General features: G+C 56.1%; 4 protein-coding genes across 4 annotated transcripts; 2 read left to right on the top strand and 2 right to left on the bottom strand.

Moving 5' to 3' along the window:
• Positions 1–15,513: 15,513 nt before the first annotated feature.
• LOC311216520 (olfactory receptor 14C36-like) lies at positions 15,514–25,382 on the bottom strand (the record flags this gene model as incomplete). Its single annotated transcript, XM_084298049.1, has 4 exons — positions 15,514–15,617; positions 20,078–20,243; positions 21,129–21,245; positions 24,480–25,382. 4 exons carry the CDS (start codon positions 25,380–25,382, stop codon positions 15,514–15,516), a joined length of 1,290 nt encoding a protein of 429 aa, XP_084154175.1.
• Positions 25,383–35,791: 10,409 nt separating this feature from the next.
• On the top strand, positions 35,792–37,618 carry LOC311216521 (olfactory receptor 14A16-like; the record flags this gene model as incomplete). The annotated part of the gene is made up of 2 exons (XM_084298050.1): positions 35,792–36,719; positions 37,497–37,618. 2 exons carry the CDS (start codon positions 35,792–35,794, stop codon positions 37,616–37,618), a joined length of 1,050 nt encoding a protein of 349 aa, XP_084154176.1.
• A 1,694-nt stretch (positions 37,619–39,312) lies between these two features.
• Positions 39,313–55,215, bottom strand: LOC311216522 (olfactory receptor 14J1-like; the record flags this gene model as incomplete). The annotated part of the gene is made up of 2 exons (XM_084298051.1): positions 39,313–39,386; positions 54,249–55,215. 2 exons carry the CDS (start codon positions 55,213–55,215, stop codon positions 39,313–39,315), a joined length of 1,041 nt encoding a protein of 346 aa, XP_084154177.1.
• A 4,896-nt stretch (positions 55,216–60,111) lies between these two features.
• Positions 60,112–69,363, top strand: LOC311216523 (olfactory receptor 14A16-like; the record flags this gene model as incomplete). Its single annotated transcript, XM_084298052.1, has 4 exons — positions 60,112–60,154; positions 65,807–65,860; positions 66,697–67,622; positions 69,196–69,363. 4 exons carry the CDS (start codon positions 60,112–60,114, stop codon positions 69,361–69,363), a joined length of 1,191 nt encoding a protein of 396 aa, XP_084154178.1.
• Positions 69,364–70,299: the final 936 nt, after the last annotated feature.

The raw sequence follows: 70,299 nt of genomic DNA on the forward strand, positions 1-70,299 counted from the left end.
GGACTGGACCCAACCATGGAACCCGGGCTGGGGACACGACATGACCCGGGGACCCGGGGCCGGGTTTCCGACGCAACCTGGGGACCCGGGCCGGGGACCTGACATGACCCGGGGACCTGGGGCCGGGGTCCCGACCCATCACGGGGACCAGGGCTGGGGACCCAACCCGATCCGGTGACCCATGACTGGGGTGGGGACCCAACCATGGTAACCGGGCCGGGGACCTGACATGACCCACTGACCCAGGGCCGAGGTAACGACGCAAAAAAGGGGACCCAGACGAGGACCTTATATGACCCGGTGACCCGGGGCCGGGGCCCAGACCCTACCAGGGGACCTGGGGCCGGGGTCCTGACCCGACCCGGGGACCTTGTCCGGGGACCAGACATGTCCCGGTGACCTGGGGTCAGGGTCAAGACCTTACCCGGGGACCTGGGTCAGGGACACAAACCGACCCAGGGACCTGGGCCGCAAACCGGACCCAACCCAGGGACCCGGGCCGGGGACACAACATGACCCACTGACCCGGGTCCGGGGTCCCGACCTGACCCGGTGACCCGGGACTGGGACCTGACCCAAAACGGGGACCCGGGCCAGGCACACGACCCAAACTGGGGACCTGGGGTCAGGGTCGGGACCCAACACTTGGCATGAGCCGGGGACCCGACATGAACCGGTGACCCGGAGCCGGGATCCCGAACTGACCCGGGGACACGGGCCAGGGACTGGACCCAACCCGGTGACCCAGGCCAGGGAAATGACATGACCGGGTGTCCTGGGGCCGGGGTCCCGATGCAACCCGGGGACCTGGTACAGAGACCCAACATGACCCGGTGCCCAGGGGAGGGGTCCCAACCCGACACTAGGACTTGGGCCGGGTCCTGACATGACCCATGAACCAGGCCGGGGACACGTCATGACCAGCTGACCTTGGGCCGTGGTCCCGACCCAACACTGGGACCCTGGCCTGGGACCCGACATGACCTGGGGACCCAGGACCGTGGTCCCGACCCAAGCCGGGGACCTGGTCCAGGGACACGACATGACCTGCTGACTGGGGGCCAGGGTCCCCACCCTACATGGGGACCCAGGCCGGGGATACGACCCGACCCGGTGACCTGGGACCGGGGTCCCGACCTGACCCAGAGATATTGGCCGGGGACCCGACATGACCCAATGATCTGGGGTCGGGGTCCCGACCCGACACAGTGACCCCGGCCGGTGACCCGACATGACCTGGGCACCCGGACCTGGGTCCCTACCCGACCCATGGTGCCGGGCCAGGGAACTGACATGACCCGGTTAGTAGGGGTGGAGGTCCCGACCCAACCCGGGGACACAGTCTCTGTCCTGACATGACCCTTTGACCCGGGGCCGGGTTCCCAACCCAACCCGGGGACTAGGGCCGAGGACCCGACCCGACAAGGGGACCCGGGCCGGGGACACGACCCAAACTGGGGACCTGGGGTCAGGGTCAGGACGCGACACCTGCGCACAAGCCGGGGACCCGACATGACCCGGTGACTTGGGGCCAGGGTCCCAACCCAACCCAGTGACCTGGGCTGGGGACCCGACCCAAAACGGTGTCCTGGGGCCAGGGACCTGATCTGACCCGGGGACCTGGGCCATGGACTGGACCCAACCCAGCGACCCTGGCCGGGGTCCCGACCTGACCCAGGGACATGGGCCAGGGTCCCGACCCGCCCCGGGGAAACGTTCTCTGTCCCAACATGACCTGGTGACCCAGGGCCGGGATCCCGACCCAACCAGGGGACCTGGGCCGTGGACACGACCTGAGCCGGTGACCCAGGGCTGGGGTCCCAACCCGACCCATGGACATGGGCTGGGGTCCCGACCCGACCTGGGGACCCGGGCCGTAGACCCGACATGACCCGGTGACCCGGCGTCGCGGTCGGGACCCGACCCGCAGACCCGACATGAACCAGTGACCTGGGGCCGGGGTCCTGACCTGACCTGGGGACCTGGGATGGGGACACAACAGGACCCGGTGACCTGGGGCCGGGGACCAAACTCGACCCGGTGACCTGGGGCCGGGGTCATGACCCGACCCGGGGACCCGAGCCAGGGTCCTGACTTGAACCGGGGACCCAGGGCTAGGGTCCTGACCCGACCCGGGGACCTGGGTTGGTGTCCTAACCCAACCCAGGGACCCGGGCCGGGGACATAATATGACCCGGTGACCAAAGGCTGGGGTCCCGCCCAGATCCAGGAACTCATCCAGGGACACGACATGACCAGGGGACCTGGGGTCAGGGTCCCAACCCGACCCGGGGACCTGGAACTGGGACCCGACCCAACCCGGGAACCAGGGACCGGGGTGGGGACCCAACCCTGGTGCCCAGGCTGGGGAGCGTACATGACCTGGTGACACAGGTCCGGGATCCCGACCTGACCCGGGGACCTGGACCGCGGACCGGACCCAACCCGGTGACCCAGGGTCGGGGTCCCAACCCGACCCGGTGACCCCGGCCGGAGACCCAACATGACTCACTGACCCAGGGAGGGGATAACGATGCGCGGGTCGGGGTCCCAACCCGACCCGGTGACCCCGGCCGGGGACCCAACATGACTCACTGACCCAGGGAGGGGGTAACGATGTGACAAAGGGGACCCGGACGGGGACCTTATATGACCCGGTGACCTGGGGCCGGGGTCCAGACCCTACCGGGAGACCCGGGCCGGGGACAAGATATGACCAGGGGACCCGGGCCAGGAACCCGACCCGACCCGGGGACCTGGACCGCGGACCGGACCTAACCCGGGGACCCGGGCAGGGGACCTGACATGACTGGGTGTTCTGGGGCTGGCGTCCCAACCCAACCCTGGGACGTGGTTGCGGACGCAACATGACCCGCTGACCCGGGGCCAGGGTCCCCACCCGACTCGGTAATGTTGGATCCCCAACCAATGCCTCCGGGTCTGGCTGGGTCGCCGGCCCCGGGTCACCGGGTCGGGTCGTATCCCCGGCCCCGGGTCCCCAACATTACCCAATGACCTGGGGTTGGGGTCACGACCCAACACAGTGACCCGGGCCAGGGACCCAACATGAACTGGTGACCTGGGATCGGGGTCCCAACCCGACCCGGTGACCCCGGCCGGTGACCCGACATGACCTGCTGACCCGGGGCTGGGATCCCGACCCGACCCGGGGACCCGGGACGGGGACCCGACCCGACACGGGGACCAGGGCTGGGGACCCGACCCAAACCGGGGAACTGGGGTCAGGGTCGGGACCCGTCATTTGCGCACTGGCCGTGGACCCGACATGACCCAGTGACCCGGCGTCGCGGTCGGGACCTGACCCGCAGACCCGACATGAACCAGTGACCTGGGGCCAGGGTCCTGACCTGACCTGGGGACCTGGGAAGGGGACACAACAGGACCCGGTGACCTGGGGCTGGGGACCAAACTTGACCCGGTGACCTGGGGCCGGGGTCATGACCCGACCCGGGGACCCGAGCCAGGGACCTGACTTGAACCAGGGACCCAGGGCTAGGGTCCTGACCCAACCCAGGGACCTGGGTTGGTGTCCTGACCCAACCCAGGGACCCGGGCCGGGGACATAATATGACCCGGTGACCAGGGGCTGGGGTCCCGCCCAGATCCAGGAACCCGTCCAGGGACACAACATGACCAGGGGACCTGGGGTCAGGGTCCCAACCCGACCCGGGGACCTGGAACTGGGACCCGACCCAACCCGGGAACCAGGGACCGGGGTGGGGACCCAACCCTGGTGCCCAGGCTGGGGAGCGTACATGACCTGGTGACACAGGTCCGGGATCCCGACCCGACCCGGGGACCTGGACCGCGGACCGGACCCAACCCGGTGACCCAGGGTCGGGGTCCCAACCTGACCCGGGTGCCCGACAAGACCAGGGGACCCAGGGCCAGAGTCCAGACCCGACCCAGGGACGCGACATGACCCACTGACCCGGGGTTGGGGTCCCCACCCGACCCGGGGACCCGGGCTGGGGATACGACCCGACCCGGTGACCCGGGGCCGGAGTTCCCGAACTGGGGCCGGACCAGTGGATCGGGGCCAATTTCCCGAAACTACCCAGGTCCCCAGGGACCAGACAAGACCCTATGACCTGGGGTCGGGTCTAGACCTGACACAGTGACCCGGGCCGGGGACCAGACATGAACCGGTGACCCGGGGTCGGGGTGCCAACCCAACCCAGAGACCCGGGCCAGGGAGCTGACATGACCCGGTGACTTGGAGCTGGGGTCCTGACCTGACCCAGGGACCCGGGACGGGGACACGACAGGACCCGGTGACCTGGGGCCGGGGTCTTGATCTGACCTGGGGACCCGAGCCAGGGACCCGACTTGAACTGGGGACCCGGGGCTAGGGTCCCGACATGACATAACCCATGTACCCAGACCGTGGACCCGACCCAGTCCGGGGACCCCAGGAACTGGTGTCGGGTCCGGACCCTGGCCCCTGGTCAACGGGTCATATAAGGTCCTAGTCTGGGTCCCCTTTGTTGCATCATTACCCCGGCCCCGGGTCACTGGGTCGTGTCAGGTCCCCAGCCAGGTTACCATGGTCGGGTCCGTGCCCCAGTCATGGTTCACCGGATTGGGTCGGGCCCTGGGTCAGTGAGTCATGTCGGGTCCCTGGCCCATGTCCCCGGGTCGGGTCGGGACCCCGGTCCCGGGTCATCTGGTCGGGTTGGGCCGGGGATTCGACATTACCGGGTGACCTGGGGTCAGGGTCCCGAGCCAACCCGGGGACCTGGTCCGGGGACCCGAGTCCCCGGGTTGGGTCGGGACCCTGGCCCCGGGTCCCCGGGTCATGTCAGGTCCCCGGCCCAGGTCTCTGGGTTGGCTTGGGACCCCGACCCCAGGTCACCCAGTAATGTCGAATCCCCAGCCCGAGTCCCCGGGTCGGGTCAGGACCCCAGCCCCAGGGTCACCACGTCGGGTCGGGTCCCTGGACCAGGTCACCGCGTCGGGTCGGGACCACGGTCCCGGGTCACCAGGTCGGGTCATGTCCCCAGCCCAGGTCCCCGGGTCGGGTCGGGACCCTGGCCCTGGGTCAGCGGATCATGTCAGGAGCCCTGGGTCAGCGGGTCATGTCGGGTGCCCAGACCATCCCCGGGTTGGGTTGGGACCCTGACCCGAGGTCACCCAGGTTGGGTTGGAACCCTGACCCCAGGTCACCCGGTAATGTCGGGTCCCCGGTCCCGGGTCCCCGGGTCATGTCGAGTCCTCGGCCTGGGTCCCAGTGTTGGGTCGGAACCATCGGGTCTGGACATCGACCCCGGTTTATTTGGTCATGTCGGGTTCCCAGCCCAAGTCCTAGGAGGTTCGGGTCGGGACCCCGTCCCCGGATGTTGTTGGGTCTCCGGACCAGGTCCCCGGGTTAGGTTGGGAACCCGGCCCTGAGTCCCCGGGTCATGTCGTGGACCTGGGCGTCGGGTCCCAACCCTGACCCCAAGTCCCTTGTTTTTGTCGGGTCCCCAGCCTGGGTCCCCGGGTCGGGTGGGGACCCCGGGCCCGGGTCAGTGCGTCATGTCGCGTCCCCAGACCATGTCCCTGGGTCACGTATGCTCCCCGGCCCGGGTACCAGGGTTGGGTCCCCACCCCGGTCCCAGGTCCCCGGGTTGGGTCAGGTCCCCAGCCCGGGTCCCTGGGTCAGGTCGGGCCCCGGCCCCGGGTCACTGGGTCATGTTGGGTCCACCATTGGAATCCGTGGGTCGGGTCGGGAGCCCGGCCCCTTGTCCCGTTGTCATGTCCAGTCCTCGGCCCAGGGTCATGTCCAGTCCTCGTCCCTGGTCCCTGGGTTGAGTTGGGACCCCGGCCCCATTCCCTGGGTCGGGTCGGCATCCCAGCCCCAGGTCATCGGGTCATGTTGGGTCCCCAGCCCGGGTCCACTGGTCATGTCAGGTCCCCGGGTCTGATCGGGAACCCAGCCCCGGGTGCCCGGGTCATGTTCGGTCCCCGGCCAGGGAACTCAGGTCAGGTCTGGACCCCGGCCCCTGGTCAATGGGTCATGTCGGTTCCCCGGCCAGGGACACTGTGTCGGTGCGGGACCCCGGCCCAGGATCCCCTGGTCATGTCCAGTCCCCAGTCCGGGTCCCTGGGTCGGGTCGGGTCCTAGCCCCAGGTCCCCAGGTCATATCTTGTCCCCGGCCTGGGTCCCCCAGTAGGGTCTGGGCCCCGGCCCCAGGTCACCGGGTCATATAAGGTCCCTGTCCGGGTCCCCTTTATTGCGTCGTTACCGTGGCCCTGGGTCACTGGGTCATGTCAGGTCCCCACCCCAGTCATAGGTCACCGGATAGGGTCGGGTCCCCAGCCCAGGTCCCCGGTTTGGGTCAGGACCCCCTGCCCAGGTCAGCGAGTCATGTCGGGTCCCCGGCCCAGGTCCCCGGGTTAGCTCGGGACCCCGACCCCAGGTCACCCGGTAATGTCGAATCCCCAGCCCGAGTCCCCTGGTCGGGTTGGGACCCTGGCCCCGGGTCCCCAGGTCATGTCTGGTTACCGGCCGGGGTCACTGGGTTGGGTTGGAAACCCGACTCCGGGTCACCGGGTCATGTCGGTCCCCGGCCAATGTCTCTGGGTGGGGTCAGGACCCCGGCCCTTGGTCACTGGGTCGGGTCATATCCCCAGCCCAGGTCCCCGGGTCGGGTCGGGACCCCGGCCCCAGGTCACCCGGTCATGTCAGGTCCCCAGCCCGGGTCCCCGGGTCATGTCGAGTCCTTGGCCTGGGTCCCAGTGTAGGGTCTGGACCATGGCCCAAGGTCACCCTGTCATGACGGGTGCCCAGCCTGGGTCACTGTGTCGGGTCTGGACCATGACCCCAGTTCACTTGGTTGTGTCCCCGGCCCAGGTCCCCGAGTTGGGTCGGGTCCGCGGTCCAGGTCCCCGGGTCAGGTCAGTACCCCGGCCCAGGGTCCCCAGGTCATGTCGCGTACCCGGGTCAGGTCGTGTCCCCGGCCCCAGGTCACCGGGTCATGTCAGGTCCCCGCCCCGGGTCACTGGGTCATGTCGGGTCCCCGGCCCGTGAGCAAATGTCGGGTCCCGACCCTGACCCCAGGTCCCCAGTTTGTGTCGTGTCCCCGGCCCAGGTCCTCGGGTCGGGTCGGGACCCCAGCCCCAGGTCAGCGGGTCATATCGGGTCCCCCACCAGGTCCCTGGGTTGGGTCAGGACCCCGGCCCTGGGTCACCCAGTCATGTCGGGTCCCAGGCCCGGCTCCAAGGGTCGGGTCGGGACACAGTTCCCGGGACCCCGGGTCATGTCGGGTAACCGGCCGGGGTCTGCAGGTTGGGTCGTGCCCCGGTCCCCAGTCCCCAGGTCATGTTGTGTCCCCGGCTTGGGTCCCTGGGTTGGGTCCGGTCCCCGGCCCAGGACCCCAGGACGGTTTGTGTCTCTGACCCAGGTCCCCGGGTCAGGTCTTGACCCTGGCCCCAGGTCACCCGGTTATGTCTGGTCCCCAGCCCGGGTCCCCGGGTTGGGTCAGGACCCCGACCCCAGGTCCCCGGATCATCCCCAGCCCCAGGTCCCTGGGTCATATATTGTCCATGGCCTGGGTCTGGGTCATGTCAGGTCCCTGTCCTGGATCCCCGGGTCGGGTCGGCACCCCGGCCCTGGGTCACTGGGTCATATCGGGTCCCTGGGTCGGGTCAGGACCCCAGCCATGGCTCCCCTGGTCATGTTGGGTACCCGGGTCAGTTCGGGATCCCGGCCCCGGGTCACCGGTTCATGTTGGGTCCCCGGTTCATGCGCAAGTGTCGAGTCCCGACCCTGACCCCAGGTCCCCAGTTTGGGTCGTGTCCCCGTTCTGGGTCCCCATTTCGGGTCAGGTCCCAGTCCCGGATCACCGGGTCAGGTCGGGGTCGCATCGGGACCCCAGCCCTGGGTCACCAGGTCATGTCATGTCCCCGGTCCGGGTCCCTGGGTTGGGTCCAGTCCGCGTCCCAGGTCCCCAGGTCGGTTTGTGTCCCTGACCCAGGTCCCCGGGTCAGGTCTTGACCCTGGCCCCAGGTCACCGGGACATGTCTGGTCCCCAGACAAGGTCCCCAGGTCGGGTCAGGACCCCGGCCCCTGGTCCCCCGGTAGGGTCTGGAACACGACCCTGGGTCACCGGATCATGTCTGGTCCCCGGTCCAGGTCCATGGGTTGGGTCTGGTCCTCGGCCCGGGTCCCTGGGTCGGGTTGGGTACCTGACCCAGGTCCCCAGGTCATATCTTGTCCCCGGCCTGGGTCCCCTGGTAGGTCACCCCCCAGGGTGACCTGGGGCCGGGGTCACCCGGTCGTGTCAGGTCCCGGGTTGGGTCTGGTCCGCAGTCCAGGTCCCCTGTTCAAGTCGGGTCCCGACCTGACCCAGGGACATTGGCCAGGGTCCCAACCCAACCCGGGGACCCAGGCCATGGACCAGACATGACCCGGTTACTCGGGGTCGAGGTCCCGACATGACCCGGGGACACGGTCTCCGTCCAGACATGACCCGGTGACCCAGGGCCGGGGTGCTGACCCGACCCGGGGACCAGGGCCAGTGACCCAGGGCCGGGGTGCTGACCCGACCCGGGGACCAGGGCCGGGGACCCGATCCGACCTGGTGACCTGGGGCCGGGGTCCTGATCCGACCAGGGGACACGAGCCAGGGACCCATGTCCCTGGGTCGGGTCAGCACCCCAGTCCCATGTCACCCAGTCATGTCGGGTCCCCAGCCCGGGTCCCAGGGTCAGGTCGGGCCCTGGCCCCGGGCACATGGTAATGTATGGTCCCCGGCCCCGGATCCCCGGATTGGGTCGGGTCCCCGGCCCCTGGTCCCCAGGTCATATCATGTCCCTGGCCCAGTTCCCCGGGTTGGGTCAGGACCCAGGCCCATTCCCTGAGTCATATCTGTTCCCCGGCCCGGGTCCCCGGGTCAGGTTGGGACCCTAGCCCCAGGTCTCCGGTTCAAGTCGGGTCCCTGGTTCAGGTCCCCGGGTCGAATCAGGACCCCGGCTCCGGGTCAACGACTCATGTCGTGTCCCCATCCTGGGTCCCCAGGTCGGGTTGGCACCCCGGCCCCTGGTCACTGGGTAATGTCAGGTCCCTGGGTCGGGTCCCAACCCCGACCCCAGGTCACCGGGTTATGTTGTGTCCCCGGCCCGGGTCCCCAGGTCTGGTCGGGTCCCTGGCCCCAGGACACCGGGTTGGGTTGGCTCCCCGTCCCGGGTCCCCGGGTTGGGTCGGCACCCCAGCCCCGGGTCACTGGGTCATGTCGGGTCCCTGGGTCGGGTCAGTACCCCGGCCCCGGGTCCCCTGGTCATGTCGGGTACCTGGGTCAGGTCATGTCCCCGGCCCCGGGTCCCCTGGTCATGTCCAGTCCCCAGTCCCGGTCCACCAGTTGGGTCGGGACCCCGGCCCTAGTCCCCTGGTCACGTCAGCTTCCCGGCCCGGGTCCCTGGGTTGGGTCGGGACCCCGGCCCCTCGTCCGGGGCCGGGGTCCCGATCCAACCTGGTTCCCGGGCCGTGGACTGGACATAATCAGGGGATCTGGGACCGGGATCTGGCTTTATCCAGGGACTGAGACCGGGGACCCGACATGACCAGGGGTCGCGGTACCAACCCAAACCGGGGAACAGGTCTTGGGACCCGACATTACCCAGTGAACCTGGGCCGGGGTCCCGACCCAACGCAGGGACCCAGTCCTTTCTTGGGACCCGACATGACCCAGTGAACCTGGGCCGGGGTCCCGACCCAACGCAGGGACCCGGGCCAAGGACCCAACATGACCAGGAGACCCGGGGCCGGGATCCCGACCAGACCTGGGGACCCAGGCCTGGTACCGGACATGAACAGGGGACCCAGCCCGAGGTCAAGACCCAACCTGGGGACCCGGGTCGGGGACCCGACCCGATCTGGGGACCCGTGGCCAGGGTGCGGATACGAGCCTAGGACCCAGGCTGGGGACCCGGCATTAACCAGGGACCCGGGGTCAGGGTCACGGCCCGACCTGGGGACCGGGCCGGGGACTCAACATGACCAGATAAACCTGTGCCGGGTTTCCGACCCGAACCGGGCACCTGGGCCATGGACCAGACATGGCCTGGTGACCCAGGACTGGTGTCCCGACCTGACCTGGGGACCTGGGCCGGGGACCCGACCCGATCTGGGGACCCGTGGCCAGGGTGCGGATACGAGCCTAGGACCCAGGCTGGGGACCCGGCATTAACCAGGGACCCGGGGTCAGGGTCACGGCCCGACCTGGGGACCGGGCCGGGGACTCAACATGACCAGATAAACCTGTGCCGGGTTTCCGACCCGAACCGGGCACCTGGGCCATGGACCAGACATGGCCTGGTGACCCAGGACTGGTGTCCCGACCTGACCTGGGGACCTGGGCCGGGGACCCGACCCGACCAGGTGACCTGGGGCTGAGGGCCCGCACCGACCTGGGGACCTGGGCCGTGGACACGACCGGACCCGGAGACCCGGACCACAGACCTGATCTGATCCGGGGACCTCGGACTGGGGTGGGGACGCAACTCTGGTACCCGGACTAGGGACACTTACTGGGGACCCGATATGACCCAGGGAACCAGGGCTAGGGTCCCGACCCAACCCGGGGACCCCGGCAGGGAACATGATATGACCTGCTGACCCGGGGCTGGGGACACGACACAGGTACTGGGCCGGGGACCTGACCAAATCCGGGGACCAGAGACCGGGGTGGGGACCCGACCCTGGTACCCGGGCCAGGGACCATACATGACCCGGGGACCAATATGACCCTGTGACCTGGGGTGGGGTCACTACCTGACCCGAGGACCCGGGCCGGGGACCCGACATGACCCAGTGACCCGGGGTTGGGGTCCCGACCCAACACAGTGACCCCGGCTGGGGACCCAACATGATCGGGTGACCTTGGGCCATGGTCCCGACCAGAACCGGGGACCTGGTATGGGGACCCAACATGACCCAGTGACCAGGAGCCGGGGTCCCGACCCGGGGACCCGGGCCGGGGAACTGACATGACCAGGGGACCTGGGGCCCGGCTGGGGACCCAACATGATCGGGTGACCTTGGGCCATGGTCCCGACCAGAACCGGGGACCTGGTATGGGGACCCGACATGACCCAGTGACCAGGAGCCAGGGTCCTGACCCGACCCAGGAACCCGGGCCGGGGAACTGACATGACCAGGGGACCTGGGGCCGGGGTCCTGACCCGACCGGTGGACCCAGGCCGGGGACCCGACATGACCCTGTGACTCGGAGCCAGGGTCCTGACCCGACGCGGGGACCTGGGCCGGGGACCAGACCCGACCCTGTGACCTGGGCTGTGGACCTGACATGACCCAGTGAACCAGGGCCGGGGTCCCGACCCAACGCAGGGACCTGGGCCAGGGACTCGACATGACCAGGAGACCTGGGATCAGGGTCCTGACCCGAACCGGGGACCCAACATGACTGACAAACCCAGGGACCGGGGTGGGGACACAACCCTATACCCAGACCGGGGAGAATACATGACCCGGCGACACAGGTCCGGGGTCCCAACCCGACATGGGGACCCGAGCAGGGGACCCGACCCAATTTGGGGACCCAATCCCGGGCCCTGGGTCAGCCGGTAGGGTCTGGGCCCTGGCCCTGGGTCACTGGGTCAGGTCGGGTCCCCAGTCCCAGGTACCCGGGTCATATCTTGTCCCCAGCCCGGGCTGGTCCCTGGCTGGATCAGGACCTTCCCCATCCCGGGTTTCCCATCCTGGGTTCCCGGGTCGGGTCAGGACCCCGGCTCCAAGTCACCGGGTCCTGTCAGCTCCTCAGCCCAGTTTCCCCAGGTCGGGTCGGTACCCCGGCCCCAGGTCACTGGGTCATGTCGGGTCCCTGGGTAGGGTCGGTACCACGGCCCCGCGTCCCCTGGTCATGTCGGGTCCCCGGGTCTGATCGGGACCCTGGACCCGAGTCACCGGGTCATGTCGGATCCCTGGCTCGTGCGCAAGTGTCGCGTCCCGACCCTGACCCCAAGTCCAGTTCAGGTCGTATCCCTGGCCTGGTCACCATGTCGGTTCGGGTCCCCGTCCCGGGTCCCCGGGTCGGGTGGGGACCCCGGCACCGAGTCACCTTCTCATGTTGGGTCCAAGGCCCGTGTCTCCGCGTCGGGTCGGGACCCCGGCCCCAGGGTCACCGCGTCGGGTCGGGGTCAGGACCACGGTCCCGGGTCACTGGGTCGGGTCATGCCCCAGCCCAGATCCCCGGGTCGGGTTGGGACCCTGGCCCTGGGTCAGCGGGTCATCAACATGACCCGGGGACCCGGGACCGGGGACACGACATTACCGGGTGACCTCGGGTCAGGGTCCCAACCCAACCCAGGGACCTGGTCCAGGCACCTGACGAGTCCTCGGCCTGGGTCCCAGTGTTGGGTCGGGACCACGGCCCAAGGTCAGCCGGTCATGACGGGTCCCCGGCCTGGGTCACTGTGTCGGGTCTGGACATCGACCCCGGTTCATTTGTTCATGTCGGGTCCCCAGCCCAAGTCCTAGGAGGTTCGGGTCGGGACCCCGGGTCTGGACCTTGGCCCCGAGACCCCGGGTCATGTCGTGTCCCCGGCCCGGGTCCCCGGGTTGGGTCCGGTCCCCCGGCCCAGGTCCCCCCAGGTTCCCGGGTCAGGTCTTGACCCAGGCCCCAGGTCACCGGGTCATGTCTGGTCCCCGGATAAGGTCTCCGGGTTGGGTCAGGAACCCAGCCCCGGGTCCCCGGGTCATGTCGGGTCCCCGGCCCGGGAACTTAGGTCGGGTCGGCACCCCGGCCCCTGGTCAACGGGTCATGTCGGTTCCCTGGCCAGGGATACCGTGTCGGGGCGGGACCCCAGCCCAGGATCCCCTGGTCATGTCCAGTCCCCAGTCCGGGTCTCCAGGTCGGGTCGGGTCCTAGGCCCGGGTCCCCTGGTAGGGTCTGGAACCCGACCCTGGGTCACCGGATCATGTCTGGTCCCTGGTCCGGGTCCACAGGTTGGGTCTGGTCCTCGGCCCGGGTCCCCCAGTCGGGTTGGGTCCCTGACCCAGGTCCCCAGGTCATATCTTGTCCCCAGCCCGGGTCCCCCGGTAGGGTCTGGGCCCCGGCCCTGGATCACCCAGTAGGGTCTCGGCCCCGGCCCTGGGTCACTGGGTCGGGTCAGGTCCCCAGCCCCAGGTCCCCAGGTCATATCTTGTCCCCGGTCCGGGATAACAGGTTGGGTCTGGTCCTTGGCCCGGGTCCCCGGGTCGGGTCGGGTCCCCAGCCCCAGGTGCCCGGGTCATATCTTGTCCCCGGCCCAGGTCCCCCGGTAGGGTCTGGGCCCCGGCCCTGGGTCACTGGGTCATAAAAGGTCTCCTTCCGGGTCTCCTTTGTTGCATCGTTACCCTGGCCCCGAGTCACTGGGTCATGTCAGGTCCCTGTCCTGGATCCCTGGGTTGGGTCGGCACCCCGGACCCAGGTCCCTGGGTCATGTCTTAACCCCGGCCCGGGTCCCCGGGTTGAGTCTGGTCCCTGGCCGGATCAGGACCCTGGCCCCACATCACCCAGGTCGAGTCGGGTCCCCGGCTCGGGTTCCCTGTTCGGGTCGGGTCCCTGGCCCCGGGTCACTGGGTCATGTCGTTTCCCCATCCCTGGTCTCCCATCCCGGGTTCCCGGGTTGGATCAGGACCCCGGCTCCAAGTCACCGGGTCCTGTCAGCTCCTCGGCCCGGGTCCCCGGTTCGGGTCAGCACCCATGCTCCTGGTCACTGGGTCATGTCAGGTCCCTGGGTCGGGTCCTGACCCCGACCCCCCGTCACGTCGGGTCCACAGCCCGCGTGCAAGTGTCGGGTCAGATACCTGGCCTGGGTCACTGGGTCATGTCGGGACAGAGAAAGTGTCCCCGGGTCGGATTGGGACCTTGACCCCAACTAACTGGGTCTTGTCGGGTCCATGGTCCGGATCCTCGGGTCGGGTGGGGACCCTGGCCCCGGATCAGCGGGTCATGTTGCGTCCACGACCAGATCCCCGGGTTGGGTCTGGTCCGCAGTCCAGGTCCCCGGGTCGGGACAGGACCCCGGCCCCAGGTCACCCGGTCATGTCGTTTCCCTGGGCTGGGTCCCCGGGTCAGGTCGGGACCCTGGCCCTGGGTCCTCGGGTCGGGTTGGAACCCCGGCCCATGTTCCTGGGTTGGGTTGGGACCCCGGCCCTGGGTCATAGGGTCATGTATGGTCCCCTACCAGGGTCCACTGGTCAGGTCGGGAACCTGGCCCCAGGTCCGTGGTCACGTCAGCTCCCCAGCTTGGGTCACCAGGTCAGGTCAGCACCCCGGCCCCGGGTCACCGGGTCATGTCATGTCCCTGTCCCGGGTCCCCGGGTCAGGTCAGGACTCCGGCCTCAGGTCACCAGGTCATGTCAGGACAGAGACCGTGTCCCCGGGTCGGGTCAGGAACTCGACCTCATCTAACCAGATCATGTCGGGTCCATGGCCTGGGTCCCCGGGTTGGGTCGGGACCCCGGCCCATGTCCCTGGGTCAGGTTGGGACCCCGGCCCCGGGTCACCGGTTCAGGTCGGGTCCCCGGCCCAGGTCCCCGGGTCGGGTTGGGACCCATGACCCAGGTCACCCGGACATGTCGGGTCCCCAGCCCGGGTCCCAGGGTCAGGTCGGGCCCCGGTTCCCGGTCACATAGTCATGTATGGTCCCCGGCCTGGCTACCTGGGTCGGGTCCCCACCCCGGTCCCAGGTCCCCAGATTGCTTCGGGTCCCTGGCCCAGGTACATGGGTTGGGTCCCCAGCCCCTGGTCCCCGGGTCATGTCGGGTCCCCGGCCTGGGTCCCAGTGGACCACGGGTCCCAGTGGACCCCAACACTGGTTCAATGGGTCATGTCGGGTCTACAGCCCTAGTCCTAGTGTCAGATCAGGAGCCCGGCCCCGGGTCACCGGGTCATGTCTCCCTGGGTTGGGTGGGGAACCCAGACCCAGGACACCCGGTCAGATCGGGAGCCCGGCCCCGGGTCACCGGGTCATGTCGGGTCTCCAGACCAGGTCCCTGGGTTGCGGGGGGAACCCAGCCCCAGGACACCCGGTCATGTTAGGTCCCCGGCCCGGGTCCCTGGGTTAGGTCCGGTCCCTGACCCGGGTCCCCGGGTCGGGACGGGACCCCGGCTCCAGGTCACCCGGTCACGTCGTGTCCCTGGCCCGGGTCACCGGGTAGGGTCCAGTCCCCGGGCCGGGTCCCCGGGTCAGGTCGGGACCTTGGCCCCGGGTCCTCGGGTCAGGTCGGGACCCTGGCCCATGTCCCTGGGTTGGGTTGGGACCCCGGCCCCGGGTCATAGGTTCATGTCGGGTCCCCTGCCCAGCTCCAAGGGTAGGGTCGGGACCCAGGTCCCTGGTCCCCGGGTCCTGTCGGATCACCGACCACGGTCCACCAGTCGGGTCGGGACCCAGGCCCGAGTCCCCTGGTCACGTCAGCTTCCCGGCCTGGGTCCCCGGGTATTGTCGGGACCCTGGCCCCAGGTCACTGGGTCCTGTCGTTTCCCCGTCCCGGGTCCCCAGGTCAGGTCAGGACCCTGGTTCCAAGTCACTGGGTCCTGTCAGCTCCTCAGCCCGGTTTCCCTGGGTCGGGTCAGAATCCCGGCCCTGGGTCAGCGGGTCATCAACATGACCTGGGGACCCGGGACCAGGGACACGACATTACCGGGTGACCTCGGGTCGGGGTCCCAACCCAACTCAGGGACCTGGTCCAGGCACCTGACGAGTCCTCGGCCTGGGTCCCAGTGTTGGGTCGGGACCACGGCCCAAGGTCAGCCGGTCATGACGGGTCCCCGGCCTGGGTCACTGTGTCGGGTCTGGACATCAACCCCGGTTCATTTGTTCATGTCGGGTCCCCAGCCCAAGTCCTAGGAGGTTCGGGTTGGGACCCCGTCCCCGGATCATGTTGGGTCTCCGGACCAGGTCCCTGGGTTGGGTTGGGAAGTCACTGTGTCAGGTACCCCGTCCCCAGATCATGTTGGGTCTCTGGACCTGGGCCCCGAGACCCCGGGTCATGTCGTGTCCCCGGCCCGGGTCGCCGGGTTGGGTCCAGTCCCTGGCCCAGGTCCCCCCAGGTTCCCGGGTCAGGTCTTGACCCAGGCCCCAGGTCACCGGGTCATGTCTGGTCCCCGGATAAGGTCTCTGGGTTGGGTCAGGACCCTGGCCCCGGGTCCCCGGGTCATGTAGGTTCCCTGGCTAGGAATACTGGGTCGGGTCGGGACCCCGGTCCCGGGTCACCGGGTCATGTCGGGTGCCCAGACAAGGTCCCCGGGTTGGCTCGGGACCCCGACCCCAGGTCACCTGGTCATGTTAGGTCCCCGGCCCGAGTCCCCGGTTTGGGTCGGGACCCTGGTCCCGGGTCACCGGGTCATGTTGGGTCCCCAGCCCGGGTCCCAATGTTGGTTCCCCACCCCGGCCCCAGATCCATGGGTTGGGTTGGGCCCCGGTCCCCGGTCCCCAGGTCATGTCGTGTCCCCGACTTGGGTCCCCGGGTTCAGTCCGGTCCCCGGCCCAGGTCCCGGGTCAGTTTGTGTCCCCGACCCAGGTCCCCGGGTCGGGTTGGGACCCTGGTCCCGGGTCACCAGCTCATGTCGGGTCCCCGGCCCGCGTCCCCGGGTTGGGTCCAGTCCGCGGTACAGGTCATCGGGTCTGGTCAGGTCCGCAGTCCAGGTCCCTGGGTTGATTTGGATCCATGGCCCAGGTCCCCGGGTCGGGTCGGGTCCCCGGCCCGGGTCCCTGTGTCGGATCGGGACCTCGGACCTGAGTCACCGGATCATGTCCGGTCCCTGGTCCGGGTCCTAGGGTTGGGTCGGGTCCCCAGCCTCAGGTCCCCAGGTCATATATTGTCCCTGGCCCTGGTCCCCTGGTTTGGACCACGGCCCAAGGTCACCTGGTCATGACGGGTCCCCGTCCTGGGTCAATGTGTCGGGTCTGGACCACGACCCAGGTTCACTTGGTCATGCCAAGTCCCTGGCCCAAGTCCTAGGAGGTTCCCGAGTTGGGTCGGGACCCCGTCCCTGGATTATGTCTGGTCTCCGGACCAGGTCCCCGGGTTGGGTCGGGAACCCGGCCCCGAGTCCCCGGGTCATGTCGTGTCCCCGGCCTGGGTCCCTGGGTTGGGTCGGGTCTGCAGTCCAGGTCCACTGTTCAGGTCGTGTCCCCGGCCCCGGGTCACCGGGTCATGTCGAGTCCCCGGCCCGTGAGCAAATGTCGGGTCCCGACCCTGACCCCAGGTCCCCAGTTTGTGTTGTGTCCCTGGCCCGGGTCCCCGTGTCTGGTCAGGTCCTCGGCCCGGGTCCCTGGGTCGGGTGGGGACCCCAGCCCCAGGTCAGTGCGTCATGTCTCGTCCCCAGACCACGTCCCCGGGTTGGGTCTGGTCTGCAGTCCAGGTCCCAGGGTTGAATCGGGACCCCGGCCCCAGGTCAGTGCGTCATGTCGGGACCCAGGTCCCGGGTCCCCGGGTCATGTCGGGTCACTGGCCGGGGTGACCTGCTCTCCAGAATTGGTCTGGTCCCCAGCCCTGGTCCCCAGCCCTGGTCCCGAGCCGTGGTCTGGTCCCCAGCCCTGTTCCCAGCCCTGGTCCTCAGCCCTGGTTGCTAGCCCTGGTCCGGTCCCCAGCCCTGGTCCCAAGCCATGGACTCCAGACCTGGTCCTATCCCCAGCCCTGGTCTGTTCCCCAGCCCTGGTCCCCTGCCCTGGTCCGGTCCCCAGCCCTGGTCCATAGCCCTGGTCCCCAGTCCTGGTCCCCAGCAATGTTTTGGTCCCCAGCCTTGTTTCCTAGACCTGGTCCCCAGGCCTGGTCCGGTCCCCAGCCCTGGTACCCAGCTCTGGTCCCCAGCCTTAATCCCAAGCCATTGTCTCCAGACCTGGTCCTGTCCCCAGCCCTGGTCCCCAGCCCTGGTACCCGAACCTGGTCCCAAGCCATGGTTCCCACCCCTGGTCCTGTCACAAACACTGGTCCGGTCCCCAGCCCTGGTCCCTAGCCCTGGTCCCCAGCCCTGGTCCAGTTCCCTGCCCTTGTCCTGGGTTTAAGGCTTGATTTCCAGCTCAGGTAGTTCTGGAACATTCATGAGAGGCCTGTGGGAGTTGCAGGCCACACCAGCGTCTGGAACATAGGATGACTTCCTCCCAGAGCCAGATCCCAAAGAGGCACCAGCTCCCAGGGAAACCTGGCCCTGGACTGTCCCCATCACGAGGAGGCTGAGCCATGCCCAGAGGAGCCCTAGGGCTGAGGACAGGACCCATCATCAGGACCCAGGAGTCCTGGCTGCCACATTGTCCCCTGAGCCCAGCGGGACATTCAGGCAGGGTTCTCGCAGCAGCCACCAGCTCTGTCCAGCACCACCACCACCCCCCAGGCCAGGACCCGCAGCTTTGGACAGCTGACAGCCCCTGGGCCACCCCGTGGGAAGGGACTCCTGACACCCTTATGTTTTGGGGAGAGGTGTAGGAGCACTGGGAACAGGGAAGTCATGTCAGAGGCGATGGTCACCCTCCAGCAGCCCTCCATCTCGCTTGCTGCTGGCCCTCAGCTCAGGACAAAGGATGCCTGCCCTGGCTCCTCAACCACAGCTCCTCTGCAAGGTGCCCCTGCTCCTCCGCCCATCAGCGAGGGTCGCCCAGTGCAAGCTTGCTGCCTGCTGACCCCACTCCTGGCCACAGAAGGACAGCGCTGGGGAGCACCCAAGCAGTGCCCAGCAGGGACCAGGCCTTGCAGGGAAGTGCCGGCACTGCTGCTGCTCCAGTGACGATATCCTGGTGATGCAGGGCATCCCCCTGTGACATCAACCTGTGTCATAAGAAGGCTTATGACGTCAGCAGCATGGAGACAGCACAGCTCATGAGACAGACGAGAGATTTCCCTTCTTGTCCTGAGAAACAGTCACCTCCCTTCTGCCCAGTTCATTCCTAGCGGTTCCTGGCCCATCCACCAGGAACATCTCCAAATGCTGACAAAGGCCACGGAATAGAGGAAGTGGAGTGCTGGAGAAGTCACTGCTGTGTTCCTGCCTCAACACGCCTGTGCTCTTGGGAACCCTTCCAGGAAGGTGGGGTTTGAGGTTTTTCCTAGGGCTGGGCCTTTTGCAAAAGACAGGGTAAAACCTGTCTTCAGATCACTGAAGTTTCTTGACACGCTTTGCCTGAGTCTTGAGAGTATGATTCATTCTGTCCACTCTGCCACTAGACTGGGGTCTGTCTGTAAGGGGTATGTGGATCCCAACCAATCCCTAATAGTCTGCTTCTTTCAGTAACCCCCTTGGCTATCAATTGTGGATCTCTGTCCGATGGCATTCCCAAAGATGCCCCAAATCTCGGAATTCTTTCTTTTACCAGAGCTTGTACTACTTCTCTCGCCTTCCTGGTACGACACGGAAAGGCCTCAGGCCAGCCTGCAGACGAGTCCACGAGGACTGAGAAATACTTCAGCCCCCCTTTTCTAGGCAGTTCGCTAAAGTCTATCTGCCAATACTCTCCAGGTGCCTGCCCCTCAGCAGTGGATTTTTGTGTGTTTAGTGGATTGTTTCTCCAACATATGTCATGCCTTTCTGTGACTGTCCTAGGAGCCTCCACCATGCTCCTGCGTATAAATGAGAGGGGTTTTGCCTCTCAGCTGAAGCCGTCCCCATGCTCTCAGCATATTTAAGCAAACTAAATGCAGCTACAGCCTCTTCTTTGTCTGAGACCCAATCTCAGCTAATGAGGAAGTAATGGGACCAGCAAATCCTTTCTGGCTGCAGCAGCTTGGGCCTGGCTGCCCTGGCCCTGCGGCAGGAGGAGCTGCCTGAAGACCCCCAGGAATGGCACAAAGGGGCTGCAGGCCTCCCAGGGTCTATGAGTGAGTGGATCTGTGCAGTGCTGGATGTAGGGCTGGGCCCCAAAACCTCATCTCTTTCCCTGTGCTGAAAAACAGCTGGACTATGACATGCATATTGCAGGAGGAGTGTCAAGACGTCATCTGCAAGGAGAAGCAACATCCTCACTGCCACAGCAAGCCCAAGTTGCTTGCACCATTCAGAACAAGGTCCTAGAGGAAGGGTTGCTAAGAGAAACAGCTCCGGGGCCACGGGGTCTTTTGGGGGAACTCAAGCTCTACCCTGACCGTTGGAGACAATCCTCTGCTTCTCCCAGGCCTTTCCAAAGAGCAGGGAGAACAAATCCTTCTGGACATGGGGCAGGAAGAGGGGGGCTGCTGCCTTCTCACCAGGGAGGATCTCAGGGGGACAGTACATGTCCTCCAGCCACGCCTCATCAATGTCCAGCTGGAAGAACGGTCTTCGAACCAAGAGCCGCTTTTGCTTCACACGGAATTGCTCTTGGACAATAGCAAAGGTCCCGAGCATCTCCTCAGGTCATCAAAACTCCACCTGGGGCACAGAAACTTGCTGTCACCCCTTGGATCCTGCGGCACAGGCCCTGAGCCTGGCATGAGGATGGAGATGGTCCAGCAGCCAAATGCACCCCTACACCTGGGGGGAGTGGGCAGTGCTGGACATGGCTGACAAGAGAGGCTCCAGGTACAAAGGCCCTGGGCCACCCAGGCACCCTGCTGGCTCTGTCCAGCCGCCTCCCTCCTGCACCAGCCTGTCTTTGATCTCTGCCACACGATCCAAAGCCAGCAGTGCATGTCCTCCCTCTGCACGGTCGCATATCCCAGCTCGACACAGATGTTTCTCTCTACTGGGAAGCTTCCAGCCCAGCTCAGCTGCCCCCCAGCTCTCCCACCTCCCTGCCCTCTCCCCAGCCCAGCCCAGACCAGCAGCCCAGACTGCGCTGGTCCCACAGCAGTGCCCACCACAGGCTGCTGCATGGCTCTGGGCTCTGCCACCACAGCCCCAGTTCCCATTCACTCCTGATCAACTCAGAATGGGTCTCAGACCAACATTTATTTGGTTAAAATACACAGAGATCCTGGCTCCTTGACTACAGAAATCCTGGGTCACACAGAAAGGGTGATACTCAGGCAGGAAGGAATGAAAAAGGGCATTTTTGTGTAGGCAACAATATCACAAGGGCAGAAAGGAAAATTGAAGAAACGCCATATGGAAAGGCAAGATGGCCTGTCATGAATAATACTTGGAGCCATCTGCAGAAGAAGGCAGACAGTCTGTGGCCACTGATAAACACCCAGTCAGCAGTTTCCATACTGAATCCTTGAGCTCCTGGTTCCTCATGCTGTAGATGAAGGGGATCACTACTGGAGGCAGCATGGAGTACAGAACTGCCACCACCAGGTTCAGGGATGGTGAGGAGATGGAGGGGAGCTTCAGGTAGGCAAAAATTCCAGTACATAGAAACAGGGAGACATGGGCCTGTCCACAGGCTGCAGGGGAACTTGTGCTCTGTACCTGGAGCACCTCCTGCCTTCTTTCTGCACTGACCTTGGTGTCTGCAGGGCTGATTCTCACTCCTCTCTCTCCCAGCTGCTGTTGCCCAGCAGGTTTGTCCCTTTTTAAATCTGTTCTCACAGCGGTGTGACCAGCATTGATTATTGGCTTGGCTCTGGCCAGCAGCTGCTCTGGCCTGGAACAGGCTGGGCATGGTCAGCAGGTGGTGAGCAATTAACATTGTGCATCACTTACTTTGTGCATTCGTCTATCATCATCATCATAATCATCGTCATCTTGCTTATTATTACTTTATTATTATTTCCCTTCCTTTTCTGTCCTATCGAATTCTCTCTGCTTAACTAATCTGCTGTCCTTCTATGATGAGATGACAAGCTGAACAGATGAGGGGAGAGCAGTGGATGTGGTCCACATGGACTTCAGCAAGGCTTTTAACACTGTCACCCATAACACCCTCATAGGAAAGCTCAGGAAATGCAGGCTAGATGAGTGGACAGTGGGGTGGATGGACAGTTGCCTGGATGGCAGAGCTTGGAGGGTTGTGCTCAGTGCTGTAGGGTCTAGCTGGAGGCCTGTAGCTAGTGGTGTCCCCTGGGGATTCATACTGGGTCCAGTCTTGTTCAACTTATTCGTCAATTATGGACCTGGATGATGGAACAGAGTACACCCTCAGCAAGTTTGCTGATGACACAAAGCTGGGAGGAGTGGCTGATACCCCAGAGGGCTGTGCTGCCATTCAGAGGGACCTCAACATGCTGGAGGGCTGGGCCAAGAGGAACCTCATGAAGTACAACATGGGCAAGTGCAGGGTCCTGCTCCTAGGGTGGAATAACCCCAAGCACCAGTGCAGGCTGTGGGGTGACCTTCTGGAGAGCAGCTCTGCAGAGAAGGACCTGGAAGTCCTGGGGGAAAGCAGGCTGAGCATGAGTCAGTGTGCCCTTGTGGCCAAGAAGGCCAACGGGATTCTGGGGTGCATTCCGAAGAGTGCTGCCAGGAGGCCAAGGGAAGTGATCCTCCCCCTCTACTCAGCCCTGGTGAGGCCACACCTGCAGTCCTGTGTCCAGTTCTGGACTCTCCAGTACAAGAGGGACATGGAACTACTGGAGCAAGTCCAGAGGAAGGCTGCAAAGATCATTATGGGATTGGAGCACCTGTCATACAAGGACAGGCTGAGCGAACTATTTAGCCTGGAAAAGAGAAGACTGCGAGGGGATCTTATCAATGGGCACAATTATTTGAGGGGAGGGAGTCAAAAGGATGGGACCGGACTCTTTTCAGTGGTGCCCAGTAACAGGACAATAGGTACACACTGACACACAGGAAGTTTCGGCTGAATATGAGAGGACACTTCTTTACTGTAAGGGTGACAGAGCGCTGGAACAGGTTGCCCAAAGAGGTTGTGGAGTCTTCTTCTCTGGAAATATTCAAAGCCCACCTGGATGTGATCCTGTGCAACATCTGCTAGGTGACCCTGCTTGACAGGGGTGGTTGCACTAGATGATCTCCAAAGGTCCCTTCCAACCTCAACCATTGTGTGACTCTGTGATATAATGCTTACAACAATTTTTTAACATGGTCAGATCTATCATTATCTCTACCATTCAGTCCCCATGCTGGGCACCAAAAGGAGTGTTGGATTTAACCCGACAGGCAGCTCAGCACCACTCCACAACTATTCCACTCCCGCCAGGGGGATGGGAAAGACAATCATGAAAAAAAAAAAAGAAAAGAATATCTTATAGGTTGTGATAAAGTTTAATGGGACAGAAAATTAAGCAAAATAATAGTATGAGGCCCACTGTTGAGCAAGCTGTCTCCCTGCAGCCCATGGGTCCCACAGCAGAGCAGATCTCTATGCTGCAGCCTATAGAGCAGCCCATGGTAGATGCCTGAAGGAGGCTGCGGCCCATGGAGAGCCCCCCCAGGAGCAGAGGATCAGGGGGAAGCTGCTGCCTGTGGGGGACCTGTGTTGGAGCAGTTTCCTCCCGATGGATGGACACAGTGGTATGGACCTATCTTGAAGAGCTGCTGCCTCTGGGAAGTCCAGGCAGGATCAATTCAGGAAGAACAGCATCCTTCGGGAGAGACCCCACACTGGAGTATGGGCAGACAGTGACAGCGAAGGAGTGGCAGAGACAAAGCATCACGGGCTGACCGCAGTCCCCATTCCTTGTTCCCCTGTGCTGCTCAGGTGGATGAGGAATAAGATGGTGGATGGGGAGGAAAGCGTTTTTAGTTTGCTTGTAGTTTCTTACTATTCTAGTCTGTTTAATCAATCATAGAATATCCCAAGTTGGAAGGGATGCACAAGGATCATCAAGTCCAACTCCTGGCTCCACACAGATCTACCCAAAATTCAGACCATATGACAGGGAACATACTCCAAACACTTCTTAAACTCTGACAGGATTGCTGCTGTGACTACATCCCTGTGGAGCCTGTTCCAGTGCGCGACCACCCTCTCAGTGAATAACCTCTTCCTGATATACAACCTGAATCTCACCTGTCACAGCTTGACTCCATTCTATCAGGTCCTATCACTGGTCACCAGAGAGAAGAGATTGGCGCCTGCCCCTCCACTCCCTCTCGTAAGGAAACACAGAAAGTGTTAATAACACTCAATAAATTATCTTAATCTCCCTACACTGAGTCTGCTTTACCCATGACTGCAATTGAGTGCTCCACCTGTCCCTTAAATCAACCCTAGAGCGTTTTCCCATTTTGTTTTATTCATTTGATTCATTTGTTCCTTTGAAGATAGGGAGTGAAAGAGCAGTGTTGCAGAGTTCAGCTGCCCACCAGTGTGAAACTACCATACTGTACAGCTCCGTTATTGGCACAAGCTATGCATGGAGATGAAAAATTTCAGTCAGTGCATTGGGGAGATTCTGTTTTATTACAAAAAAAAAAAAAAAGAAAAGAAAAGAGGGAGGCAGTGCTCACATATAGGTAGACAAAAAAAATCACGTAGAGCAGTTTCATTCCTGAATGGATACTGTATAAATCAAAAACAGTTTTCTAAGAAAGTAATGAATGAAAATGATACTGAAGATAAAAGTAACAATAATGATAATGAAACAGGTATCCAGGAAATCACTTTAGGGGAAAGAGGGGAAATTTCTCAATATATTCAAACATCCATGAAGATACTTTTCTAATAGCACCTCTGAGCTCCTGGTTCCTCATGCTGTAGATGAGGGGGTTCACTACTGGAGGCACCACTGAGTACAGAACTGCCACCACCAGGTTCAGGGATGGGGAAGAGATGGAGGGGGGCTTCAGGTAGGCAAATATGAGAGTGCTGAGGAACAGGGAGACCACGAACAGGTGAGGGACACATGTGGAAAGGGCTTTGTACTGTCCCTGCTCAGAGGGAATCCTCAGCACAGCCCTGAAGATCTGCACATAGGAGAAAAGAATGAAAACAAAACATCCAAACCCCAAAAAAGCACTGAACATAAGAAATCCAACTTCCCTGAGGTAGGCGTCTGTGCAGGAGAGCTTGAGGATCGAGGGGATTTCACAGAAGAACTGGTCCACGGCATTGCCTTGGCAGAGGGGCAGGGAAAATGTATTGGCAGTGTGCAGCAGAGCATAGAGAACCCCACTGCCCCAAGCATCTGCTGACATCTGGGCACAAGCTCTGCTGCCCAGGAGGGTCCTATAGTGCAGGGGCTTGCAGATGGCAATGTAGCGGTCATAGGCCATGATGGTAAGAAGAAAATACTCTGCTGATATCAAGAAGATAAATGAAAAGACCTGTGCAACACATCCTTCATAGGAAATGGCCCTGGTATCCCAGAGGGAATTGGCCATGGCTTTGGGGACAGTGGTGGAGATGCAGCCCAGGTCGAGGAGGGCGAGGTTGAGGAGGAAGAAGTACATGGGGCTGTGAAGGCGGTGGTCGCAGGCTACGGCTGTGAGGATGAGGCCGTTGCCCAGGAGGGCAGCCAGGTAGATGCCCAGGAAGAGCGCGAAGTGCAGGAGCTGCAGCTCCCGTGTGTCTGCGAATGGCAGGAGGAGGAAGTCGGTGATGGAGCTGCTGTTGGACATCTGAGACATCCTAGACAAAGGGATGATCCAAGGAAGGAAAGACAGTGTTAATTAGGAGAGGGATCTCTGAGAAAAACTTAATCCATCTCTCACTGAAACCCCCTACAGTGACTTTCCCATTTCTGGGACTTTTCTCCTGCTCTGTTGCTTGAGCTTTGGATGGTGCTACAGTCAAGTGCCACTGGGAGTAGGGACACTGGTGTGCACTTTGGAGGAGTCACGACGGTCCTACAGGTCTAAACATAAAGAAATCAGGAGTGATCTCTGATTAAATGTACCTCTGATGTATGTGGACTTCCCAGCATTACCACTCTCAACACTCTTGACTGCCAAACGGCATTTGTGGTTTAATTTGTTCCAACTGCATCTGTGACACTCTTCTGAGTCTTTTGAGGGTAGAAAACCCTGGCATTTTTCCTACATTCCAGGTGAGATTTTGTGAATGTCCTTAGTGTAGTGAGGATAGCCAGTCTGTCCATCTACCCTGGTCTCAGCCAGACTCCTCTAGGGCTCAGTCGAGTTGCCCACATTGAACTGCTCAATGATTGTGGTCTCCAGAATGTCTGGGAAAACGATTCAGCTTTTTCTTTCCCTCCAGACTGCATTGCCTCAAGCCCCAGAGTTTAGAAGGGGGTTTGGGAAGCTGTCTCCTAAGGACAGATCTGCGTGGTGGGACCAAATAGGTCAGAGCTTGAGCTACAGCTGAAAGCCAGATCTGCAGGGAGCCATAAAGCAACAACAGCAACACTAGGTGTAGGAGCAGAAACAGCACAGGGCTTCTGCCACGGGAGGCAAGGCCGGGGAGAGATTGACAAGAACTCAGGAGACTCTGCTCTGTTGGAGGTTCTGCTGCTGAGGTTATGAGTCACGTCCTGAATCCTGTGAGCCAGGGGACAGACAGAGAGGTGCCAGACTACTCTGTTAACACTGTCCTACAATTCCCTGCCCATGGCTGTGCTGCCTGCAGCTGTCCCTGCCTGCAGCTGGGGCTCTGTCCCCACGCCTCCTGCCTGCAGCTCACAGCCCCCATCCCACCCGCTGTGTGCTCAGCTCTGCCCTGCAGACACCTCCTGGCAGCAGGGCTCTGCCCAGGGGCAGCTCACTGGGGGCACGTCCTAGAGCCCAGCTCACAGTGACCCTGCTGACACTGCAGCTGTGGTGGTGGAGCTTTCTAGGGGCTGAGGGGCAGGACAGGGACTTGCTGAGGGTCCTTGTAAACTTCCTTCTTATGGTGTATAAGTCTCAGTCTCTTCTTGGAAATAACAGCTTCTATTTCTATTCCCAGTGAGCTAAAAGAAGAGAAAACTGAATGCAGAGGCTCAGGAAAGATGAAAGTGAAGTTCCCTTTGAAATACCCTTGGTGTGCTGTGTGTCTGTAAGCAGCATGCGGAAGGGAGCAGCCTCCCGCCAGCAGCAGGACCCTGCCCTGCCGGGGGGGCTCCTTCCACCCACCGCTTCTCCCCGCTGCACCCTGGTCAGCTCCTCGGGCAGGCTGAGTGCTGAGCCTGGTAGGCAGCAGAAGCCCTGCCCCGCCACACAGCCCCTGGGGCACAGCAGGGACCCTGCTCTGCACCACAGCTCTGGACACCCCTGCCTGCACCCCTGGCTTCTCCTGCCTTCAGCCAGAGACTTACCAGGTCAGGGCAGGGAAGTCTTCTCCGGCAGCGAGCTCTGGGCATGCTGCCACTTCTGCCTGCCTTCAAGCACTGTGTCTCTGCAGGCAGTGCCCCCAGGCCTGCTGCACTGTGCAGAGGAGCTGCTCCTGGGCAGAGCTGTCTCTCTGCAGCGCTGCCTGCTTGCCAGGAGCTCCCCTTGGGCCCAGGAGCCCGGCCCAGCTCAGCAGCAGAGGCCCAGCCCAAGGCCTCCCTTGCTCTGCCCCCCACCAGGCTCCCTGCACATGGCCCTGGGACTGCAGGGGAACCTGCTGGCAAACAGCCTGAAGGAATCCCTGGGCTGCCCTCCCTCCCCTAGGCACACACACTTCTCACCAGCAGTGTCGTTTCTCCTATTGGAAATAAGTGTGCAGAAGGAGAGAATCACCTCTCCATGTCCCATCATTAGGCAGGACACCAAGAGATGGAGGGGAGGGGGAGAGCTGAGGTCCTCTATCCCTTCAGAAGGAAGCCATTCAGATGAGCGTTTTCATACCCAGGCTCTTGGCACAGGATCTGGGACAAGTCTGAGTTTGGCCCTTGTGCCACAGCTGAGGTGCTGCAGCCCAGATGTGCCTCAATGCCCTCAGCCTGGGGCACAGGCAGGAGGAGCTGGATCCCCGCCTGCTGTCACAGGGCTGGGACATTGATGGAAGAGCTGCTGAGGTGTGGGGGGACAGGTCCCTCAGCTTGGGGTGCTGTGCTGGATGGGGGCAGATTCTTCAGAAGAGACAAGCAGGGATGATAAACAGCGAACACGTTTGCCTTTCCGTCGTGTACCACCTCTGCCTCCTGCATGGCAGTCCGGGGGATGGTGCTGAGGCCTTCTGAAATCTCAGAGCCCCGTGTGATATCTGGGAAGGAAGGCCCTGGCATGCACTGGAATTCCCTGCATATAACACATCCTACTTCTCCAAGCGAGCGACATGCAGTGAAGAGGAATTCAGGCACACTGAGGGACTGCTGCATCCCAGGTGCCTTCGCTCCACTTCCTATATTCCATGGCCTTTGTCAGCATTTGGAGATGTTCCTGGTGGATTTGTCAGGATCCTGTGGAAAAGAACTGGGCAGAAGGGAGGTGAGAATTTCTCAGGACAAGAAGAGAAATCTCTCATCATTCTTGCAAGCTGTCCTGTCTCCTTGCTGCTGAACTAATAGGACTTTAAATGACGCGGGCTGATGTCACAGGGGGTGCCCTGCATCACCAGGATATCGTCACTGGAGCAGCGGCAGTGCCGGCACTTCCCTGCAAGGCCTGGTCCCTGCTGGGCACTGCTTGAGTGCTCCCCAGCGCTGTCCTTCTGTGGCCAGGAGTGGGGTCAGCAGGCAGCAAGCTTGCACTGGGCGACCCTCGCTGACGGGCGGAGGAGCAGGGGCACCTTGCAGAGGAGCTGTGGTTGAGGAGCCAGGGCGGGCATCCCTTGTCCTGAGCTGAGGGCCAGCAGCAAGTGAGAATGGAGGGCTGCAGGAGGGTGACCATCACCTCTGACATGACTTCCCTGTTCCCAGTGCTCCTGCAGCTCTCCTCCAAAGGTGAGGGTGTCAGGACCCCTTTTCCAAGATGTGTCACAGGGGCTGTCAGCTGTCCAAAGCTGCAAGTCCTGGGCTTTGGGGGGAGGCTGGAGAAGGCTGTTGGCTGCTGCAAGAGCCCTTCCTGAGTGTCCCTCTGAGCTCAGGGGACAATGTGGCAGCCAGGACTCCTGCGTCCTGATGCTAGGGATGCCCTTATCCCTAGGGCTTCTCCAGGCATGCCTCCTTGCTATGGGGGACAATCCAGGACCAGGTTTCCCTGGGAGCTTGGTGCCTCTTTGGGATCTGGCTCTGGGAGGAAAGACAGAGAATCATAGAATCATGGAATGGCCTGGGTTGAAAAGGATCTTAAAGATCACCTAGTTTCAACCCCCCTGCTCTGGGCAGGGTTGCCAACCACTAGAGCAGGATGCCCAGAGCCACATCCAGGTGGCCTTGAATGCCTCCAGGGATGGGTCATCCACAACCTCTCTGGACAACATGATCCACTGCCTCACCATCGTCTGAGTGAAAAAAGGTCTCCTAATTTCTAGTCTAAACCTCCCCTGTCTTACTTTAAAACCTGGGGGCTTCAGTCCCGTACTCAGTATTCCAGGTGGGGTCTCACAAGAGCAGAATAGAATGGGACAGACACCTCCCTCTCCCTCCTAGCCACTCCTTTTTAATGCAGCCCAGGACATAGTTGACCTTCTGGGCTGCAAGCACGCACTGCTGGCTCATGTGCAGCTTCCCGTGCAGCAGGACCTCCAGGTCCTTCTCCACAGGGCTGCTCTCAAGTTCTTCTTTACCCAGTCTATATAAATACCCGGGATTGCCCAAGCCAAGAGCAACGTCTTGCACTTGGTCTTGTTAAACCTCATTAGGTTCTCATGGGCCCAGTACTCCAGCCTGTCCAGGTCCCTCTGGATGGCATCTCTTCCCTCTACTGTATTGAGTGCACTGCTGAGTTTGGTGACATCTGCAAACTTGCTGAGGATGCAGTCGGTTCCATCATCAATGTCATTGATAAAGATGTTGAAGAGCACCAGCTCCAAGACCAACCCCTGAGGGACACCACTTGTGACCAGCCTCCACCCAGACAAAAAAACATTGATCACAATACTTTGGCTGAGACCAGCCAACCAATTCTTGATCCACCTAACAGTCCATCCTTCAAATCCATACCTCTCCAATTTAGAGAGATGAACGTGGTGAGGGACCATATCTAAGGCTTTGCTCAAGTCCAGGTAGATTATATTCGTAGCCCTTCCTTTGTCCACCAATGCCATCACTCCATCATAGAAGGCCACCAGATTGGTTAGGCAAGATCTGCCTTTGGTGAAGCCATGCTGACTGTTTTGAATCACCTCTTTATCTCATGCATGCCTTCAGATGTGTTCCAGGAGGGACTGCTCCGTGATCTTCCCAGGCACAGAGGTGAGGCTCACCAGCCTATAGTTCCCCGGCTCTTCTGTTCTCCCTTTCTTAAAAATGGGAGTCATGTTTTCCTTTTTCCAGTCCCTGGAGGCTTCACCCAACAGCCATGATTTTTCGAATATGATGGAGAATGGCTCAGCAACCACATCAGCCATCTCTCTCAGCACCCTGGGATGTATACCCTATGGCCCCATGGACTTGCACACATCCAGTTTCATTAGGCAGTCCTGGACTTGTTCCACTGTCACAGTGGGACCGAATCCGCTCCTCTCACCCTCTCCTCAAGGTTCAGGGTCCTGACAGACACAGGAAACTTGACTATGAGTGAAGACTGAGGCAAAGCACTTATTGAGTACCTGAGCTTTTTCCATGTCTGAGGAAGCCAGTTCTCCCATCTCGTTTATCAGAGAGGGAACACTCTCCTTGGCCTGTCTCCTCCTGCCTATGTATCCGTAGAACCCCTTCTTGTTATTCTTCATGTCCCTTGCCAAGTTCAGCTCCATCTGTACCTTGGCTTTCCTGACACCATCTCTACACCCCCGGATGACACCCCTGTATTCCTCCCAGGCTATACAACCCTGCTTCCACTCCCTGTACATTTTCCTATTTTTCCCTCAGTTTAAGCAGCAGGTTCTTGCTCAGCCATGCCGGTCGCCCACCTCCTCTGCTTGAAGTGTCCTTCACTCTGCTCACAGTGTTTGTCTTAGCTTATGGATGAACTGCATTAGATGTCTTTGAGTCTTCTGAGCCCAAATCCAGGGTGTATCACCTGCTGCACCTACAGCACAATGCCTATTACTTCCCCTTACTATGCTGACCGACCTTATGGGTCTGTTCATATTAATTCCTTATAATTTCCCTAGTTGGAAGGGCACATATTCCCCAGACTGGGGTAGCTGCTGGGCTGTGCCACAGCCACTCAAATTTACCTACTCTTGAGTCTTTCCACCTGAGTTTATCACACATGACCCAACACAAATTTCTCGGGGGTCTCAATGGCCATTTCAAGCGTAGTTAACTCCAGGAATCCAGTATGTGGATGGGTGTGCTAGAATGCATGGTGCATTGCCACAGGAATCCCTTGCAGAACCTATGGTATTATCCAGGCCATAGTCTCGAGTTCCCAGACTGAAGTGGCTGCCTTCCAATGACTGTGACTTATATTAGACTCATAGAAACATAGAACCATAGAGCCATGTAGATTGGAAAAGACTTCTCAGATCATCAAGTCCAACTGTTAACCTAACACTGCCATGTCTGCCACTAAACCATGTCCCTAAGCACCACATTTACATGACTTGGGAATACCTCCAGGGATGACCACTCCACCATATCCCTGGGCAGCCTGTTCCAGTGCATCACAACCCTTTCAGGGATGACATTTTCCCCAATATTCAACCTAAACCTCCCCTGGTGCAACTTCAGGCCATTTCCTCTTGTCCTATTGCTGGCCCCAGTACTGTGCCCTGGGGGACTCCACTTGTGACCTGCTGCCAATTGGATTTAACTCTGGGAAACAGAGTTGAAAACTTTACTAAACCTTAGGCAGACAACATCCACTGCCTTTCTCTCATCCATTAAGTGCATCACCTTTTCATAGGAGAACAGGTTCATCAAGCAGGATCTGCCTTTCATTAATCCAGGCTGACTGATCACCTGGTTATCCTGTATGTGCTGCATGATGGCAGTCAGGATAATCTGCATCATATCCTTCCATGGCACCAAAGTCAGACTGACAGGCCTGTAGTTCCCTGGGTCCTCCTTCTGGCCTTTGCTGTAGATGGGCATCACATTTGCTAGGGGAGAGTTGACTGGGACCTCCCCTGACTGCCAGGACTGCTGATAAATGTTGCAAAGTTACTTGGTAAGTACTTCTGCCATCTCTTTCAATACGCTTGGGTGGATCCCATCTGGCCCCATTGTGTATGTGTAAGTGGAGTAGCAAGTCGCTAAACATCTCCTCTTGGATTAGGAGGGCTTCATTCTGCTCCTCACCCCTGTCTACTAGCTCTGGGGGCTGGACACCCAGAGAACAACTGGACTTCCTACTAAAGACAGAGGCAAAGAAGGCATTAAGCACCTCTGCCTTTTCATCATCTCTTCTCAACTGTGTTTCCCCCCATATATTATTAAGGATGGAGATTCTCCTTAGTCCTCCTTTTGTTGCTAAGGTATTTATAAAATCATTTTTCATTCTCCTTTATGGCAGTAGCCAGACTGAGTTCCAGTTGGGCTTTGGCACATCTAATTTTCTCCCTGCACAACCTCACAACATCTTTGTAGTTAATCCTCCTGAGTGTCCTTCTCCTCCTTACAAAGATTATAAACTCTCTTTTTCTTACTGAGCTTCAGCCAAAGCTCTCTGTTCAGCCAGGCCGATCTTCTCCGCTGGCTCATCTTTCATCACACGGGGATGACCTTTTCCTGTGCCTTTAGGATTTCGTTCTTGAAGTGTGTCCAGCCTTCCTGGACTCCTTTGCCCTTCTGGACTGCCTCCCAAGGGACTCTCCCAATCAGTCTCCTTAACAAGCCAAATTCAACCCTCCAGAAATACAGGGAGGCAATACTGCTAACCCTGCTCCTTACCTCTCCACGACTCAAAAGCTCTATTAATTTGTGATTGCTATGCCCAAGATTTGCCTTCCAACCTTCATATCCCCCCCAAGTCCTTCTCTGTTCACAAGCAAAAAGTCCAGCAGGGCACCTTCCCTGGTTGCCTCACTCACCAGCTGCATCAGGAAGTTATTTTCCACCCACTCCAGAGACCTCCTAGACTGTTTCCTCTCTGCTGTGTTGTCTTTAGAGCAGACATCTGGGAAGTTGAAGTCCCCCACCAGACTGTATTTTCAGTAACCCAGTCAGTGTCAGCCAGTGTGTGAGTGGCTCTAGGACAAGGATGCACTCCAGATATTCCAGGCTTTCATTCAATAACCTGCCATGCTCTAGGACAGAAGTGACTGAGCACAAGCTAAAATATCAAAGCTCTTTTGTGTTTGTATAGAGCATTCCCATACTCCAAATTCACCTCTAGAAGAGTCCAAAACACTCCAGGTACTCACAATTGACATAAGCTATAGCAGAATTATTGCAGCCTGTTGCAAGGAGTCCTGGAAGTGCTTTTCCCTGATGACCAGCTCTGGTGAAGGCCTTGGGTTGCTTGGCTTGGAATGAATGCCAGTGGATATTGGAAAGCAAGAGAACCAAGTCTTTGCACAAGTTTGAGCCCCAAGGCTGCATGCCACTCACAGAGGTTGCCCAGGTGACATGTGGCAGCAATAGCTTCTGCCGAGAGGCAAAACCCCTCTCTCAATGGAAGGGACGAGCAAGAAAGCCTTCGTCCCATTTGGCTGATCTCACAGTAATAAGCAGGCACAAAGCTGCCAGGCTGTCACCATGACTATAGCAGTGTGCCACTCTGTCAAGCAACAAGCAGCGTTTTGGGAGAATTCAGCCCTATTACTTGCTCTACAAGTAAATGGCCACTTTTCTGACCCTGTCAGGATTCTCATGCATTTGACATCACAAACAAAAGCTGGTGTCTCCTTCCTAGCAAGAAATAACACCAAGCACTAGTAAAGGCTGAGTAGAGGGGGAGGATCACCTCCCTTGGCCTGCTGGAAACACTTTTCTGAATGCACCCCAGGATCCCATGCACCCCAACGGCACACTGCTGACTCGTGCACAGCCTGATGTCCCCCAGGACTCCCAGGTCTTTCTCTGCAGAGCTGCTCTCCAGCAGGTCATTCCCAGCCTGTACTGGTGCTGGGGGTTTTTCCTCCCTAGGAAGGAGACAGGACCCTGCACTTGCCCTTGTTGAACTTCATGGGGTTTCTCTCAACGTATCTCTCCAGCCTGTCAGGGTCCCTCTGAATGGCAGCACAGCCCTCTGGGGTATCAGCCACTCCTCCCAGCTTTGTGTCATCAGCAAAGTTGCTGAAGGTGCACTCTGTTACATCATCCACTTCACTGATAAATAAGTTGTACAACAGAGAGGAACTTTGGCACGTCCCATAGCCCTGCACACAGGTAGGGCATTTCCTGCTGCAGGAATCAGTCAGCACAGTGTTTAGAGAGGGCCAGTCAGTGTTTGCTTTGTCTGCTTACAAGTGTGTTCCCCAGGAGAGACCCTGCTGCCTTCCAGGAGCCGTGAGCCCTAGAGCCCCAGAGCCATGTGCAGGGAGCCTGGTGGGGGGCAGAGCAAGGGAGGCCTTGGGCTGGGCCTCTGCTGCTGAGCTGGGCCAGGCTCCTGGGCCCAAGGGGAGCTCCTGGCAAGCGGACAGCGCTGCAGAGAGACAGCTCTGCCCAGGAACAGCTCCTCTGCACAGCGCAGCAGGCCTGGGGGCACTGCCTGCAGAGACACAATGCTTAAAGGCAGGCAGAAGTGGCAGGATGCCCAGAGCTCACTGCCAGAGAAGACTTCCCAGCCCTGCACCCGGTAAGTCTCTGGCTGGAGGCAGGAGAAGCCAGGGGTGCAGGCAGGGGTGTCCAGGGCTGTGGTGCAGAGCAGGGTCCCTGCTGTGCCCCAGGGACTGTGTGGCGGGGCAGGGCCTCTGCTGCCTGCCAGGCTCAGCACTCAGCCTGCCCGGGGAGCTGCCCAGGGCGCTGTGGGGAGAAGCTGCGGGTGGAAGGAGCCCCCCCGGCAGGGCAGGGTCCTGCTGCTGGTGGGAGGCCGCTGCCTGGGGCAGCCTGCTCACAGCTCCACAGCACAACCAGGGTGTATCCAGGGTGTATTGCAAGAGCTGGGATATGGTAGGGGATTTAGACTTCAGTCTCAGCTTTCCTGAGTCTCCTGAACTTTCAATCTTCTCTTTTTTGGCTTGGTGGTAATACAAACAGAAATAGTTAATCCAAGAAGAGGCTGAGACTCCATGAGGAGCTGAGAGGCCATCATAAGGAGGGATAAAAGGACCCTTTCCTGCCCCTCAGCCCATAGAAAGCTCCACCACCACACATGCACTGTTAGCAGGGTCTGAGTAACCTGGGCTCTAGGACATGCCCCCAGCGAGAACCCTGCTGCCAGGAGGTGTCTGCAGGGCAGAGCTGAGCACCCAGCGGGTGGGATGGGGGCTGTGAGCTGCAGGCAGGAGGCGTGGGGACAGAGACCCAGCTGCAGGCAGGGACAGCAGCAGGCAGCAGAGCCATGGGCAGGGAGTGAGAGGGAGCGGCTCCCAGAAACTCATTGGCAGGGGGAATTTGAGCACCTCTCTGCCACCCCTGTACTGCAGGTGCCTTCCCCTGACCAACCACTTGGTGTCTTCTCCCATTCAGCAAAGCCTCTGCCCCCACATCCATGGGATCTCAGGCTGCATTTTCCCCTTGGCAGGAGGACCCTCAGAAGTGAAGTCCCCCAGATGCCCATCTCTCACTCCATTTCCTTCCTCCCTCAGCAGGAACACTGGGGCATTTCTCTGTGTTTCTCCTTCCAACCATCATGCCCTTAGTATTCCACTCAGGCTCTCTGGGCAGTGAGATTAAAGCCAGATCTCAAACACCAGAATACTGAGTCCTGCTCTGGTGGTGCATCCTAGGAGCAAAGTGCCCATGCAGTTCTGGTCAATATGGCTCTGGGCAGTGTGATGCATACGGCTTGGAAATGAGCTGGTTCTGTTCAGGTCACTCTGGTTTAAGGACATCCAGCATTGGCCCTGGACAATTGCCCCTTCTGCTGGAGGATGATAAAGAGCCCCTCTGTAACACAGGTGCACAGAATCTGAACTAAATGATGCATTTCAAAATGTGTCACCACCTTTCATAGGTACCCAGTGCATGTCCCTTTGTCTTTGGATAGGAGCTGAGGCCAAGATGCATCAAATGTCCAACAGCAGCTCCATCACTGAGTTCCTCCTCCTGCCATTTGCAGACACAAGGGAGCTGAAGCTCCTGCACTTCGCACTCTTCCTGGGCATCTACCTGGCTGCCCTCCTGGGCAACGGCCTCATCCTCACTGCTGTAGCCTGCGACCACCGCCTCCACACCCCCATGTACTTCTTCCTCCTCAACCTCGCCCTCCTTGACCTGGGCTGCATCTCCACCACTGTCCCCAAAGCCATGGCCAATTCCCTCTGGGACTCCAGGGTCATCTCCTATGCAGGATGTGCTGCGCAAGTCTTTCTGATTGTCTTCTTATTTTCAGCAGAGCATTCTCTTCTCACCATCATGGCCTACGACCGCTACATTGCCATCTGCAAGCCCCTGCACTACGGGAGCCTCCTAGGCAGCAGAGCTTGTGCCCAGATGGCAGCAGCTGCTTGGGGCAGTGGCGTTCTCAATGCAGTCCTGCACATGGCCAATACATTTTCCCTGCCACTGTGTGGAGAAAATACCCTAGACCAGTTCTTCTGTGAAATTCCCCAGATACTCAAGCTCTCCTGCTCACACTCCTACCTCAGGAAATTTTGGCTTCTTCTGGTTGGTTTCAGTTTAGCATTTGTCTTTTTTGTATTCATTATTTCGTCCTATTTGCAGATCTTTAGAGCCGTGCTGAGGATGCCCTCTGAGCAGGGACGGCACAAAGCCTTCTCCACATGCCTCCCTCACCTGGCTGTGGTCTCCCTATTTCTCAGTACAGCCATGTTTGCCTACCTGAAGCCCACCACCTTCTCCTACACAGCCCTGGACCTCGTGGTGGCAGTTCTGTACTCGGTGATGCCTCCAACTTTGAACGCCCTCATCTACAGTATGAGGAACCAGGAGCTGAAGGGAGCTATTAGGAACTTGTTTTCAGGGATGTTTCTTAAGGGTGATTATTTTCCCTTCTTTCTCCACAAATGACTTTCTGAGTATCTTCTTGCAGGCTTGGTCCTTGTGTCCTTATCATTTTAGTTATTGCTTTCCCCAGTGTCACTTGCATTTATAATGTTCATAAAAAAGATAAAGTAATTTCTTCATCATCCTATTACTGAGTAATGACACTGCTCTCTAGTCTTGAGGCTCTGTAAATACACATCTAATGGTAGGTCAGCACTGACTCTCTTAGCACCTTCGTAATAAAATGGGGTGTCCCCAGTGCGCTGCCTGAAGACTTGTCTTTTCCTTCAAAGCTGGTGGCAAGTTCAGGGCTGTGCAGCTGTAGCCTGAAAGGCCTGCTGCTGCATGGATTTGGGAGAGAAGAAACTTATTGCCATGCTGTGAGCAGTGAGAGACCATGGGTAGGAATTAGGAGTAACCTGTTGGTGTCTGATGACTGTGGAGATGGAAAATGTTTATTGAGATGCCTACTCGCGGTTGTCCCACACGGGGCAGGGCAGAAGACATCTTCCAGGAGAGGAATGTGGAGTTGGTTGAAGGGCCCAGGTGTTCTCCATGAGCAGACTGTGCCCACAGTGGGCAGTGACCCTCATTTAGTGGGTTTGTGTTCGTGGGAGACTGCTTTATTGTGCTGTCCTCTGTGCAGATCTTCAGAGCTGTGCTAAGGATGCCCTCTGAGCAGGGACAGCACAAAGCCTTCTCCACATACCTTCCTCACCTTGCCATGGTCTTCCAGTTTCTCAGCATGGCCATGTTTGCCTACCTGAAGTCTCCTCCATCTCCTACCCATCTCTGGATCTGGTGGTGGCAGTTCTGTACTTGGTGGTGTCTCCAGCATTGAACCCCTTCATCTACAGCATGAGGAAGCAGGAGCTCAAGGATATCATTTGAAAAGTGTTTACTGATTGTTTTTCAGTATTCATAGAGTTCCATTCTCTCTTCTGAAATGACTCCCAATATATCATCTTCCAGGTTTGTGTTGTGTTATTTTTTCATTATAATTATGTATGTATTTATTGTTATTTGTTGAAGAATGGCTCAAAGAGCAAGGGCACAGGTCCCTAGAGGAATTGTACAAGCAAGGCAAAGAAAATGCAGAGTTGATAGCCATGGAGTAGGCCAGATGAGAAGCATTCTTGTGAAAATATGCAAGGAGTAGTCTGTCCTTGAGAGAGAGGTAAACAATGGATCTGAGGCCTGGGAAAATAAGGGAGTAGCTTATGCGCTGTAACCGCAAGTAGGAGAAACAGTATTTTTTGCAACACTTTTAGGCTTAGCCAATAGGATAGTGACCAGTAGGCATAATTATAGCTGTGTGTATAAATATACGGATATCTGCGCAACAAAGTTGAAGCTTGTATTACCACTCATATTGAGTCGATCACTTGCTTCCCCGCGCCATTAATCGGAGGGTCTCGAACCCGCAATTATTTATTGATGCTTGCACTTCTGCTGTTTCTAGAAAAATATGTGGTTTCCTCCCACTGATACTGAGGAATGACTTTGCCTTGTCTCACCTGAAGCCTGTATCAAAGTCTATCTTAAAGCCTTTCTCTGACTGGACTCTCCCAGGACAGCTGTGTAATAAAATGGGATGTCCTCAGTGTCCTGCCTGAAGGCTGGGCTCTTCCTTCAAAGATGGTGCCAGCAATAGGCCTAAGTACTTGCTGTTTCTCCCTGGGTGCAAGACCAAATAGCTCCTGGTTGTGTCTAGTGAGAGTGGACTGTGACAAAGGACTGTTATGGTTTAACCTGGCTGTCAGCTAAGCACCACACAGACATTCGCTCACCCTCCCTCTCTGGGATGGGAGAGAGAATCGGAAAAAGAATAAAGCCTGTGGGTTGAGGAAAAGACATGTTATTAGGACCAAAAAGAAAGAAAAATAATAATAATGATACTAGGACTACTAATAATGATGTCTACAAAACAAGTGATGCACAATGCAATTGCTCACCACCTGCAGACTGATGCCCAGACTATCCCTGAGCAGTCGGTCCTTCCACCCTGGCCAGCCACTCCCGTATTAATTGATCAGCATAACATCAGATGGTATGGAATACCCCTTTGGCCAGTTTGGGTCAGCTGTCCTGGTTCTGTCCCCTCCCAGGACAGAGCGAGAAACTGAAAAGTCCTTGGCTTAGTGTAAGCAGTGCCCTGCAACAGTTAAAACATCAGTGTGTTATCAACATTATTCTCATCCTAAATCCCAAACACAGAACCTTGCCAGCTACTAGAAGAAAAATTAACTCTACCCTAGCCGAAATTAGGACACAGTGGAGATGGTGAATGGTTACTGCATAACATACCCAACGTGCACATACCCAGCAGGCCCCACAAAGTGACAGATTACACAAGGTGGGGTCCCCAAAGACAAAAACAATAAATCAATGCATCCGTATGTTTAAACTGAGTTCTAAACTGGATTATTTCCAGGTAAGCAAGGACTGTGCAACCCCAGAGGAGAGAGTGGAACCCAGCAGGCACAGAGAGGGGGAGCTGGCAATGAGCAATGTCATCCTTAGTGAAGTACCACCATCTGGTCCAGGGATAAACCACAGCCCACTTGCTCTGCAGAGCAGCACCACTATTCAGCGCTGTCCAGGAGGGAGCTGGTCTTGGAAATGTCTGGGTCCTTCCTCCTGCTGGGATCTGTCCGCACTGGGAAATGACCAGCCCTGTCACCCATGCCCTGGTTCAGGCCCCAGCCCCATATCAACCTACAATTACTGCCACTGTCCCTCTGCACTAGGTGTTGGGTTTTTCCCTGTGATCTCTCCCCTGATCTCAAGCAATGAGTCGTCTTTTGGAGCAGGCCGTCACAGCCTGCCTGCACAGTCCCAGAGAATCCTGGTGAGGCAGCACTTCAAGATCAGGCTGTGATTGCCCTTGGTCTCAGTACATACGGTGATCTTGCTGGGGCACAAGGAGGGGCAGAAAGGACAAAAGACAATGAGGAGGAAAGGTAGAAAAAGAAGTTTCAAAAGAGGCTAAGGAAAAAAAATCACATCTGAACATGAGAGGTGAACCAAGTACTGACCGATGTGATCTAACTCTCAAGTTATCCCAGCTGAGGCCAGGCCAAGGTACAGACCTCCACAGGTTCCTTCCAGCTCATAATCCTCAAGGAAGAAGGAGCTGTTCAGTGGAGTCAGGACCTGGGAACACTGCTGTGGGCTGAGACAGTGCCTGCTTTTGAAATCTCTGTTCATCAGGGTTACCTAGTGAGTTAAGTCATCCTAAAAGCAAGCTCTGTTCTATGGGCACCAGGACTCAGACTGGTTTGAGGTAGCACAGAAAAGTTTTCAGAAACACTGCCAGCTATCACAGAACTATGGAATGTTTGAGGTAGGAAGGGAGCTGTGGAGGTTGCCTAGGCCAACCCCATTGCTCAAGCAGGACCAGCTTGAGCAGGTTGTCCATGCTCATGTCCATGTCCAGACAGGTTCTGAATATCTCCAGGTATGTTGGCTCCACAACTTCTCTGAGCAACCTGTGCCACTCATCAACCCACTTCACGGTACAGAAGAGCTTTCCTGTTTCCAGGAGGTTTTACCAACGTTTCCTTTGGTGCCCATTGCCTCTTGTCCTGTCAATGGGCACTTCAGAAAAGAGTCAGGCTGCTTTGTCTTAATTCCTCCCATCATGTCTTCACCTAATGTGGCCACACCTGGAGGATTGTGTCCAGTTCTGGGATCCCCAGTACAAGAGGGACATGGAACTGCTGGAGCTAGTCCAGAGGAGGTCTACAAAGAAGATGAGGAGCACCTGTCACACAAAAACAGGCTGAGAGAGATGGGCCTGTTTGGCCTGGAAAAGAGAAGACTGAAGGGAGACCTCATCAATGTGTATAAATATCTGAGGAGAGGGTGTTAAGAGGATGGAACCAGATTTTTTTCAGTTGTGCCCAGCAACAGGACTTCAGGCAGTGGGGCACTAAGTGGAGCACAGGAAGTTCTGTCTGAATATGAGAGAGCAGTTCTTAACTGAGAGGGTGACAAAACACTGGAACAGGTTGCCCAGAGAGGTTGTGGAGTCTCCTTCACTGGAGATATTCAAAATCTGCCTGGATGCCATCCTGCACAATGTGCTATAGGTGATCCTGCTTGCAGGGAGATTAGACTAAACGATCTTCAGAGGTCCCTTCCAATCTTGGCCGTTCTCTGATTCTTTGGTAAAAATCTCCCCCTTGCCTTCTCTTCTCCAGGCTCAACACTCCAGCTCTCTCAGCCTCTCCTCATCTGAAGACTCTCCCAGTCCCTTAATGACCTTTGTGGCATTTACTGGACTTACTGCACTACATCCAGGTCTTTCATGCACAAGGAAGCCCAGAACTGGACACTGCACACTGGGTTTGGTCTCAGCAGAGGTCAGTAGAGAGGAAGGACCAATGCCCTGAATGTACTGGTAAGGTTTGTAATAATGAAGCCCAAGGTGCTGGTGGCCTTCTTTGACGTAATTCCACATGGCTGGCACCTGTTCATCTTGTTGACCACCAGAAAACCCAGGTCCTTCTCTACCAAGCTGATTTCTAGCTTGGTTGGCCCCAAGCAATGTCTTTGTGCATAATGTTATTCCTGCAGGAGCATTTCACTTTGTTGAATTTCATGCAATTCATCTTTGCCCAGTTCTCTAGCCTGCAAGGTCCCTCAGAATGACGGCAAAACCATCTTGTGTGTCGGCCACTGCTCTCAGATTCATATCATCTGCCAACTTGTCCCATTGTACAAGTCATGAATAAACTTGTTAAATAATATTGGTCCAGTATTGACTCCCTGTTTGCACAGTACTGAACGACCTCCTGATGGAGTGTGTAAATCTGGCTACAAACTTCTGGAGACAAATGTTTATTAAAATTCCAGTCCATATCATCCACACAGGATCACAACATTAAAGAATGGCTGGAGAATGAATGGATAGGATAGGACCCAATATTGCCCTCACAGTGTCCTGCTTGTGACTGACTTCCAACTAGACTACATGCCACAGGACTATGAGCCCATCCGTGTGGGAACTCTCCAGTCCACCTCACTGCCTCCTCATTCTGACCAGACTTGACCAGCTTCTCTATCAGGATATTATGGGAAACATGTGAAAAGCCTTTCTGGAGACAAGGCAGACAGCATCTCCTCCTCTCCCCTCATTTACCAAGGCAGCCTTTTCATTGGAGAAGGTTATCCAGTAGTTAAGTCTCAACAAATACTTGATGAATCCATGCTGACCGCTCCTGATCACTTTGTTATCCCCCATGTGCTTGGAAATGTTTTTCAGGATTAGCTGCTCCATCACCTTCCCAGGATCTGAGGAAAGGCTGTCTGGCCTCTAGTTCCCTGGGACCTCCGCCTTGCCTTTGTGCAAGATAGGAGTCACATTTGCCTTCCTCAGTTGTGCTGTGGGCCTCTTTCTAAGGCTGTGCTCTGGGTTTCTGGGTATTGCTTGGAGTCTGGCACATGGAGAGCCATGGTGCTATGCAACTGTACACCCCATAAAGATTTGGCCAGCTCATAAAGAGGAAGGATGAAAGGGAAGTCCTAGCAGGTGTGACCATTGGTGGACAGCAAAGAGCTAAAGGCAGGATCTATCCATCCCCTCTAACCTTCATTGCTCTCTGCTCCATTTAGATCTGAGGTGGAGATGTGCAATGTGCCAATACACACATGTCCTGGGAACACAGTTGCACTATTCAAGGTTTTGGGAAGGAATGTGTGCAAATTTGCACACATTTTCCCAAACATGGGAAAATGTTTGCACACATGTTTGGGAAAATGTGTGCAAATTTGGATGAGAATTCATAGACAAGCCTAAAAATTCTGAAAATTAGTGCATTTCATTTGAAGATGGTTTCCATATTTGAAGCAATGGTAGAAAAATTATCGATAAATTCCATTTAATTTTTTCCTTTTAATCAGGTCAGGTCCAGGCTCACAACCAGGTTGCTATGTGGGTGTATTATTTGGAGGTCTGTTGTGCCTCAGTAACTTCAAATCCATTGGAACCGTCTGCTCACCTCTGACTCTGGAGCTGACAGGCCAGCAGCAGTAACAGGGCTGGGGACAGGGCCTGTGAGGTTACCTCTTCCTGAAGCAGCTGCTGTGTCAGCCCTTGCCTCCTGGCTGACATCTGTGCTTTTCAACTTACACCTGCCAGCATCCCTGATAAGGCAGCAGAAGGCACCTGCTTGGCACACTGATTGTGAGATGCCCTCTGTCTGAGAGCCTGACAGGCCCCATGCAGGAAGAGACCTTGGGTGTGGGTTTTCACATCCCTTCTGCCTGATCACATGGTGGGACAGCAAGAGGCACGCAACTTTGTCACATCTACCTGGGAAGCTGGAAGGCCAGCAGTGGGTATATGGTTTGGAAGATCATGGCGAGGTTTCTTCTGTCTGGTCAGGCCATAGGTCTCCAGAAGGCTGACATCTCTGGACATCTGCTAAAAAAGTGGTTTGTTGATGATAAAGCTTTCTCTGGTGCTGAGAAACAGCAGAATAGTGTCAAAACTGCTACAAAGTGCTGCTTGGAAGGTGAAGAGTGGGCATGAGGAGGAGGAAATGTCACTGAAAGGGTAGTGCTGTGGTGCCTGACATCACCAAGAAGGAGTCTGTGGTCAGCCCATGCCACTGTGTTTCAAAGGACAGCGAATGGAGGGTGGGCAAATATCAGTGAAAGTAAGGAAATGCCAGGGTGAGAGCAATGTGGAGAAGCAAGGTGGGTGCCTGCAGGGAAAAGTGGGAAGGGATAGGACAGTGCAGAGCAGCAACCCAGTGGGGAGGCCAGCAGGTGTCATAGCATTGTCCTTCACACAGCATGACATACCCCACATCCCACTGCCCCAGGAAGAGCCCTGAGCCATGGGTGAGGAACAGGACCTCCCTGCCCAGGGGCTGGGGGCCAGGGCTTGGCCTTTCTGCTTCGCTAAAAAAAACAAGGCCTTTACTCAGCATCAGAGTCTCCTGCCCAGTGCCTTTGCCTACCTGCAACATGGCCTCACATTGTCTGCTCTAACAAGTCCATGGGGAGGCTTTGTCAGTAATGACCCTCACTGGGGCCCATTAATACTCCTAGACACTTCAAAGTCTCCTTCTGACTTGAACTTCTCCTGCAGTTACATCATTCTCTTCTTACTACCTGAAGTTTATGGACTCAGCACCAAATGCACCATGGGGCTCATTACAATTCAGCCATTTTTATCCGGTCTTCCAGACTTGTACAGTTAATTAGTGAGTTTTCAAAAGTGTAGTTAAAGAGGAAATTTTCAATGACCACTTTACAAAACAACATTTTCATATGTAAGCTCATTTAATTTAGCAGCATTCACCAGTTGACATTGATCCAAAGTGTCTCCTAAGGAGGTCTGAATGGATAGGAAACGCATTCCCTTGAAGTCCTAGACTGTATGGACAACCTTGCTGCTGAGCTCTCCATCCCCACCACTCCTCACATCCTCCACCGTGACTTGCATCACTTTTAAGTACACCAGACTTCTCCACTGAAGTCTGCAGGTGGATGTTACAGCTTCTCTGCACCAGCTGCTGCCTCCTTACCAGAGAAAAGTAGATGCAAACAGTTTTTTCTTGTCTTTTATGTGTGTGTCTTTGTTATTAATACTTAACAAAAAAATACAGTAAAGAAACACAAGTTAAAAAAAATAGTAAAAAAAAAAGTCCACAACAGTGGGCCATATCCAAGTTGCACCATGCACAGGGGATAAGCGTACAAAAAACATTTGATTCAAATAGATGGGAATTGGTAAATGAGAAATACAGCTACAGAGTTGTTTACATGGATGATGAGAGAGACTACTGAAATACAGGCAAGTGGAATTCCCCTGAAGTCCCAAGAAGCAACTCGATGCATGAGAAGTATCTGAATGACCAAAGAGCAAGTGGAGGGAAACTCTGCAGAATAATGGAAACTGCACGTGTCCACATAGTCTGCTGGGAAGGTCTGATATGGTCTGTTTAATCAGGCCAGCTGGAAATACCTGAAAGGCTAGTCCTGCCTGACCAACCTCATCTCCTTCAATGACTAGTAACCTGCCTGTGGGATGAGGGAAAGCCTGTTGACATAGTCTACCTAGACTTCTGCAAAGCCTTTGACACAATCTGCCACAGTATTCTCCTGGAAAAGCTGGCAGCCCGTGGTTTGGACAGGCACACTCTATGCTGGGTTAAAAGCTGGCTGGACGGATAGGCCCAGAGAGTAGTGGTGAACAGAATGAAATCCAGCTGGTGAGCAGTCACCAGTGGTGTTCCCCAGCAGTTGATGTTGGGGCCCATCCTCTTTAATATCTTTATTGATGATTTGGATGTGGGAATTGAGTGCATCCTCAGTAAGTTGCAGATGACACCAAGTTGGGGGGAAATGTTGAACTGCTGCAGTGTAGGAAGGCCCTGCAGGGGGACCTGGGCAGGTTGGATCGATGGGCAGAAGTCAGTGGAATGAGGTTCACCATGGCTAATTGCCAGGTCCTGCCCTTTGCTCACAATAACCCTATGCAATGCTACAGGCTTGGGGCAAAGTGGCTCTGGTGAGGCCGCACCTTGAGTACTGTGTTCAGTTTTGGGCCCCTCACTTCCAGAAGGATATCGAGGTGCTGGAACATGTCCAGAGGAGGGCTATAAACCTCGCAAAGGACCTGGAAAAAAAGAGCTATGAGGAGCAGTTGAGGGAACTTGGGTTGTTTAGTCTGGTGAAGAGGAGGCTCAGATGAGACCTTGTTGCTCTCTACAGCTACCTCAAAGAAAGTGGTGGGGAGCTGAGGGTCAGCCTCTTCTCACAGGAAAGTAGTGAAAGGACTAGAGGGAATGGCCTCAAATTGCAATGGGGCTGGGGTTAGGTTAGAAATCAGGAGACATTTCTTCTCAGAAAGAGTAGTCAGGCATTGGGACGGGTTGCCCAGGGAAGTGGCGGATTCACTGTCCCTGGGGGTGTTTAAGGAAAAGCTGGACATGGTGCTTAAGAGCACGGTTTAGTGGGTGACATTGGCAGTAGGGCAACAGTTGGATGAGCTGATTTTGGAGGTATTTTCCAACGTTGACTTATGGTTCTATGATTCTCTGATGGGGAAGATGAAGTGCGGTGCACAAGAGACAGAGTTCTGGCAATGCCAAGGGAAGATCAATATTTTTTCTCCTGCTGTAATAGACATCATTAAATATGATCATTTTGATTTCATGGGACACCTCAGATATTGTATTAGAAGCGTTCAATCATTTCAGCTGATTGCAGTGTGCTGATTGAAGTGAAATTTTTGAAATTCTTAAAAAAAAAATGTAGGCAATCTTCAGGCTTACACCAATAAAATGACAGTTTTCTGTTGTGCAGGGGCACCTTACAGAGGAGTTGTGGTTGAGGAGCCAGGGTGGGCATCCCTTGTCCTGAGATGAGGGCCAGCAGCATGAAGGGCTCCTGGAGAGTGACCATTACTTCCACCCTTACTGCCATGTTCTCAGGGCTCCTGCAGCTCTCCTCGAAAGGTAAGGGTGTCAGGAGCTCCTTCTCAAGGGGTGACACAGGGGCTGTCAACTGTCCAAAGGTGCAAGTCGTGGGCTGTGGGGGAGGCTGGACAGGGCTGGTGGCTGCTGTGGGATCCCAGCCTGAGAGTCCAGCTGGACTTAGGGAACAATGCGGCAGTCAGGACTCGTGGATCCTCATGCTAGGGCTACCCTGAGCCCTAGGGCTCATCTGGCCATGGCTCAATGTCTCCTCATGATGGGGGACAAATCAGGGCCAGGATTTCCTGGGAGCTGGTGCCTCTTTGGGATCTGCATCTTGGTGGAAAGTTGTCTAGTGTCTCAGAGACTGGTGTGGCCTGCAGCTCCCACAGGCCTCTCAGGAGTGTGCCAGAAACCCTTCCCCTTGTACTGCTCTCCTTCAGGGGAACTCTGTTCCTTGGGTGACGAGACACTGGAGAGCAGCCTTTCAGAGAGGGATCTGGGGGTTTTGGTTGATAGCAAGCTGAATATGAGCCAGTAGTGTGCCCTGGCCGTGAGGAGGGCCAACCATATCCTGGGATGCATCAAGCATGGCATTGCTAGTCAGTTGAGGGAGGTGATTGTCCCGCTCTACCTTGCGCTGGGGAGCACCCAAGCAGTGCCCAGCAGGGACCAGGCCTTGCAGGGAAGTGCCGGCACTGCCGCAGCTCCAGTGACGATATCCTGGTGATGCAGGGCATCCCCCTGTGGCATCAGCCCATGTCATTTGAAGGCCTGTGAAGTCAGCAGCATGGAGATGGCACAGCTCAGGAGAGAGATGAGAGATGAACTTCCCTTCCGCCCAGTTCTTTTCAGGATCAGGAACAGATCAGGGACATCTCTAAATGGTGGCAAAGGCCATGGAATAAAGGAAGTGGAGCCCTGGAGATACCACTACTGCCCCCTTTTAACAACATGCTTTTGCTGTTGGGAGCCCTCCCACGATGGTTGGGTTTCAGGCTTGTTCTGGGGCTTGGATTTTTCAAAAGATGGGAGCGAAGGTACCTGGGATGGAACAGCCCCTCGGAGTGACTGAACTCTTCACTGCATAGAACTCACTTCTGAAAGAAGGATGGGTTTTACAGAGTGAATTGGAGTACATGCCAGGGCCTCAGCATCATCCCCCAGTGTGCCATGCAGGAGACAGAGGTGGTACACAAGGGAAGGGCAGACGTACCCTCACCACGTCATGATGAGAGAGAGTAGGGCAGTACTGCAGACAAAAAGGGAAGTGGGTAGAATGGTCTAGGACGGATGCCATGCTCTCCTCTAGGCTGCCACAGCCTCTCCATGGCCCACAGCTTTTGGCCTTCAGAGGAGGTGGAGACCACAGAAGGGGCTGAGGTGGAGGGGCAGCCTGCCCCTTGCAGCTGGACTGCCAGATCTGCCTGCAGGAGACCACTTGTGTCTCGGTGTCCACAGTGGAGGAGGAACCCATCCTGATTTAGGATCTAAGCGCTCTCATTCCAGGAGACCTGTGGCATGCTGAAGGCAGGACTACAGCCCCTGACCGTACTGCACACTGATGTACCTGATGAAACCTCATCTCTTTCCATGTGCTGAAAAGCAGCTGGACTACAACATGCAGTTTTCAAGAGGAGTGTCAAGACACAATTTTTCATGTTTGCAAGTCCCAGATCCTGGTGAACATCAGCTAGGTTGGCCCATCTGGCACCTGTGCACAGAAGCTGTCTCCAAGAACCCATAGAAAACATTTGGAATGTTTGCACAGAGCACTGTCACTGTCCTGCGACACTCAGTGATTAAAGGCCCCCAGTATGACACAGGGTCATTGCACTCAACTTACTCTAATGGCTTCCATAAGACTTTCCCCAATTCTTCAGCCTGACTGAAGAGATTTAGATTCAGAGATTTTCCTGCCATGCTGTCACCCTGACTGACATTTTGACTGTCATCCAAGGACTCCGCCAACCTGCTGCCCATCCCATAGAGGAGTAGCTCCTTCAAATGGAGGACAACATCCTGTTGTTCATCCCCCCATCCATATGTCCCTATCCAGCACAGCACCCCAAGCTGAGGGACATGTCCCCTGACACCTCAGCAGCTCTTCTATCAATGTCCCAGCCCTGTGACAACAGATTGGGATCCAGCTCCTCCTGCCTGTGCCCCAGGGTGAGGGCATTGGGGCACATCTGGGTTATGTGTCCTGCTTTTAAAGAGGACCAAGAAACAGGATAAAGAAAGTTGATTCCTAGCCTATAAAGAGAAATTAGCATGCTGTCAAAAAGTGTGTATGCCAGGGGAGGGAAGAAACTCCAGGGATTCCTTCAGGCCATTTCCCATCAGGTTCCCCTGCAGCCCCAGGGCCATGTGTAGGGAGCCTGGTGGGGGGCAGAGAGACAGCTCTGCCCAGAAGCAGCTCCTCTGCACAGCGCAGCAGGGCTGGGGGCACTGCCTGCAGAGACACAGTGCTTAAGGGCAGGCAGAAGTGGCAGGATGCCCAGAGCTCACTGCGGGAGAATTCCCAGCCCTGCACCCAGTGAGTTTCTGGCTGGAGACAGGAGAAGGCAGGGGTGCAGGCAGGGGTGGCCAGGGCTGTGGTGCAGAGCAGGGTCCCTGCTGTGCCCCAGGGGCTGTGTGCCAGGCCAGGGCCTCTGCCGCCTGCCAGGCTCAGCACTCAGCCTGCCCGGGGAGCTGCCCAGGGCGCTGCGGGGAGAAGCTGCGGGTGGAAGGAGCCCCCCTGGCAGGGCAGGGTCCTGCCGCTGGTGGGAGGCTGCTGCCTGGGGCAGCCTGCTCACAGCTCCACAGCACACCAAGGGAATTTCAAAGGGAACTTCACTCTCATCTTTCCTTAGCCTCTGCTTTTAATTTTCTTTTTGGCTCAGTAGAAATAGCAAAATATAATATTATTTCCTAGAAAAGCCTGACAGTCCTAAGGCATCCAAAGGAGGTTCCAATGACCCCCATCAAGTCCCTTTCCTGCCCCTCAGCCCCTAGAAAGCTCCACCACCCCTTGCACAGTGTCAGCAGGGTCTGTGTGACCTGGTCTCTAGGACATGCCCCCAGTGAGCTGCCCCTGGGCAAAGCCCTGCTGCCAGGAGGTGTCTGCAGGGCAGAGCTGAGCACCCAGCGGGTGGGATGGGGGCTGTGAGCTGCAGGCAGGAGGCGTGGGGACAGAGCCCCAGCTGCAGGCAGGGACAGCTGCAGGCAGCAGAGCCATGGGCAGGGAGTGAGAGGGAGCTGCTCCCAGTATCTCCATGGCAGAAGGGATTTGGGCATCTCCCTGCCATCCTTGCACTGGAGACACCTTCCCTGGAGCTATCCCCTGCTTTTGTTTCTCTTGCACCTTCAACCTCTAGCCATAGTGTCATCAGGAATTCTGCTGGGCTGCAGGCTGCCATGCACAAGGGCACAGCTCTGCCCTAGCAGCTCTGTGTTATCTAGCAGCCCCATGGAGAAGACACATCAGTCCTAAGGCCATACTATTGCTGCTGGATGCCTGAATGTGGGCAGCTGCTGTGATCCCTCTCTGTCCCTGGAGAAGAGCAGAGAGCAGAGATCCTCCTCAGGTACGATGAGGTGAGGGCTTTGGAGATCTGCCCTTTGAGCCTGGATTCCTCTGCTCTCAGCAGCATCCAGGTTCTTTTCAGGGGAACACCTGAGTGTGACCATCCTCCAGAGGTACCTATAAAGGGCAGCTGAAATCAGAACTAACAGATGCACCAGCTTTCGACACTTTGCACTGCTGGACAGTCCCTTTGCCTCGAGTAGCCCCAGAATTTCTCTTGGTGGGCAGTATACTATGGATTTCTGCCTTAGAGCACTTCTTTACAAAAGAAGTACAAAACTTCTTTACAAGAACAAGTACGCTACTTCTGTACAAAGCTTTACAAGATGAAGTTCAAAAAATACAGAAAATATCCACCAAGACCTGCTCTGCAGTTGGGTGTCTTTCTAGGAACTTTTCTGAAAAACACCTTGATATACCAAGTGTAGTTGACCTGAGATCACCAAGATACAATTTACTTGCTGCAGGGAAGGAATATCTCCTCCAGAGTCTTGTGCTCCCAGTGTAACCCTCAGCCAGCACTGACCTCAGCTGAAGTAGGGGACCAGGAAAAGTGTTCCTGAAAGGGAAGCAGCAGTTTGGGAGCTTTCTGTAAGGAACAGGTTTTGCTCATAGAGGTCTCCCCAAATATTTCTTCTCCATTAACAGGTCTCCATGCCAATGGCAGCACATGTCCAACAGTAGTTGCATCACTGCGTTCCTCCTGCTGGCATTTGCAGACACACGGGAGCTGCAGCTCGTGTACTTCGTGCTCTTCCTGGGCATCTAGCTGGCTGCCCTCCTGGGCAACGGCCTCATCCTCACCGCCGTAGCCTGCGACCACCGCCTCCACACCCCCATGTACTTCTTCCTCCTCAACCTCGCCCTCCTCGACCTGGGCTGCATCTTCACCACTGTCCCCAAAGCCATGGTCAATTCCCTCTGGGACACCAGGGCCATTTCCTATGCAGGATGTGTTGCACAGGTCTTTTTTTTCTTTTTAATGTCAGCAGAGTTTTATGTTCTCACTGTCATGTCCTATGACCACTACATTGCCATCTGCAAGCCCCTTCACTATAGGACCCTCCTGGGCAGCAGAGCTTGTGCCCAGATGGCAGCAGCTGCCTGGGGCAGTGGGGTTCTCACTGCTCTGCTTCACACTGCCAATACATTTTCCCTGCCCCTCTGCCAAGGCAATGCTGTGAACCAGTTCTTCTGTGAAGTCCCCCAGATCCTCAAGCTCTCTTGCTCTGACTCCTACATCATGGCAGTTGGGCTTCCATTTAGTAGTTCTCTGTTTTTGGGGTGTTTTGTTTTCATTCTTTTCTCCTACCTGCAGATCTTCAGGGCTGTGCTGAGGATGCCCTCTGAGCGGGGCCGACACAAAGCCTTTTCCACATGCCTCCCTCACCTGTCCGTGGTCTCCCTGTTTATCAGCACCGTCTTTTTTGCGTACCTGCAGCCCCCCTCCATCTCCCTCCCATCTCAGGACCTGGTGATGGCAGTTCTGTACTCAGTGATGCCTCCAGTAGTGAACCCCCTCATCTACAGCATGAGGAACCAGGAACTCAAGGGTGCCATCAGGAAAGTGATGTCATGGAGGGTTTTCAGGATGTGCTGAGGAAACTGACTGACCCTTCAGCAATTATGGACTGCTTCTTTTCTTCTTCTACAGATCTAGTGTATTTTATGTCATGTCAGTCAAAGCCTCGTTTTACTTCAGAGGTGACTGTTTGTTTTCACTTTGTTTTGATTTGTTAATTTTCCTTCTTGTGGAACTGTTTTCTACAAATGTCTTTATTCATCCCTTTCTACATAAGTACCAACACATCTTTCGTGAATGTTCATGTAAATGAGGAACCAGGTTCTTTGTGTATATAAACAAAATAAATGAACTTACTGAAATCTCTTTGTTTGAGACCCACCCTCAGCTGATGAGGAACTAATGGGAACCGCAAACCCCCTTCTGGCTGCAGCTGGTTGGGGCAGGCTGCCCTGGCCCCGGGGCTGCAGGAAATGCCTGGGGAGTCCCGTGGATGGCACCGAGGGGCTACAGATCTCTTGGGGATCTGCTGCTGAGGAGGGCAGGGGACACTGCAGGGGACACTGACCTCTGTACGCTGGTGATATGGATGTCAACATCTCTGTGGCTGAGCCCTCTATGCCCCAGGAGCTGCTGTGCCCTTCAGAGGGGCTGTGACTGTGATGGCAGTGCCCAGAGCCCTGCAGCAGCCTGCGGTGGGCACTACCCTGAGGACCACTGCCACTGGGCTGGGATGAGGGCAAGGAGGTGGGCAGAGATCAGGGAGGTGGGAGAGCTCAAGGTCTGTGTTGGGGGAACAGCCAGCTCTGTCGGCCTCTGTCCTGGCCCAGAGCCCTGCAGACCTGGAGCAGGGCTGTTTGCAGAGGCCCCCATGGGACGTGGCTGGGTCAGGGCAGGTGCCGTGGGCTGGAGAAGGCTGCAAAGGCAGGAGGGCAAAGGCAGGAGGGGACCCTGAGGATGCCATTAGGATTGTAATGGGGGGAGCTCGACCAAGCCCTGAATGTGCACTGCCATGTGCAGTGCCCTGGCAGCATGGCTGTGGGACCATGTGTGGGGCAGTGGGGCTGGGACGATGCAGGGACAGGGCTCTGAGAGGGGCCATGAAGGAGCTGGCAGGGGGTGACAGCAAGGACAGGCTCCAAAAACAGAAATTTATGGTGGAGACAGAGATATGGATTTAGCAAGGGCAGAGCTCACCTGGAAGTGATGTTATCGAGAAAAGTCAAGAGCAAAGAGAAGAGCTTTTGCTGGAGCTAAGGCTCAGATTTTGTCACCCAGCTCACCCAGGGATCGTCCTGAGCAAGGTGGTCACGAGCCCTGCCTGCCCTCCTGCCTGCCCCGCTCCATCAGGTGGCTGTAGCAGAGGGGACCCCCAGCCAGCCCCTCGATGGGGCTCTGCCAGCCCCTCGCCCTCCCCTCTGCAGTGACGTCATTGCTGCCCAGGGGGCTCTCTGATGCGCGCGATGATGTCACAGTGCCTGGTGGCCAGCCCTTCTGAGGGCCAATCAGGCTGCTGCAGTGGCAGTGACCTCACTCCAGCCCCCTCCCCACAGCCTGCCTCTCCCCTCTCCCCTGTCTGGACCCCGGGGACAAAAGTCGGTGTTACACAGCAGCTTTGCAGTGGTGGCCTCCGTGGTGGTTTTGCCAGGGAGGTCAACTGCCCATGTGCCAAAAGGACCTACTACCACCAAGATGCATTTGGTGTTTCAAGCTGTCACTGGCAGACATCTTGCAAAGTCTTTCTGCAGTTGTGCCCAGGGACCTTCACTCCATTGTCCTGGGCTGGGCCTTTCACTTCAGCTGAACCTCTGTCGGCCGTGGCACAAGCAAGATGCCTCTTACAGCTGTGCTCTGCATCCTCCTTCATCGGAGGGCACCACTCCGTGTCCTTCGCTCTGCTCACAGTGTTTGTCTTAGCTCACGGACGAACGAGATTTGATCTGCTTGAGTCTTCTGAGGCCCAATCCAAGGCCTATTGCCTGCTGCACCTATAGCGCAATAACTATTACTTTCCCTTACTACACTGATTGACCTGATGAGTCTGTTCATATTAATTGCTTTTAATTTCCCTAGTTGGAAGGGGACATATTCCCAGACTGGGACAAGCTGCTGAGCTCTGCCACAGCCACTCACAGTCACCTGCTATTGAGTCTTTCAGCCTCAGGTTGTCACACGTGACTCAACACGAGTTTCTCAGGGTCTCAATGGCCATTTCAAGTGTAGTGAACTCCAGCAATCCACTGGCAAGTGTGCCAGGATGCATGGTGCATTTCCACAGGAATCCCTCGCAGAACCTATGGTTTTATCTAGGCCACAGTCTCAAGTTCCCAGACTGCAGTGGCTGCCTTCCAATGATTGTGACTTATGTTAGACTCATAGAATCATAGAACCATAGTGCCATGTAGAGTGGGAAAGACCTCCCACATCATTTGGGTCAGGCCAAAGACGACAAGCTAACAAACTCTGACCTGTATACAGCTCTTCCTGATAAATTCGGCAGTAGCCCTGTGTTCCTTTTATTTCCTCTTTAACTGTAACTTCATCAGGAATAGTTCATCTTGGTACCATGGCACAAGCATACAGAGGTCAGTGTCCCCTGCTGTGTCCCGTTCTCCTCTGCAGCAGACCCTCAGAGGCCTTCAGCCCCTCCGTACCATTCCTGGGGGTCTTCAGGCATCTCCTGCCACCCCAGGGCCAGGGCAGCCTGCCCTGATATGCTGCAGAGAGGAAAAGGTTTACTATTCCTGTTTATTAATCCACTGAAAATAGGTCTCAGAGAAAGAAATTGCTACAGCCTCATTTATTTTGATTAAATACACAGAGAGCCTGGAGCTTTTTTTTCAGTGAAACCATAGGTCACACAGACAAGGGAATACTCAGGTAGAAGGAAGTGAAGGGCTTTTCTGTGTAGGCAACATTACAAGGACACAAAGGAAAAACAACCAAATAAATCAACAAACACCAAACAGAAAGGCAAGAGTGCCTGTCGTGACATACGCTGGGAGTCATTTGCAGAAAAAGGCAGACAGTCTGTGGCCACAGATAAAAACCCAATCAACAGTTTCCATATTGAATCCCTGAGATCCTGGTTCCTCATGCTGTAGATGAAGGGGTTCAATACTGGAGGCAGCACTGAATACAGAACTGCCACAACGAGGTTCAGGTTTGGGGAGGAGATGGAGGGGGGCTTCAGGTAGGCAAATATGACAGTGCTGAAAAAGAGTGAGACAACGGAGAGGTGAGGGAGGCACGTGGAAAAGGCTTTGTGCCGGCCCTGCTCAGAGGGGATCCTCAGCACTGCCCTGAAGATCTGCACATAGGAGAGCACAATGAAAACAAGGCATCCAAAACCCGAAAAGGAAGTGAACGTGAGAAGCCCAGCTTCCCTGAGGTAGGAGTCTGTGCAAGAGAGCTTGAGGACCTGGGGGATTTCACAGAAGAACTGGTCCACAGTATTGCCTTGGCAGAGGGGCAGGGAAAATGTATTGGCAGTGTGCAGCAAAGCATAGAGAACCGCACTGCCCCAGGCAGCTGCTGCCATCTGGGCACAAGCTCTGCTGCCCAGGAGGCTCCCATAGTGCAGGGGCTTGCAGATGGCAATGCAGCGGTCATAGGACATGACAGTGAGAAGAAAATATTCTGCTGATATCAAGAAGATAAATGAAAAGACCTGTGCAACACATCCTTCATAGGAAATGGCCCTGATATCCCAGAGGGAATTGGCCATGGCTTTGGGGACAGTGGTGGAGATGCAGCCCAGGTCGAGGAGGGCGAGGTTGAGGAGGAAGAAGTACATGGGGGTGTGGAGGCGGTGGTCGCAGGCTACGGCTGTGAGGATGAGGCCGTTGCCCAGGAGGGCAGCCAGGTAGATGCCCAGGAAGAGCGCGAAGTGCAGGAGCTGCAGCTCCCGTGTGTCTGTGAATGGCAGGAGGAGGAAGTCGGTGATGGAGCTGCTGTTGGACATCTGAGACATCCTAGACAAAGGGATGATCCAAGGAAGGAAAGACAGTGTTAATTAGGAGATGGATCTCTGAGAAAAACTTAATCCATCTCTCACTGAAACCCCCTACAGTGACTTTCCCATTTCTGGGACTTTTCTCCTGCTCTGTTGCTTGAGCTTTGGATGGTGCTACAGTCAAGTGCCACTGGGAGTAGGGACACTGGTGTGCACTGTGGAGGAGTCACGACGGTCCTACAGGTCTAAACATAAAGAAATCAGGAGTGATCTCTGATTAAATGTACCTCTGTTGTATTTGGACTTCCCAGCATTACCACTCTCAACACTCTTGACTGCCAAACGGCATTTGTGGTTTAATTTGTTCCAACTGCATCTGTGACACTCTTCTGAGTCTTTTGAGGGTAGAAAACCCTGGCATTTTTCCTACATTCCAGGTGAGATTTTGTGAATGTCCTTAGTGTAGTGAGGATAGCCAGTCTGTCCATCTACCCTGGTCTCAGCCAGACTCCTCTAGGGCTCAGTCGAGTTGCCCACATTGAACTGCTCAATGATTGTGGTCTCCAGAACGTCTGGGAAAATGATTCAGCTTTTTCTTTCCCTCCAGACTGCATTGCCTCAAGCCCCAGAGTTTAGAAGGGGGTTTGGGAACCTGTCTCCTAAGGACAGATCTGCGTGGTGGGACCAAATAGGTCAGAGCTTCAGCTACAGCTGAAAGCCAGATCTGCAGGGAGCCATAAAGCAACAACAGCAACACTAGGTGTAGGAGCAGAAACAGCACAGGGCTTCTGCCACGGGAGGCAAGGCCGGGGAGAGATTGACAAGAACTCAGGAGACTCTGCTCTGTTGGAGGTTCTGCTGCTGAGGTTATGAGTCACGTCCTGAATCCTGTGAGCCAGGGGACAGACAGAGAGGTGCCAGACTACTCTGTTAACACTGTCCTACAATTCCCTGCCCATGGCTGTGCTGCCTGCTGCTGTCCCTGCCTGCAGCTGGGTCTCTGTCCCCACGCCTCCTGCCTGCAGCTCACAGCCCCCATCCCACCCACTGGGTGCTCAGCTCTGCCCTGCAGACACCTCCTGGCAGCAGGGCTCTGCCCAGGGGCAGCTCACTGGGGGCACGTCCTAGAGCCCAGCTCACAGCGACCCTGCTGACACTGCACCTGTGGTGGTGGAGCTTGCTATGGGCTGAGGGGCAGGAAAGGGACTTGCTGGGGGTCCTTGTAAACTTCCTTCTTATGTCGAGTAAGTCTCAGTCTCTTCTTGGAAATAACAAATTCTATTTCTATTCCCAGTGAGCTAAAAGAAGAGAAATCTGAATGGAGAGGCTCAGGAAAGATGAAAGTGAAGTTCCCTTTGAAATTCTCTTGGTGTGCTGTGGAGCTGTGAGCAGGCTGCCCCATGCAGCAGCCTCCCACCAGCAGCAGGACCCTGCCCTGCCAGGGGGGCTCCTTCCACCCACAGCTTCTCTTTGCAGTGCCCTGGGCAGCTCCCCGGGCAGGCTGAGTGCTGAGCCTGGCAGGCGGCAGAGGCCCTGCCCCGGCACACAGCCCCTGGGGCACAGCAGGGACCCTGCTCTGCACCACAGCCCAGGACACCCCTGCCTGCACCCCCAGTTTATCCTTCCTCCAGCCAGAAACTCACAAGGTTCAGGGCTGGGAAGTCTTCTCCCCCAGTGAGCTCTGGGCATGCTGCCACTTCTGCCTGCACTGTGTCTCTGCAGGCAGTGCCCCCAGCCCTGCTGCGCTGTGCAGAGGAGCTGCTCCTGGGCAGAGCTGTCTCTCTGCAGCACTGCCCGCTTGCCAGGAGCTCCCCTTGGGCCCAGGAGCCCGGCCCAGCTCAGCAGCAGAGGCCCAGCCCAAGGCCTCCCTTGCTCTGCCCCCCACCAGGCTCCCTGCACATGGCCCTGGGGCTGCAGGGGAACCTGCTGGGAAACAGCCTGAAGAAACCCCTGGGCTTCCCTCCCTCCCCTAGGCACACACACTTCTCACCAGCAGTGTCGTTTCTCCTATTGGAAATAAGTGTGCAGAAGGAGAGAATCACCTCTCCATGTCCCATCATTAGGCAGGACACCAAGAGATGGATGGGAGGGGGAGAACTGAGGTCCTCTATCCCTTCAGAAGGAAGCCATTCAGATGAGCGTTTTCATACCCAGGCTCTTGGGCACAAGGTCTGGGACAAGTCTGAGTTTGGCCCTTGTGCCACAGCTGAGGTGCTGCAGCCCAGATGTGCCCCAATGCCCTCAGCCTGGGGCACAGGCAGGAGGAGCTGGATCACTGCCTGCTGACACAAGGCTGAGACATTGATGGAAGAGCTGCTGAGGTGTGGGGGGACAGGTCCCTCAGCTTGGGGTGCTGTGCTGGATGGGGGCAGATTCTTCAGAAGAGACAAGCAGGGATGATAAACAGCGAACACGTTTGCCTTTCCGTCGTGTACCACCTCTGCCTCCTGCATGGCAGTCCGGGGGATGGTGCTGAGGCCTTCTGAAATCTCAGAGCCCCGTGTGATATCTGGGAAGGAAGGCCCTGGCATGCACTGGAATTCCCTGCATATAACACATCCTACTTCTCCAAGTGAGCGACATGCAGTGAAGAGGAATTCAGGCACACTGAGGGACTGCTGCATCCCAGGTGCCTTCGCTCCACTTCCTATATTCCATGGCCTTTGTCAGCATTTGGAGATGTTCCTGGTGGATTTGTCAGGATCCTGTGGAAAAGAACTGGGCAGAAGGGAGGTGAGAATTTCTCAGGACAAGAAGAGAAATCTCTCATCATTCTTGCAAGCTGTCCTGTCTCCTTGCTACTGAACTAATAGGACTTTAAATGACACGGGCTGATGTCACAGGGGGTGCACTGCATCACTAGGATATCATCAGTGGAGCAGCAGCAGTGCCGGCACTTCCCTGCAAGGCCTGGTCCTTGCTGGGCACTGCTTGGGTGCTCCCCACTGCTGTCCTTCTGTGGCCAGGAGTGGGGTCAGCAGGCAGCAAGCTTGCACTGGGCGACCCTCGCTGATGGGCGGAGGAGCAGGGGCACCTTGCAGAGGAGCTGAGGTTGAGGAGCCAGGGCGGGCATCCCTTGTCCTGAGCTGAGGGCCAGCAGCAAGCGAGATGGAGGGGACTGGACAGTACTAGTGGCTTCTGCGAGAGCCCTTTCTGAGGGTCCCACTGGGCTCAGGGGACAATGGGGCAGCCAGGACCCCTGGTTCCTGATGATGGGTCCTGTCCTGAGCCCAAGGGCTCCTCTGGGCATGGCTCAGCCTCCTTGTGATTGGGACAATCCAGGACCAGGTTTCCCTGGGAGCTGCTGCCTCTTTGGGATCTGGATCTGGGAGGAAAGTCCTTTGGTGTCCCAGAGACTGGTGTGGTCTGCAGCTCCCACAGACCTCTCAGGAATGTGCCAGAAATGCCTGAGTTGGAAATCAAGCCTTCCCCTTGTACTGCACTCCTTCAGGGGAACCAGCCCCTCCTGTGCCACCAGGCTGGCAGAGCATGTCCTCGGTGCTAAGATGCCATCCCTGGATGGCCACAATCCTGGTGCTGCATCATTTCCACATGCCTAATGTGGTGGATTTACCCAGAAATGCAGGAAAACTCCACAGCAACTGCCCTTTCACTTCCCCACCTACAAGGAAAAGGGGGAGAAAATATGATGAAAAGAGCTCAAGGGTTGAGGTAAAACAGGTCACTCACCAAATATTGTCATGGGCACCAATTATCATCACAGGCATACAAGCATTTTGTCAGCTTCATAGTTGCTGACCACAATCTTCATTTTGGTTTTATCTCAGTGTAGTAGTTGTGTTTGGCCTCAGCACTGTGTTGGATAGCATATTACATACTCTGTGTGTTCCCTGTTGTGCTGTTTATCCTTTGTGGGGGCTGGTTTATGGTTATTAGTTTACTCTACTGTGTAACACTGCCTTCTGTTGTGATAAAATTACTGGCCATGAGACAAATCTGGTAGTTGTACGCAGCATTGCTGTCACCTCCATACTTGAGGACCCTTCTCTCGGGAACTTTTCATAGTGGCAGGGAGTGTGGGAGAATATGGGCAGGCTCCTAGAACAGTGAGCACCTGAACAGTGAGGTCTCTGCTCAACATCTCAGGCGATACCCACCCCCTACCGGCCCTGCCTTCCCAGGTGCCCTTATGCAATAGGTTTGAGGCCCTGGAGCTTGAGAGACCAGTAGCTGAGGAAGAGGTAGAAAGTCTACCCAGGAGGATGCCTGGGGCGAGGAAGTCGACTCAACGCCTCAGGACTGCCTCCACCAAGACAGAAAGAAGGGTGATTGTGGTGGGTGACTCCCTTCTCAGGGGAGCAGAGGGCCCTATTTGTTGGCCTGACCCTACCCGCAGGGAAGTCTGCTGCCTCCCTGGGGCCAGGGTCAGGGACATTGCCAGAAAGCTTCTCAACCTGGTTTGCCCCTCTGACTGAAATCCTCTTTTGATAGTCCAGGCTGGCAGTGATGACATTAAAGAGAGAAGCCTGAAGACTATCAAACGGGACTTTAGGGGACTGGGATGGTTAGTGGATGGAGCAGGAGTACAGGTGGTGTTTTCGTCTATCCCTACGGTGGCAGGGACGGGTACAGAGAAGACACGGAAAGTCCACCTGGTAAACACGTGGCTCAGAGGCTGGTGCCAACACAGAAATTTTGTGTTTTTGACAATGGGGCGCTTTACTCGGCACCCGGCCTGATGGCCACAGATGGGTCCCTATCTCTAAGGGGAAAATGGGTCCTAGGCCAGGAACAAGTGGGGCTCATTGAGAGGGCTTTAAACTAGGTAGGAAGGGGGACGGGGCTGAAACAAGGCTTGTTAGAGCTGTGCCAGGGGTAGCAATGGCAAGGCTGGGAGAGCAGGCAATGGCCCAACTGAAGTGCATCTACACTAATGCACTTAGCATGGCTAAGAAACAGGAGCTGGAAGCCATCATGCGGCAGGCAGGTTATGACTTGGTTGCCATCACGGAAATGTGGTGGGACCACTCTCATGACTGGAGTGCTGCAATGTCTGGCTACAGGCTCTTCAGACAGGACAGGCAGCGCAGAAGAGGTGGTGGTGTGGCTCTCTATATCAGAGAGTGTTTTGATGTCGTAGAACCAGGATGAGGAGACTGATGAGGAATTCTATAGGCAGCTGACAGAAGTTGCGAAATCGTCAGTGCTTTTTCTCGTGGGGGACTTCAACTTCCCATATATATCCTGGAAACACAACACAGCCCAGAGAAAGCAGTCTAGGAGGTTCCTGGAGAGCGTGGAAGATAGCTTCCTGATGCAGCTGGTTAGTGAGCATACCAGGGGAGGTGCCCCGCTAGACCTTCTGTTCACAAACAGAGAAGGACTGGTGGGAGATGTGGTGGTTGTAAACTGTCTTGGGCAGACTGACCATGAAATGGTAGAGTTCTCCATTCTTGGAGAAGCCAGGAAGGGGACCAGTAGAACTGCTGTATTGGACTTCTGTAGGGCTGACTTTGAGCTGTTCAGGACACTAGTTGGCAGAGTCCCTTGGGAGGTGATTCTGAAAGGAAGAGGAGTACAGGAAGGCTGGGCACTCTTCAAGAAGGAAATCTTAATGGCCCAGGTGCGCTCTGTCCCCTTGTGCCCAAAGACAAGCTGAAGGGGAAGAAGACCAGCCTGGCTGAACAGAGAGTTGCAGCTTGAGCTTTGGAGAAAAAAAGAGGGTTTTTAATCTTTGGAAAAGAGGGCAGGCCACTTGGGAGGAATATAAGGATGGCAGAGGAGCTGGCCAAGCCACTTTCTATCATTTATCAACAGTCCTGGCTATCAGGGGAGGTCCCAGTAGACTGGAGGCTAGCAAACGTGACGCCCATTTACACGAAGGGCTGGAGGGTAGACACGGGGAACTACAGGACTGTCAGTTTGACCTCAGTGCCAGGGAAGCTCATGGAGCAGATTATCTTGAGAGTCGTCACATGGCACTTACAGGGCAAGCAGGTGATCAGGCCCAGTCAGCATGGATTTATGAAAGGCAGGTCCTGCTTGACGAACCTGATCTCCTTCTATGACAAAGTGAAGCACTTGGTGGATGAGAGAAAGGCTGTGGATGTGGTCTACCTTGACTTCAGCAAGGCTTTTCACACCATTTCCCACAGCATTCTTCTCAGGAAACTGGCTGCTCGGGGCTTGGACTGGTGCACACTTCGTTGTGTTAGAAACTGGCTGGATAGCCGGGCCCAAAGAGTTGTGATGAATGGAGTCAAATCCAGCTGGAGGCCGGTCACTAGTGGTGTTCCCCAGGGCTTGGTGCTGGGGCCAGTCCTCTTTAATATCTTTACTGATGATCTGGATGAGGGCATCGAGTGTACCCTCAGTAAGGTCGCAGATGACACCAAGTTAGGTGTGTGTGTCAATCTGCTCATGGGTAGGAAGGCTCTGCAGGAGGATCTGGATAGGCTGGACTGATGAGCTGAGGTCAACTGCATGAAGTTCAACAAGGCCAAGTGCCGGGTCCTGCACCTGGGGTGCAATAACCCCAAGCAGAGCTTCTGGCTGGGAGATGAGTGGCTGGAAAATTTCGAGGTGGAGAAGGACCTGTGAGTATTGGTGGATCGTCGGCTGAATATGAGCCAGCAGTGTGCTCAGGTGGCCAAGAAGGCCAACAGCAGCCTGGCTTGTATCAGAAGCAGTGTGGCCAGCAGGTTTAGGGAAGTGATCGTCCCCCTGTACTCAGCTCTAGTGAGGCCGTACCTCGAATACTGTGTTCAGTTTTGGGCCCCTCACTACAAGAAGGACATCAAGGTGCTCGAGCGAGTCCAGAGAAGGACGACGAAGCTGGTGAGGAGTTTGGAGAAAAAGTCTTACAAGGAGCGGCTGAGGGAGCTGGGCTTGTTCAGCCTGGAGAAAAGGAGGCTCAGGGGCGACCTTATCACTCTTTATAAGTATCTTAAAGGAGGCTGTAGTGAGGTGGGGATTGGTCTATCCTCCCATGTGCCTGGTCACAAGATGAGGGGGAATGGGCTAAAGTTGCGCCAGGGGTGTTTTAGGTTGGATATTTGGAAGAACTTTACTGAGAGGGTTGTTAGGCATTGGAATGGGTTGCCCAGGGAAGTGGTGGAGTCACCATCCCTGGAGGTCTTTAAAAGACGTTTAGATGTAGAGCTTAGTGATATGGTTTAGTGGAAGACTTGTTAGTGTTAGGTCAGAGGTTGGACTCGATGATCTTGAGGTCTCTTCCAACCTAGACAATTCTGTGATTCTGTGATTCTGTGATCCTTCTGGGTTCCTTCCAACTTTGGATATTTAATGATTCCATGATTCTATGATAAAAGACAACAGAACATTTAAAAGAGAACAGAATATGTTTAGCTCTGCCTGAGACACGACTCCTTTTGCTCTGCTGACAGCCTCTGCAGGCCGCCCTGCACATAAGGAGTAGGGACATGTTCAGTTGTCCTACATGTGGCATCTGCTGCCATTTCAGTTACCCAAAGGAATGCCTCCACCTGACTCACAGAGGATCAAGCACAAATTTCACCAGGTATTTCCATCTGAACAGCTCCTGCCTGTCCTCCGTCTCCACTTAGGAGCTATTGTGGCTCAGTAATTCGCATTAATGTGCCACTGTTGCGGACACCTGAACTGAGGCCAGAGGAATCCCAGCTCCAGTTGGTCTGTGCCAGACATGGGAGGGATCTGAGCCCCCTTCCAGCCCCAGGAATAACAAGCAGCATGAGATGCCTTGACCGACTCTGCTGAATTCCTTCCTCAAGTGGGGATGAAGGAGATCAGTCCCTGGCCATGACTTCATGTCCAAAGTGATACTGGGAAAAAAAAAGATGTGATTGTTACAATTAATTGGTGTTCTGTAAGGAGAAATGACCCTGGTGTGAAGAAGTGTGTGTGCCATGTGAGGAAGGGAACCCAAGGGATTCCTTCAGGCTGTTTGCCAGCAGGTTCCCCTGCGGTCCCAGGGCCATGTGCAGGGAGCCTGGTGCGGGGCAGAGCAAGGGAGGCCTTGGGCTGGGCCTCTGCTGCTGAGCTGGGCCGGGCTCCTGGGCCCAAGGGGAGCTCCTGACAAGCGGGCAGCGCTGCAGAGAGACAGCTCTGCCCAGGAGCAGCTCCTCTGCACAGCGCAGCAGGGCTGGGGGCACTGCCTGCAGCTGGCTCGGGGAGGGGGGAGAAGGGAAAGAGAGGTTACGGGCTGTGTGGGATATGAGAATACTGAGAGCTCAAAGGAGGAGAAATCTTCCTAGCATATAACACGGTAAGTCCCTTTCTGCAGTGTATTGCACAGGAATATCAGGGAAGGTTTCAAGACTGAGAACTTCCCATAGAAGATCAGGCCAAATGCACTTGGTATTTCTTTAGTGTGGAAAAACACAAGCTCCAGCGCAGGGGTTCCCTGCTGCAGGGTCAGTGTCCAGGCCCGGAGGGTTCCCTTGTCTCAGGCCGGCTGCAGGCTGTGAAGCCAGGGGTGCAGGCAGGGGTGTCCAGGGCTGTGCTGCAGAGCAGGGTCCCTGCTGTGCCCCAGGGGCTGTGTGCTGGGCCAGGGCCTCTGCCGCCTGCCAGGCTCAGCACTCAGCCTGCCCGGGGAGCTGCCCAGGGCGCTGCGGGGAGAAGCTGCGGGTGGAAGGAGCCCCCCCGGCAGGGCAGGGTCCTGCTGCTGGTGGGAGGCTGTTAACCTGGGGCAGCCAGCTCACAGCAACACAGCACATCTACAGGGTATTTCCCACAGGTTTTTCATTAGCATTGTCAAGGCAACAAATATTTTAAAGACATAGAGCTTTCTTGACTCTCTCTTTTCTGTTTCCATTTGCTGAGGAAGCTGGGAGGATACATTAATGGAAGAGAAAACGTTCAGTTTGGGCAAGAGGCTGACAGCTCTCTCCCAATTCAGACTGAAACCTGATAATGGCTTGTCAACATCTCTGTAGCCTAAGTCTGCACCACCATCTTGTTTCTGGCCACTGAATCTTTTCTTCTGATCTGCTTTTCTGGACTATCAATCTGTTTATTGTCCCATCACGTGCCATGCTGCTCAGAGGTTTCTGCAGGGCAGATCTGAGTGCTCAGAGATACTCAGATGGGAGTAGACTGAGAAACAGCTGCAGGAATAAACAGCTCCAGGCACTGAAGATAGGTCAGGGAAGGAGGGAGGTGCTGTACAGGGTAGATTTGGGCATCCTTCTCTCAGTTGCTGCAATGCAGATACTTTATTCTGTGTAAGTCCCCTCGTCTCCTCTCCCAGCCAAAACTACTGCCAAGAAGATCATAGAATGAATCCTATCATAGAATGGTTTGTGTAGGAAGTTACTTTAAAGATCATTGAGTTCCCAATCCCCTGCCATGGGCAAGGGCACCTTCCACTAGACCAGGCTGCTCAAAACCTGGCCTTGTAAACTTCCAGGGTTGGGGCACCCACAACTTCTCCTGGCAACCTGTTCCAGTGCCTCACCACACTCTGAGTGAAGAATTTCCTCCTAATCTCTAATCTGAATCTGCCCTCTTTTAGTTTAAAACCACTCCCCCTTGTCCTATCATTATCTACCCAAGTAAAGAGTCCTTCTCCGTCTTTTTTATACGTCCCCTTCAAATACTGGAAGGTGGCAATGAGGTCACTCCGAAGCCTTTTCTTCTTCAGGCCGAACGTCCCCAGCACTCTCAGCCTTTCTTCATAGGACAGGTGCTCCAGGCCCTTGATCATCTTTGTGGCCCTCCTCTGGACCCACTCTAACAGTTTCACATCCTTCTTGTGCTGGGAGCTGCAGACCTGGAGACAGTACTCCAAGTTGGGCCTCACCTGGGCAGAGCAGAGGGGAACCATCACCTCCCTCGACCTGTTGGCCACTCCTCTGTTGATGCAGCTCAGGATGGAGTTAGCCTTCTGGGCTGCAGGCAATCACTGCTGGATCATGTGGGGCTGATCATGGTGTCCAGGGCATGAGCTGCCATGTCTGCAACCAGAGCCCCAGAAGAGGAGAGGTGCCTCTCAGTGTGCATGCTCCCCTTTCCTATTGCATGACAGAGGGGTTGCCAGTGACTGCTCAGCATCCCTGGGGTCTGTTCACAACTGGGTGAGGCTTTCTGGGGGGGTTCTCTGCCTCTTTGTCTTCCACTGAGTGAGCACTGTGATATTTCCCCACATTTTCTCCACCCGTTCATGCTGCTCCTGCTATCGTGTTCAGGCTCTCTAGGGATGGGGGTTTCAGGTGCAGTTCCAAAAATGACCATGAACATCCTGCCACAGATGTATCTGCATAGCAGTGAGGTGTTCCATCACCCATCTGACTTCTGGGACCACAGACAATGCAGTGCAAGACGGTGGGTAATATGCCAACGATCCCTTCAGAAGACCGCATCTTTTACCATTTCCCTGTTTTCTAATCTGTGTCACCTGGGCAGTGCAGTTGACAGGGCATGGGAAATAAGCAGGCTCTCCACCTTAGAAAACTCATCAGCCTCCATGTAGTGTCAAGTCAAGCTATTCTCCACAAGGGCGCAACTTGGTCTGGCTGTCTGAGTGAGAAGCCATCTCCCATTAGTCACTGCACATCTGGGCTGAGAAGGAGAGAGAGAGGAGATTGGAGAGCTGCACTTTGGATGTGGACCCCCCCTGCTATGTTGTGTTCCTTTTCAGAGAAACTTCTGAGTGTGGTCATCCTAGCACTTAGAGAGGAAGGATGGGGCAAAGGTAGGAAGAAGACCAATGGAGAGACCAGATCTTCTGATGCTGCACTAAGGCCCAGGGTACACTTCTGACTCTCAGGACTCGCTAGTGTTCAGGTTGAAAGAAATCCAAGTGCTTTGGATTTCCCCTCTGTCGTGGTTTCAGCTAGGATAGAGTTAATTTTCCTCCTAGTAGCTGGTAGGGTGCTGTGTTTGGGATTTAGGATGAGAATAATGTTGATATCACACTGAATTTTTAATTGTTGCAGAACAGTTCTTCCACTAAGCCAAGGACTTTTCAGCTTCTCATGCTGTCCCGCAAGCAGGCAGTCTGGGAGTGCAGTGGGAGCAGGGAGGGGACAAAATCAGGACAGCTGACCCAAACCGGCCACAGGGGTATTCCATACCATCTGACATCATGCTGAAGAATTAATATAGGGGGGATGGCTGGGTGGGGGGACCGGCTGCTCGGGGATAGGCTGGGCATCAGTCAGCAGGTGGTGAGTAATTGCATTGTTCATCACTTGTTTTGTAAACATTAACAGTAGTAGTACTAGTATCACTATAATTATTATTTTCCTTTCTTTTCTGTCCTAATAAACTGTCTTTATCTCAACTCACAGCCTTTCATTTCTTTCTAATTCTCTAGCCCATCCCAGAGAGGGAAGGGGGAGGGTGAGCAAATGGCTGTGTGGCCAGCAGGGTTAAACCACAACACCCTCTTTTAATGAATGTGCGTCTGATGTGACAAGGAATGCAGACAGTGTATCACTAAGTTTCAGAGGTTTCTGCAACAAACTGAGTAGGTTTCACTCAAAGACGTCTGTCCAAAACTGTCACTGCATTTTCCTTCTTCAACAGGTCCCCATTCCCAGGGGAATCAAATGTCCAACAGTAGCTCCATCACCGAGTTCCTCCTGCTGCCATTCACAGACACGCGGGAGCTGCAGCTCCTGCACTTCGTGCTCTTCCTGGGCATCTACCTGGCTGCCCTCCTGGGCAACAGCCTCGTCCTTACAGCCATAGCCTGCAACCACCGCCTCCACACCCCCATGTACTTCTTCCTCCTCAACTTTGCCCTCCTCGACCTGGGCTGCATCTCTACCACTCTCCCCAAAGCTATGGCCAATTCCCTCTGGGACACCAGGGCCATTTCCTACACAGGATGTGCTGCACAGGTCTTCCTGTTTGTCTTCTTGTTTTCAGCAGAATATTCTCTTCTTACTGTCATGGCCTATGACCGCTACATTGCCATCTGCAAGCCCCTGCACTACGGGACTCTCCTGGGCAGCAGAGCTTGTGCCCAGATGGCAGCAGCTGCCTGGGGCAGTGGGATTCTCAATGCTCTGCTGCAAACTGGTAACACATTTTCCCTGCCCCTCTGCCAAGGCAATGCTGTGGACCAGTTCTTCTGTGAAATTCCCCAGATCCTCAAGCTCTCCTGCTCACACTCCTACTTCAGGGAAGTTGGGCTTGTCATGGTTAGTGCATGCTTTGCTTCTGGATGTTTTGTGTTCATTGTGCTCTCCTATGTACAGATCATCAGGGCCGTGCTGAGGAGGCCCTCTGAGCAGGGACAGCACAAAGCCTTTTCCATGTGCCTTCCTCACCTGGCCGTGGTCTGCCTGTTTGTCAGCACTGGAGCTTTTTCTTACCTGAAGCCCCCCTCCATCTCCTTCCCATTCCTGGACCTGGTGGTGGCTGTTCTGTACTCGGTGGTGCCTCCAGTGCTGAACCCCCTCATCTACAGCTTGAGGAATGAGGAGCTCTTGAATTCTGTGAAGAAAGTGATTTCCTGGAGTTTTTTCAATAGTTATAAAATTATTGCCTCTTTCCATAAATGACTCCCAGCATATCCGATGTCAGACCTGTGTTTTGCTTGTTTTCATTTTTATAGGTAATTATGTTTTTTCTGTTCCTGCACACTTTGGGATTTCTCTCACTTCATATGAAGTGGGATGTATTAACTAACTCTAACACTGGAATACAGTGCTACGATCTGTTCAGAAAAGATAGCCACGGAAAGGGTAGGTGGGGTTGTTGCTCTCTATGGATTGATTGCTAAGAGAGACCTCTTAGAAACAGCCACAGACATGTTGAGAGCTTGTGGGTAAAAACTAAGGACTGGACCAATAAAGGACACCTGGTGGTTGGGGTCTACTCAAAGCTGCCTGGTCAAGGGGAGCCTGTTGATGAGGCTTTCTTGCTTCAGCTATAAGGAGCATCATGCTTGCACACTCTCATGGTAATGGGGGACTTCGACCACCTGGATGTCTCCTGGAAAACCTACACAGCAGGCTGTAAGCAATGCAGGAGACTCCTAGAGTGCATAACTTTCTGGTCCAGGTATTAGACAAACCAACCAGAGAAGTGTTACTTGACCTAGTGCTCACCAACATGGTAGAGCTCTTTAAAGATGTCTCAGAATCACAGAATCATCTAGATTGGAAGAGACCTCCGAGATCACCTAGTCCAACCTCTGACCTAACACTAACAAATCCTCCACTAAACCATATCACTAAGCTCTACATCTAAACGTCTTTTAAAGACATCCAGGGATGGTGACTCAACCATTTCCCTGGACAGCCTATTCCAGTGCCTGGGAAGAGTACAGGGATGCAGTCCAGATGTGCAGGGATGGCATAAGGAAAGCCAAGGCACGGATGGAACTGAGCTTGGTAAGGGATGCAAAGAATAACAAGAAGAGACTCTATAGGTACTTTGCTCTGGAAAGAAAAGACAAGGAGAGAGTATCTCCTCTGATGGATGAGAATGGTGAACTGCTAATGACAGACATGGAGAAGGCTGAGGTACTCAACAATTTCTTTGCCTCAGTCTTCACTGCCAGTCAGGCTTTCAAAGTCTTTTGTTCTCTTAACCTCTAGATGGAGGCTGGGGGAGCAAAGTTGCACACACTGTAAGTGAAGAGGAGGTTTGAGACCACCTGATGTTACTAAACAAGTACAAATCTACAGGGCCTGATGACATGCATCTGAGGGTCCTGAGGGAATTGGCTGATGTAGTTGCCAAGCCACTCTCCATCATATTTGAAAAGTCGTGGCAGTAAGGCAAAGTCCCTGGTGACTGGGAAAAAGAAAGAGGGAAACATCACTCTTAATTAGGCTAGAAAGGAAGATTGGGGGAACTACAGAAGGGTAAGCCTCACCTGGCAAGATCATGCAATGGGTCCTCTTGGAGGCAATGTTAAGGCACATACATGACAAGGAGGTGATCTGGGACAGCCAGCATGGCTTCACCAAGGGCAAATGGTGCCTGACCAATCTGGTGGCCTACAATGGAGTGACAGTATCAGTTGACAAGGGAATACTGACCAATGTCATCTACCTGGACCTCTTTAAGGCTCTTAAAACAGTTCTACATGACATCCTGATCTCCAAGTCGGAGACATATGGATTTGATGGCTGGACCATTCGTTGGATAAGGTGTTGGCTTGAAGGTGGCACTGGCAGACTATTGATCAATGGCTCTGTGTCCAAGTGGAGGCTGGTGATGAGTGTTATCCCTTAGGGGTCTGTCCTGGGACTGGTATTGTTTAATATCAATAACATAGACAGTGGGATTGAGTGCACCCTCAGCAAGGTTGCTGATGACACTAAGCTGAGTGGTGTGGTTGATACAATAGCAGGAAGAGACGCCATCCAAAGGGACCTGGACAGGCTTGAGAAGTAGGCCAACGTGAACCTAATGAGGTTCAACAAGTCCAAGAACAAGGTGCTGCACCTGGGCCAGGGAAATCCTGGATGTGAGTACAGACTAGGAGAAGAACTCACTGAGAGCAGGCCTGCAGAGAGGGACCTGGGGGTTCGGGTGTATGCAAGGCCCAACATGAGCCAGCAGTGAGCACTTGTACCCCAGAAGGCCAACCGCATCCTGGGCTGCATCAACAGATGAGTGGCCAGCAGATCAAGGGAGGTGATGGTCCCCGCTCTGCTCTGCCCAGGTGAGGCCCAACTTGGTGTACTGTTTCCAGGACTGCAGCTTCCAGAACAAGAAGGGTTTGGATCTGTTAGAATAGGTCCATTTGCTGTCCTAATGAACTATCTTTATCTCAACCCACATGCTTTCATTTCTTTCTGCTTCTCTCCCCCATCCCAGAGACAGAAGAGGGTGAGTGAGAGAATGGCTCTGTGGTGCTTAGCTGCCAGACGGGTCAAACCACAACACCTGCACTTAAAATGACTGTTGGGACCCTGAGAAACTCATGCTGGGTCATGTGTGACAAACTCAGACTGAAAGACTCTAGAGCAGGTGACTTTGAGTGGCTGTGGCAGATCCCAGCATCTTGCTCCAGTCTGGGAATATGTCCCCTTCCAACTAGGGAAATTAGAATGGATTAATATGAACAGACCCATCAGGTCAATATGCACAGTAAGGGGAAGTAATAGTTGTTGTGCTGTAGCTGCAGCAGGCAATAGGCCTTGGACTGAGCCTCAGAAGGCTCAA

This window comes from Netta rufina, assembly GCF_964035555.1.
Source record: "Netta rufina genome assembly, chromosome: 18".
In the NCBI taxonomy this organism is placed as follows: Eukaryota; Metazoa; Chordata; class Aves; order Anseriformes; family Anatidae; genus Netta; species Netta rufina.